General features: G+C 41.9%; 4 protein-coding genes across 5 annotated transcripts; 1 reads left to right on the top strand and 3 right to left on the bottom strand.

Moving 5' to 3' along the window:
- Nucleotides 1-1,041: 1,041 nt before the first annotated feature.
- Nucleotides 1,042-27,735, top strand: LOC139473801 (procathepsin L-like). Of its 2 annotated transcripts, none has more exons than XM_071256561.1 (9): nucleotides 1,042-1,143; nucleotides 5,356-5,542; nucleotides 5,756-5,895; nucleotides 10,502-10,690; nucleotides 22,021-22,212; nucleotides 23,059-23,224; nucleotides 23,674-23,779; nucleotides 25,878-25,992; nucleotides 27,240-27,735. In XM_071256561.1, the coding sequence occupies exons 1-8, from the start codon at nucleotides 1,102-1,104 to the stop codon at nucleotides 25,975-25,977; spliced, it is 1,122 nt and encodes a 373-aa protein (XP_071112662.1). In that variant the 5' UTR covers nucleotides 1,042-1,101; the 3' UTR covers nucleotides 25,978-25,992; nucleotides 27,240-27,735. The 2 variants fall into 2 exon arrangements, with proteins under 2 accessions (XP_071112662.1, XP_071112663.1); XM_071256562.1 differs by lacking the exon at nucleotides 1,042-1,143 and adding an exon at nucleotides 1,865-1,962.
- Nucleotides 27,736-32,437: 4,702 nt separating this feature from the next.
- On the bottom strand, nucleotides 32,438-33,337 carry LOC139475381 (uncharacterized PPE family protein PPE12-like). Its single transcript, XM_071258601.1, has one exon. The coding sequence runs from the start codon at nucleotides 33,335-33,337 to the stop codon at nucleotides 32,438-32,440; it is 900 nt and encodes a 299-aa protein (XP_071114702.1).
- A 450-nt stretch (nucleotides 33,338-33,787) lies between these two features.
- LOC139475380 (uncharacterized PPE family protein PPE12-like) lies at nucleotides 33,788-34,300 on the bottom strand. The gene has a single exon (XM_071258600.1). The coding sequence runs from the start codon at nucleotides 34,298-34,300 to the stop codon at nucleotides 33,788-33,790; it is 513 nt and encodes a 170-aa protein (XP_071114701.1).
- Nucleotides 34,301-34,361: 61 nt separating this feature from the next.
- LOC139475379 (uncharacterized PPE family protein PPE12-like) lies at nucleotides 34,362-41,763 on the bottom strand. Its single transcript, XM_071258599.1, has 2 exons — nucleotides 41,677-41,763; nucleotides 34,362-35,228 (listed from the first exon to the last, which is right to left on the bottom strand). Exons 1-2 carry the CDS (start codon nucleotides 41,761-41,763, stop codon nucleotides 34,362-34,364), a joined length of 954 nt encoding a protein of 317 aa, XP_071114700.1.
- Nucleotides 41,764-60,948: the final 19,185 nt, after the last annotated feature.

Below are 60,948 nucleotides of genomic sequence, written 5' to 3'. Positions count from 1 at the left end.
AAACTTCGTCACCATTACCGATGCTACCCACAAAGATACCAACATTTCCTTATTATTTCCAAAACTGTATTTCATTTTGTTGATCAATGTGACCATACGCCCTTATACTATCAATAAAAGTGACAAATGCGCTTACGAATTGCGCAGCACAGGTCGCGAACTAGTCTAGGTTTCTGCTATATCATCCGGGTACTCACGGGAAAAACAATAACAAAGGCAACAACCAGTCCCGGGGAATTGCTTTCGATCAGCGCCCCTTTAAATTCATTCATTCAATTGACTTACAGTGTTTATATACTTAAGGGGTTGATTTAACTTGTTCAAGATTGTGTGGCGAATGCTCACATTCATTTATTATCATGGACATTATGACTTTTTACCTGTGTCCCTTATAACTTTTGTGCATAATAATGATAATAAATGAACTGAAAAAATAATATATGTATATTTGTTCCAATTTATAACCACTTTAGCCACTTGAATGACGAAAAAAAAGGAAAGAAAAAAAGAAAAAAAGAAAGTGCTTTCGTAAAGTAGCGCTTGCTGTAAAATGCGCCGCCACAGGCTATATTTAGTAAACAAATATTCAAAACTCTCCACATTGCTTGGCGTATTCAATGGCATTTCATGTAGAGATGATAGATCACTGGGAGGAGCTTATGCACACTCGATGACCCCTGACGTCACAGGGCATTGTTTCCCCGGTGTGACTGGCAACAAAATACTACACAGTACGTCATAGGGTATTGTCACGTGTTTGAAAAGTTTGTGCAGAGACCATATATATTATATGGTCTCTGGTTTGTGGTTCTGTATTGTGGTTTGTTGTGGCAGTTATGACTTTTTTAAGACATATTTTACTGACTGACTGCACTGCATTATTTACTTTCAGGACGTCTGATGAAACCTGCGGGCGTTTCAGGAATAACACGAGAGTTGGCATTCGTCACCAATCGCCGCTTTCCGTAACCTGCAAGAAGACATAACACGAGTTGGTCACGAATGGACCCGGGTTTTTTTAGTGGATGGAGTGTATTTGGTGTAGCCTAGAGAGTTGCTGTTCTTGGCGATGACGTTAGTACCACGTGACTTCATGATCACATGATAACATTCTTCGCAGCTGGTGGATGTCAAGATTTCAAGGTAGGTTGATAAATATATAAGCCTCCACAAGCAAGACGATATCATATATTAAGTGTGGAGGCATGTATTCAATGTAACAATTCATGTATTCTCTGGTCTATATGTGAAAGACTTTCTTCAATGTATTCTTGCAGCTTTAATTTACGAATAATAACTGAGTCTTTGTTATTATTACTTTGTCGGTACACTTCACGTGAATTTGGCGTTGTGCGTTGTCAAATGCTACATACTTGATTGAACAAGTTAATGTTTATTTAACGATGGGCCTTCATTTTCGAAAAAGAAATAGGCAGTGGAGGTGTTTGTAATTTACGTGCTTAGTTTTGCTACTGTGATTTTACAGTATATCATACGACCATACTACATAGATCATGTTTACATTTTCATGTGGTTTAATCCGATATAGATACTTTTACGTCCTTGGTTTAAGATATTAAATCAATGAATTTGCTCTTTCATGATCAGTTGACTTTTTGAATCCCAAAGTTAGGTGAAGCTATTGTATGATGTTGTATTGGCCTACTTTCTGGATAACTTGTGTCTACGGTGAAATATTCTTTATTTTTTGGGTAGCCTGTGCTAATATTACCCGGTTAACGACTTGTTCGTCTTGAAATCCCAAGTCCAAAGTTAGTAACAGCTACTAACACTATCATGACAATCTCTTCCTTTGTTGGGTCATGTGATACGTGGGTGAGGTGTCATGTGAGTTCCCCCTGACTTGGATTGGCTGCATATATGAGCCAAGTGTTGCGTAGTTCCTAGTCAGTGCTGGTACTGGTAGTCTGTCAGAAGAAGCAAACGTACAGTGCTATTCAGGTATAGTTTTTGTAATGTCTTGTGAACATTGGGTAATCAGCATGCAGTATGTGCCATAACAGTTTGAGTCTATACTTGTTCAGAGTGGACAAAGATTATGATATGATAACAGTGGCTCCTGTAGTTTTGTTCTGTTTTCTTTTTCTTTCTCTGTATCATCTGCAAAGTATATGATGTTTGGCATTAATATATCATAGGGTACTTTGAAATTGTTGATTCTGCATATATGATATATTAATAAAATGTTTAGTGACAAACTCTTCTGAGTTGACATTGCTAAACATAGATCAGATTCATATTAGATATGATTTATGAATATACATGACATTATGGGAAGCATTTTTACAGAAAAGGTGTTGTCATTTTGAACAAGTGCTCAGTTGATTGTATACTGTAAATCTTGAAATTTGTTTGTTCAATTATTATTGACAACTTTGAACTTCCGTATTGCCAGAATAAACACATATACTGTGTGTTGTTTTTATGAAAAAACACTGTTTATTGTTAGTACGGAAGTGCTCTACTCAGTGCTATTTGCTGCTTTATTGGAATAAGGTAAGGATATATGTATCATTCCACTGGGAATGGGGTGGCAGGAGTCACATTTTTGGCTAGGGGTCGGCTGTCATATTAATTTGGATACGCATTAATTACAAGATTAACAGTATTGTATCAGACATCATATATGATGTGATATGTTTGAATATCTGATGTTATGAAATTATTTGATATCTATGCCCTTTATGTTTTATGTTTCAATAATTTGTTCCATATCATTTGAAAATTCTATTTTGAAGGACAATCCTTGAGCTTTAATCATGTTAATATCCTGTTTCTCTATGCATGATATTACATCCTGTGTCACGTGAAATGTTGGCATGACCTCCTTTGTGAGTGATCACATGATGTTGACTATACATGACCTAGATTAGCCTGCAGCTATCATATGGCTAGTAAGTCATATATGCACTTTAGCCCCTGCACCAGGAAGAATATTGACTTTTCTATTTCACAAAATATCTTTTTGGAATAGTTTTCAGAGCTCCAGATAAGCTTTTGGTGTTGTGGGTATTTTACCCATGCATTTTAAAATCATTGGGTATCAGTAATTCTATCTTGGTATTCAAATTTCTGGTACCCACTAGTTTTTACACATGTGGGTATTTAAGTTAAATATTTAAAAACACTATTCATCTAGTCCCTGCAAACTGGTGTCGTGTGGGTTCGAGAGCTTTATAGGACTCAGAAATACCACGATACTTCCACAAGAAAGTGTGATGGCAAATGATAATGATGTAACTGTCATTGTGGAGTTTGGCAAGGTTGACGGAATGCCTGTTTATAAATTCAAAATAAGTTGCTGATTTGCTAAACGAACACGCAGGGTTACTTCACAATATTTTGATGATACACACAAGTTTTATTTTTGTAGCGTATCTGTAATGTTCGTTGCATATTTGATACGCTTGGATTTTGTTTTACTGCATGTTTCTGATGCGTATTTTACGCAAATACGCAGCTTATCTGGAGCTCTGTTTTTTTATATCATCTACAATTAGGATGTTAATAAACATCCAGAAACCATTCCAGAGTAGGTAGACATAAACAAAGGTTTGTCCTGGCCTCAAAACTGGGGGTCATTATCCCCTGGCTGTGCTACACAGAGTCATAGGTCTTTTGGTTTACAAGATATTAATTGATATCAGATTTCTTAATAAATTACATATAATTGTTGGTTTGAATCCCGGTTCGCCCTGATTATATTTCATCATTTGTCAGCATCATACCCGTGCTTGTGGTTTTCCCCAAATTGGTAAATGTCTGAGACCCACATCACTTAGGCTTTCCTCCAACATGAAGGTGACACACCGTGATTTAACTGGAATACTGTTATTAGCAGCGTTAAACCCAACTTGCTAACTCTAATAATTTATCTTTTATAGGTAAAAAATATTGTGTTCTTCCACTAACCGACTATAAATCATATTTTACATATTTATTTACTGTCTACCATGTCAGCACTGTTGTTGATCTAATTAAATTGTAATGTCCTACATTTATTGTTATATTTGTAGATGATTTAACCTAAAAAGGCAACTGCTATGTGGTGTCATTATTCTGCATGTGACTTACTGCATGCAGTACAGTACACATCTTCCCGAGGCAAGGGAGTTAACAGACTATAAATGTCATGTTTCCACCCTTTCCGAATCAGGCTGGAATTTCTTGGCTCAATCGTAGCGACACCAGTGGCTATCACAAGTTATGTCCCTTCCATGCCCCTCCTATCATGCCTATTGAGCATTCAGATTCCACCTCTCATAAAATTTGCATTTGCTTCAAAGAAAAATGGCGACGCCCAGTCAAGAGAATCTGATCGATAATCAAGATCTATGCCAGATGTTGATTTCGTTTTGTGATTTTGATTGGACTTTGCATAGACTTGTGAGTCCAGCCAAAATGTAACTCCATAATGCAAGCCTAGATTGGCAAGGATGGAAACTGGACTTTTATAGTCGGTTAACTCCCTTGCCTCGGGAAGATGTACTGTACACAATATATTATATCAACTTATGAGTGGTCACTGGTCAGCCTGTTGTAGGTATTATGATTCATCGTTTAGTTGAATCTGTGACGTTTGGGTTTTAAATCAGATTTAGATTTTGACAATATATTATTAATGTGTGATGGAAAACTAAAATAAATTAGCATAAGAAGGGAAGTGATTCTTGCGTTTTTCATGTAAGCTTTATACTTCATATTTTGTAACTTGAAAGTTGTGACATTTTTTATTCTTTGGCTAGATGTGGGAATTCCATTAAATTGTTGATTTTGAGAGACTGAATGATCTGCATCACAACTGTCACAATAGGAAAATTATGCTGCATATATTCTACTTAGATTGCATCAAATACACAGATTTCCTGGCTCAGGGCAACGCTGTTAAATTCAAACTTATATGGGTTTATACTGGAAACTAGTCTTATTATGAAGAAAATGCCCAATGAATGAGATATTTCATTAGATGCATAAGGTAAAAGGCAACTACGGGATCGGGCGGTCAGGCTCACTGACTTGGTTGATGCATGTGATTGATCCCAGCTGCGTGGATCGATGTTCTTGAAGTCAATCACTTGGATTGTCTGGTCCAGACTCGATCATTTCCAGAGCGCCGTCATATAGCTGGAATATTGCTGAGTGCGGCGTTAAACAACAAACAAAGGATACAATTCTTTTTTTGACATATTTTTGTCTGGCTATGACTTTTTACCTTCATGTAACCCCTTTTTGTAGTGTTTCTGCATTTTTTCACATTCCTCTGAAATCAAAAGACCTTTGTCTTATTGCGATTCTGCTGAAATTACCACCTGCAGTGATGTGTTCTGGTTACAGATCAGTGCAATTCAAACTACAAAGATGCAGTACACAGTGATGATAATGTGTGCCTTCGCAGCAACAGTGGCAGCCATGCCCCAGTATGTGGAGTGGTTTGAGATGAAGCCTGCGATGACTGTGTCAGAGGCTAGACTCTCGTTTGCTCCTTACACAGAAGAATGGGACTCCTTCAAGAAACAACATAGTAGGTTCATGTGATAGTCATGGTAGTAGGATATGCTCTTATGTCTAAAATCTACAAATGATCATGATGAGGCAGTTTATTATTTTCTCTAGATGTGGAAGGATCAAGGAATGAATTATGGCATCATTTTAGATAAATATTAATCCTACATCGTTCATGTTTAAGGTTGTCGTTACACATGTTAATATGCTGGTTGTATTCTTGCACTTGCAGACCGAAATTATGAGGAAGTGGAGGAGCCGGCACGCTTTGAAATCTTCAAGCAGAATCTTAAGTACATTGAGCAGCACAACCAAAAGTACTCCCAAGGCCAAAAATCCTACTACCTGGGAATAAACCAGTTTGCTGATATGGTTTGTTCTAGATTAATTTATTCACTACCATCAATCCTGTATGCATAAAATTCTTCTTTTGTTTAATGTCATTTATTGCGGAAAAAGTGAGACAAGATGGGAAATTATTAACAATGGTAACTTTGGAATCTAGAATAATATTTTGAAAATTTCTTTATTCTTGTTTCTGTTGATTTTAAGAGGTCTTGGAAAGAATGTTCAGAGTAAGCTAATAGCAAGTAGTGGTGTGCAATAGACATCTTCCAACAAACAAATGAAAGTCATCATTGAATGAGAATTGGACTTTGTTTTCAAACTCTTGTTTTACACTTCTACTGCACCAGGATGATTATGGATCTTTTGAGTCGGAGTATTTTTAGCGTACCTAGCTGAAAGCTCAAAATTATTTTTTCAAGAACCAGAAGACTAAAAAAGGTGTACCTTTGTGTGAATGACAATGGCTGTAAACATACAAGAAAATTCAAGATTTGTTTACTTATCCTGCATTACTCCTTAATGCTTTTACTGCCTATTCTTGACAGAGAGAAAGAGCTGTCTGAGGTCTTACTGAAGAAGTTGTTTCAACTAGCTGAGTGGCCAATCCATCGGAGAGCTCCCATGTGACTTTGGAAGGGGTGATGTCACTTATCAGCACATAACTGCTGTCAACCAAGGAGAAAAGTCTACTGTTTGAGTCTCAGCATTTTATCATTAAACCCTTTGCCTGTTTGCAAACTCTAGTGTTTCTTTGTGAACTATTATTGTGCATACAGTTCGTGTCTTCATATATTTGAAATGATTTACGCGATTGATGACGCCAACTACCTTCGCCATCTTAACCTCAGACGTACCAGCTATCCACAGATAGCTTCATGCGTCCATCCACACGAGGCACCTTACATGGATCCATCTTGGTTTGACTTTATGCAGATGTTTAAACAATCCATGCCCAGGTTCCTGGTGCCTTCAGCGACAATATTGGTGCCTCTGGCTCCTCCGACCTATCATACCCACAGCATCTGTACAAGCGCTTTTACTAGCACCTCTACAGATGCCTAGCATGGATTTAGGTGGCGCCGCTACGATCCGCTTGACTTTATCTCAAGGCTCTGCATCACCAGGGGCATCATCTCGACGCAAATGGAACTTTGTCCCTCCCTGAAACTACTCATCTTCCAGAGGCAAGAGTGTTGTTAACTGACTATAAAAGTCCAGTTTCCACCTTTGCCGAACTATGCTGGTATTATGGAGTTATATTTTGGCTGGACTAACAAGTCTAAGCATAGTCCAATCAAAATCGCGCAACAAAATCAAAATCCGGTTAGTAAACTGTCGTGCAGATTTCGGTCGACTGCAGGACTTGCAAAACATGTGCACCGCCAACTCGTCAATAGATATTTTCCAAATCTTTTCATGTTTTTAATCAATGTGCTCACGTAATTTGATGCACTGCGCGATGTAAGACCCGTTATATTACAATCAAAATCTTAGATTATTTATCAGATCCTCTTGACTGGGCGCCACCATTTTGTTTGAAGCAAATGCAAGTGTTACGAGAGGCGTAATCTGATTGGTCCATAGGAGAGGCTTAGAAGGGACATAACTCGTAATAGATACTTGGGGTGATAGGTGTAGAATAGGTCTTCAGCAACCCATACTTGCCGTAAAAGACGACTATGCTTGTCGTAAAAGGCGACTAACGGGATTGGATGGTCAGGCTCGCTAACTTGGTTGATACATGTCATCGATCCCAATTGCGTGGATCAATGCTCATGATGTCAATCACTGGATTGTCTGGTCCAGATTCGATTATTTTACAGAACGCTGTCATCTGCCTGGAATATTGCTGAGTGCGGCGTTAAACAACAACCAACCAACCAAACAAACAAACGATGTAGCCAAGGAATTCCAGCCTAGTTCGGCAAGGGTGGAAACCAGACTTTTATAGTCAGTTAACTCTCATGCCTCGGGAAGATGGAAACTACTGTGTCATGGCATCGACCTACGGAGCAATAATACAAGACCCCTCGGCGGAGAACCTCAACCATCTTAACCACATTAACACTGTCTTTGTCTATCTACAGTGCCAAATAGAACGCATGATGGCTCATCTGCGTGTCGCCCTCATCGAAAGCGCCATCCACACTACTACCTGGCATTCACTGAGTAGGACGCCGAATTCTCGAGGGACCTCTTCTGCCAACCTTGGTCATCTCTCTCTCACTCTTCAATGGCCATGTCTCCAAGTCTCTGCCACCCATGCTCAGGTATCCAGCTTTGCCAGAGATGAGACCTCCTTCAAGCCCTATAGATAGGGGAACTACCAGCCTGAGGCGAAACTCCCTCAAGCCACGCAGAAGTGACACCTCCATTTTTTCCGTAATGAATTCTACCAGCCTTTTGTGTGTGTGTGTGAGTGAGTGTGAGTGAGTGAGTGTGTGTGTGAGAGAGAGAGAGAGAGAGAGAGAGAGAGAGAGAGAGAGAGAGAGAGAGAGAGAGAGTGTACATATCTGTGTGTGGACTCCTACTCCTGTAGGTGGGACTACGACGATTCTGGTAAAATTGTGACAACTTCTGGATCCTATATGTCATACACATTCTGCGCCGAGCGTATTGACTCACTCTTAGAGATGACCGGCCTCTCCAGCCTTAACAATGGGCTTCAATTTGCAAATATTCCTTGTCCCCAAGAAGAACTCTGATCAATTCTCAACATTCAACAAGCGCTACCTGGCACAGCCACCATATTTCTGATGACTATACTCAGGCTACTTAGGTCCAAGATACAGGCTCACGACTCACTGTTCAGCCTGGATATCCAGGACGTTTATTTACATGTGCCGATTCATCCCAGCGAAAGGAAATTCCTCCGTTTCATCTTCGATGAAATCCACTATCAATGGGCGGTGCTCCCATATGTTTTTTCCTCTGCCCTGTGGCTATTTACACGCATCAAGCCGATAGCCACCTTCCTCCACCTGAGGAATGTCCGGTTCGAGGCGTATATACACGTACCGCTCATCCGTCTTAGGGACTTCACACTGGACCATCTCAAACCAGACCTCCGATGGTTGATGGTGGAATCAAATTCTTAGACGGCGTCTCCTTGACAGAGCTTATGACCTCATTACACCTGTTTGTCAACGCCTCTCTTCAAGGCTGGGGAGTGCACCCTGAGGGTCAAATTGCCTCGGGGCTGTGGTTGGCCGCTCAACATCAGTGGCACATCAACAACCTAGAACTAGAGGCACTCATACTGGCTCTCCCTCACAGGAAACTGACACTCCAGCGCGCTAGGATCATCATATCCACAGACATTATCACGATAGTATGGTGCCTCCACAATCGGGGAACAACCCACTCCCACATTCTGCTTTTTCCACTTGTCAATCAATTGGAATTCCAGTTTCGGGTCCAACACATCCTAGGTTGCCGCAACATCCTTGCCCTATCAAAACCAGACAAAGTAGCTCCCAAAGAGTGGAAACGCCATCCGAACACCTTCAGTCTTGTCTGTATTCACCTTGCCCACCCCAATATCGACTACCATGTCCGGACCTTCATATCACTGGTACCAGATCCACAACCTTGGGCAGTCGACACATTCAGCATCCCCTGGGAAGGATTATGAGGGTACTTTTCCGCAAACAGTACTCCTTCCCAGGTTCCTTCAGAAGATCAGGTCAACCCAGAACCTCAATCTGCCTTTGATCGCGCCTCGGCAAGAGGAGTGGATCTTAAGATGTCCATCGCCGACCCTCTCAAACTCCCGGACAGGCCAAATCTGCTGATACACCCTCACAGCAAATGGCCCAATCAGGCTTCATTCCTGGTCCATCTACAAAGAGCCATAAGTGCCAAGGGCTACTCAGATAGAGCGGCATGGAGATACATGCTCCAGACATTACACATGTCCATTTTGAGCATGGAGTGCATGGAGCTGTTCATCTTGGGCTGTGCTTGGACTTGGACTCAACTTCCAGGACAGCCTGGCAGATCCTGTCTCATGCCACCCCTTTGATAGTGGAGGACGTACAGGAAACTCGTTACTGTCTGGTGTGTGCGCTGCAATGCTTCATTCCAAGCTCCAAGAATTGTCGTGGACAACGTTGCTGCCTTTTCATCCTGGTATCGACAACGTTGCAGGTGGAAGTCACGATAGTCCCATAACTCGCCATCATTCTTCAGGCCTTGAGGCCGTGGGACTGGATGCCCGAGAGCCAACATCCCGTACGAGGTCCTTGCGGTCGCCTCCACCATGGCACTTCACAGCAATTGCTCCATCCGCGTCATTATGGAAGGCTGCTTCTGGCGATCAGACTGTCTTCACCAGCTTTCATTGAAAATCACATCTGTAGGTAAGCCTCCACCGTCCAATAAAGATGCATAAAGGAGTAATGCAGGATAAGTAGACAAATATCAAAAATATATAGGATTTTACTAGGCTTCATGAAAGGCATAAAAATCCCACAAGATTGTTATGTATGAAGTCAACAATCTCTTGAAATATTTTGAAAGGTCTTTTGAGTATTTTTGGTTACTTCGACATAATGTTATAATTTTAGTTTTGTTATCTGTGTCATAAATCAACATCAGGAAATATTCTTTGTTTTTGTTTTTATCTCAGAAAAATAATGAATTCCGGATGTACAATGGCCTTCGAAGGGACTACAATCGTTCCCGTGCTGTAGAGTGTTCCAAGCATCTGACCCCTGAATACCTTGCTGTACCCTCACAAGTTGACTGGAGGGACAAGGGGTATGTGACCCCTGTCAAGAACCAGGGACAGTGTGGGTCTTGCTGGTCCTTCAGCACGGTAGGACGACACACATCTTACACAGGTTTATTTCACCACGACCAGAGGTCACGGTGAGCTTATTACATGTCACATTTTCCTTCTGTCTGTGTGTTCACATTTGACATCTTCAAACAGGCTAAGTGATAAGGATGTTGAACATCATAATGGTAAATATTACAAGGCTCAGAGAGCTGATATTGTTGGTAGTATAAATTATGTAGCATTGAAATGTGATTCAGATTAAATCTTGTCACTACCAAAAGCTATGAAGCTTGTTTGCTCGCCAAGACTGAGTACCTCATTCCTCGTTAGGAGGATGTCTAGCATCGTCATGGGACTCAGATTAGTTGGAAGTTTTTTTGTGCCAAAAATGAAGAAAAAACTTCATATTACATTAAGTAATACGTTACCACTGTTATACCGAGGCTGTTGTCTCCCACAACTGCTGCTATAGCGAAATCATCATGCAGCACGTGCGTAGCCACCTAGCTGCCATGTGACACCCTTCACTCTTGTCCCCTTCGCTTGCGTTAGCAAGACGTGTATCCTACTGCTGAAGCGTTCCTCGATTAATCGGTGATATTTATTATAGTGTATTCTCTAATAAACTGTGCTTTTATGGGGCGTTCCGGTAGCTACGCTTGGATAGAATTTTCCCGCCAAACGGAGAATTTTTCCCGCCCTCGTTTCTCTATACTTGCGGGGTTCGCATATGCACGTTGTGTTTTACGTTTCCCCTGTTCTTGTATGTTTTGGGGGTTAACATCACTTATTTCTCTATATGTTTTATGTGTATTTTATATGTTCACATTGCTCGTTTATTTTCTTGTGAAAATGCTCGTTTGTGAATCATTGTGGTGCGTGTGTTGTAACCATGTTTTGCTCTTTGTTCATAGAATCAAAAAATGTCTTACATGGAAATGTCCCCGGCTTCAACCCCCTCTACCCCTGCTCCTCGGAGTTGTGGGGTGTGCCGCAATTTGTTGTCGTCCCGGGATCCCCACGATCGTTGCCCACGGTGCAGGGTTCCTTGCGGGGACACCCGGTGCACCCTGTGCGAAGGTCTGGGGCCTGCGGAGTTTGAGCGCTACCGACTGTACGTCCAGTCCGTCTCTACCCCTGTGGTGGCCGGCTCGTCCTGTCGGGGTCCCCGTGCGGGTACCACCTCCTCGGCTGTGGCGGATCCCTTGGCGGCCCTCGGGCTGTCCGGGGATTCCGTCGCCGCATTGTTATCTAAACTTGTGGACTCCAAGCTGGTGGCCTTATCTCAGGATTGGCTGCTGGCTGTTCCATCCCCGGCCTCTTCGGTGGCCGCGGGTACGGACGCGGGTCCACCGGTACGGCAGCGGCTGCCAGGCCACCGACCCTTCCCCCGAACCGTTGCTCCCGATATCGGTTAAGGGCCGTGTGGCCATGGTTTCTCCGAGGTGTACGACGAGTAGTCTGACAAGGCTTTCCTGGCATCAACCTTGCTGCGCGGGATTAAGCCTTCCCTGGAGAAGGCCTTTGCGGCTGCCTCCGGTCGGGGTCTCCCGTTACCTCCACCGTCGTGGAGAAAAGGGTCCTTCCCGGTGCATGACCTTGCTTTTCCCGAGGCTGGTCCTACCGCGGAAGCCCATGTTGAGCGTTTGGGTGTCCGTGCCCCCACCGGCACGGTACCACAAGGTTCCTTGCAGCAGCTGGACACCCTCGCTCGACACTCCATGCTTGCAATGTCTCAAGGAGACACATACCTGGCTGCAGCGGCCAGTCTGGCAGAAGGTTCTCCCACGGACCGAGACCAGCGCATTTATAACTGCCTGATCGGTTTAAATGCTTCCCTGGAGTACGTTGCCGGGGCTTCGGCCTTTATTTCCGGCATGTGCCATTTTCTCCGGCGCCAGTCGTATCTGGTTGCCTCAGGGTTGGACGCTGCTAATCAGGAGGTGCTCCTTTCGCAGCCTTGGTCTGCTCGGACCCTGTTTAATAACAAGATCCCTGGGGTTCTGAAAGAACAACAGGCCGCTGTGTCTGACGAGGCCTCTCGGCACACACTGGATCTTGTGGGGTCCTTGCATAGGCGCCTGGGTGCCGCTCCTAAGCGGAGTGCGCCTCAGGATGCCGGCCGACAGGCAGGCCTAAGGGGTCGGGTTCTTCTTCCTCCGGGAAGAAGCCCCGTCCTGAGGGCTCCGGTTAGGGCCATCAGCTGCCCTTTCGTGGGAAGAAGGGGAACTGGGGGAAGCCCAAGTCGTCTAAGGACGGCAAGGGCCCCTCCAGGTTACTCTCATTGGAGGGGTTCGTATGCCGACAGCGCCAACTTCGGTTGGCCCGTAGGCGAACCCGAGTCACTTGGCCCTGGACAGTTGTGCCTGCCGCAGCCTGTCAGGCCCCCCTCTCCTTCCCCAGTGGGAGCCAGACTCCAGACTTACTGGGAGAATAGGGAACAAGTGTTTGTTACGTCTGTTTGAACATTTGTTACGTCTATCGGCTCGATGTCATCTCAGCGAATCCGCCGCTCACCGTTGCCCCGTCGGCAGGTTTCTATTCGGAAACCGATCTTCCCATCCTCGCCGATGCCATCGGCAGGTTGGTGGAGAAGAGGGCAGTTCGGGAGTAAGCTCTACCAGAAATAACATTGGGGTTTTACTCCAGGATATTTCTCGTTCCCAAAAAGGACAGTGCCGAACTCAGAATGATTCACAACTTGAAATCGTTCAACGAGTTCTACCTGCACAAGCCGCCCAAGTTCAGAATGTTGAGCTTGGCGGACCTGAAAGCTCTGATCATGCCGCCAGACTGGCTCGCTTCGATCGACCTGAAGGATGCTTATCTGCATGTTCCGATTCATTCGGATTATCACAAGTATCTCAGGTTTGTCTTTCAAGGCAGGCACTACGAGTGGGTTGTACTCCCATTCGGTCTTTCATCCGCTCCCTGGCTGTTCACCCGGTTAACCACCCCCATAGTGGGGTTCCTCCACCGGAGGGGTGTCCGGTACCTGGCGTACCTGGACGACTCGCTAGTAGCAAATCGAATGACGGACACGCTGTCTCGGCAGCTCGATCTCACACGTCGGCTCTTGGAGCAATTGGGGTGGATTGTCAATCTCCCCAAAAGCGAGTTAACCCCCTCTCAGAACTTGCAGTTCATCGAAGGTCGGTTCAACACGGTGACCCATCGCCTCTTTGTCCCCCCAGACCAGTGGCACAAGATTTAGGCGATGATTGCCAAAATCTTAGCGGTGCAACAGACTGTTCACTTTTGGGAACAGCTGTTAGGGTTACTTGTGTCAGCCCAATACTGCACTGAACGTGGTCGTCTCCAACTCCGCCCGCTGCAACGGTTTTTAATCCAGTTGTTAGCACAGGAGGGAGAACAGTGCGACCGTCGCCCTCCCGGATAGGCTCCGACCGCATCTGGAGTGGTGAACGGTCCCTTACAATGTCCTTATCAGGAGTCTCTATGTGGCCCTACCGCGTTGAACCTGTATACAGACGCCTCTCTAGTGGGCTGGGGCGCCCATCTAGTGGGGGAGGTGAGCTCGGGGCTGTGGTGCGTAGACGAACCAGGTCTTCACATCAATTGTCTCGAGTTCAAGGCAGTGATCAACGCAGTTAATCACTGGAAGCATCGTCTCGTCGATGCCCGGCTCATGCTGGCGACCGACAACACGACGGTAGTGTCCTATGTGAACAAACTGGGGGGAACCCACAGTCACTCGCTACTCGATCTCACGTTCGAGTTTTACACTCTGGTGGTCAGTGTCCCGTGCCAGATACGCGCCTGTCACATCCAAGGTGTGCGGAACGTACTGGCTGACGCTCTATCGAAGCCTCAGGATCCGAGCCCCACAGAGTGGATGCTGAACCCAGTAGTGTTTCAGTGGCTGTGCGAACGTTTGGGTCGTCCGATGGTCGACCTGTTCGCAACACGGTTCAACAATCAACTCCCATTCTTTGTATCACCAGTCCCGGACCTGAGGGCCATCGATCACGATGCTCTCGTGTTAGACTGGACGGGCTTGGACCCTTATGCTTACCCGCCGACAGCATTGATACCACACATTCTAAGCCGGCTCCGAGGAGTTCGCTGTCAAATGTTACTGATAGCGCCCATGTGGCTGAACAGATCGTGGTACCCCGACTTGCTGACCCAGGTCACGCAGTCGCCACTTCCACTGCCTGTGAGACCAGATCTCTTGATCCACCCTCACACTCGTCAGCTTCATCCAAACGCAGGGCAGTTCAATCTGCACGCATGGATGTTGTCACTGAGCGTCTGAGGAGTAAAGGTTTTTCTTGTCGGGCGTCTCGGGCATACATTAGTATGCATTGTGATTCTACCCAGACGGTGTATAATGCATGTGCGGTTATTTTCACGAAGAGGTGTTGTAAACATCACATTCATTCGCCAGATAAGGTATCTGTGCAGGGTCCGAGAGACCACGAAACTCTCCGGGGGTTCCATTGCCAACTATGTCTCGTCCGTTGCTATGGTACGGGACGTTGCTATGGGTACCAGTCTCTCCAAAGAGCCGGTGATAGGGGGTATTATCAAGGGTTTCAAACAGCACGATCTTAAGAAGGGCTGCCTTCGGGCACCGGCCTGGGATCTTTCCCTAGTGTTGCAATCACTTACGGAAACTCCGTATGAACCCTTGCATAGTGCTTCGTTCCGGCATGTGACTTGGAAAACAGCATTTCTCCTCTCCTTTGCCACGGCGGCATGTGTATCCGAAATTCATGCACTCGTTGTCGCCAAGGTACGATTCGATAGGGTTGATGAAGGAGCGGTCCATGGGCTTCGTCGCCAAGAATCAGAGAATCGGGCAAACAGACAGAGAATTCACTGTAAGATCACTCAAAGAAATCTTACATCCTGCTGATACTGAGGACAGAGCGCTGTGTCCAGTTAGGGCCCTTAAGTATTATCTTAAGGCTTTGAATGAACGTAGACAAGGGCGTGACCGTCTGTTCATATCGTGTAACCCTAATCGCACGGTTGACATAACTCGCAACTCGATTGCGTTGTGGCTTTCTTCTGTCATCAATCTGGTGTACCGGTCTCGGGGGTTACTGGTAGAGGGGTCAAACCCGCACGAGATCAGGGCGCTAGCGGCAACATTTGCCCTACACTCGAATATCTCTGTTCACAGAATATTATGAGGTTGTTACTGGCGTTCTGACTCGGTTTTTGCCAATCATTACCTCAGAAAGGTTTCTGATGAAGACGTGGAGGGGGTGAACCGTCTTGGGCCGCTGATCGCGGCACAAGCGGTCATCCAGGGGGTGTGTCCAGCGCAATTCCAAACTCAGTCGTCAGTCCTTGCACGGTGGTCAATCTGGGTCGTCTCCAATGTTCCCTCGCCGTGGGTACAGGAGTGGGGGTCCTGCAAACCAGCGCACTCACACCACAGGTGAGGCGGCTTTTTGTGTGTTTTGTCCTTATTTGTATTTTGACAATTATGCATTTAATTGTCTGTCGTGTATTCCAACCTTGTGATACATGCTTATGAATACTGGAATTAGGTCACGCGCCTATTACATACGTTAAGTAGGCTTGCTCCTGGGATATACGGTCTGAATGAAATTAATTTCCCTCTTTCGACTGTTTAACCTGATCTAAGATTTAGCTCACGCGGATACAGTGTTCTCATCCGCTGCGGCGATGAAATACCTATCCAGTGAGTCCGTTTGGAATCCTAAATCGTTTTGTCAATGACGATTGAGCCTTATGGTATGCGCTTGACAGTGCTTTGGTATTCCTATAGGGTAACGCCTAGCTAGGTGCATGCGCATCGAGTGCTTCCGCCTTGGTGTCTACTTCCGCTGGTCGGAAGGAACGCTAGCAGTCAGGATTCGGGTTGTAGGTGCCTACTGCCTACTGTGGTAGTCAACCTCGGTATAACAGTGGTAACGTATTACTTAATGTAATTTGTAGAATTTTCCTATTCGGAATATTCTATAAGTAATACGTTACCGCTTAGCTGCTGCGCCCCCGTCCGTCCCCCGAGCACTTGCTCTCGCAAGAGACAAGAGTGAAGGGTGTCACATGGCAGCTAGGTGGCTACGCACGTGCTGCATGAGGTAATTGAGATCTCTGTGGTAGATTTCGCTATAGCAGCAGTTGTGGGAGACAACAGCCTCGGTATAACAGTGGTAACGTATTACTTATAATAAGAAAATTCTACAAAACTGATGAAAAGTCTTTAGGAATCTTACATTAGATACTCTAGGAAGATGTTTAGGACCATAATATCACTACAGTTTACTTTTAGCATTGGATTGCAATTTTTTTAATTGAGAGAAATATTCTTCTAGTGTGGACAATCTAGAAGCAGTTTCCTATTGTAATCAGAGAATTGATATGTAGGACGGCTCCAACTTTGCCCTCAACAGCAGTTCCAGTCTCTATTCATTTATCAGAAGAAGATGTAACATAAAACATTCAGCCATTATGATTGAACATGGTGAGCAACAGTGCCTTGCTGCTGTTATAATATATTAGTCTGCTGGTAGTAATGAGTAGTAACTTCTTAGAATAAGGGGGATTAGTCTAGTGGTTAAAGCGTTCACTCGTCACGCCGAAGACCCAGGTTTGATTCCCCACATGGATACAATGTGCGAATCCCATGGTTTCTTTGAATTCCTTACCTCTATTACCTCATATCCATAAATTCTTTCTTTGGTTGCAGTCACACTATATAACGGGGAAATAAGGTCATTTATTTCCTATGTGCCTAGATGTAAACAACAATATTTTATTTTATCATATCTGATCACGTTTGGATTGTTATTTCCAGTGTAACTTCTTGAAATTGTCTTGAAGACAAGAACAGTCAAGCTGAAAGCAGAAATCACAGATTAGTAATAGAAGCAAGAAAATCTAAATCAAAAGATTCAAGGACATCATCGTCAAAGAGAACGAAAGTTGCGTCATCAATTCAATCTGAAGTACTTTCGGTTACAGACAACACTGTATCAGACAGTTTTTTTTATGGACGATGTCTCCTGTCATCGCTCACCAGTCTCTTCTCCAAGACGTTTGTTTTGTACTCCTTACCATTCCCAAATCAACTCTGTCATCAAGTTTGGCGTATGCTCCTAACACTCCTCCGTTCAAGATTCCATTCCTAACATCTTCACACCCGCTCGAACGTGGGAAAAAGATAATTTGCATGCTCCCTCCAAGGACACTCCCAAAGCCATACAGGATCGACGCTCTTGCTCTAAGGATCGAAAATCAGGATCTGAACACTTGATGTTCCTTGTAATATGATCGTTCACATTGCTCCCATGTTCGACGCTAGCTAGAGCAAAAGGATTGTGGAATAATTAACATGATAGAGGGTCTAGTTCAAATTTGGGTGACAGCTCAGCAGCTCGTTCTCCTATTACTTGACCTATTATAGAGATTGGTCACTGGTTGTGGATTACCATCACCAAACATGGAAAATACAGTCAGTGGGAGTATGCTTGTTATGACACTAACGCGACATACTACCCAGAGATACAGATACCCGTACCCTCGAGGATTTGCTGATTACCGATCCACTACAGACGATTGCTCCGAAAATTCCGGAACTTTCCAACCCAGGGATCGGCGTTCACCACCAGATTCAGATGGGGCATATCATTACTCCTGAAGTCTCTCTCGTTTGGCACCAAAATCCCCAGTCTAGACTACTCTTGGTTCGATCTCTCTACAGTCTCGGGTTCCGATCTTACCCACAAGATGGGACCACAGTGATCAGCATTGCTGTGAACCTTCCTTCGATTCTAACGTCAGTTCTTCATTGGATTGCGGATAAGTTACATCTACAACATATTGCCTCTGCTGTTGATCGACTAACAGGATTCGCAGTACCATCAGCCACATCCTCCAACATTACTCTCCCTTCTAGACCAGGCTTGCGGATAAGTTACATCTACAGCATATTGCCTCTGCTGTTGATCGACTAACAGGATTCTCAGTACCATCAGCCACATCCTCCAACATTACTCTCCCTTCTAGACCAGGCTTGCGGATAAGTTACATCTACAGCATATTGCCTCTGCTGTTGATCGACTAACAGGATTCGCAGTACCATCAGCCACATCCTCGAACATTACTCTCCCTTCTAGACCAGTTTTGTTGGATATTTTTGTCTACCTTGGATATGGCCTTCGCTTCCTTTCGCCGCTTATGTGACAAGTTACATGGACCTCACTTCGTCCAGGAGGATACTGGCACTCATGGATGTCGGCCACAGTAACATCCCCTGAGATCGATAATGACATCAGCACACTTTCCCAAAAGTGTCATTGAGGACCTTTATCATGCACATCTTTTGCTATGTTTTGCCGTACACTACCACATGTGTCTACAATCTTATTGGCAACAGATGTGCTCTCTGCCTCACTCTCTCATCACTCTCAAGATAATGCCTTTGTCAGAGGAGTGATACATCTTATGCAGGATAAGCATCCTAGACCTACTCTATCACCCTGGTTACGTGACAGCCTGACGCCACTATGGTATTCTCCAGCATTGCTCTTTGGGATGATCAGTTTAACGCTGAACTTTATCAACAACCATGGGCTTCATGTACCATATTTTCTCATGCGAACCTACAGGTCACATGAGAAATATAGAAGGACACCAGTCTCCAAGTGACCGTTGATCTCCCTCGACAGAAATGCCAACTGGAAAATCAACATCGACAAGTCCGAGTTTATTCCCACTCAGCGACTCAAATTCATCATTTCTCTTTTTGACACTCGACGAGCCAAGATGTTTGTCTCTCACGACCGTTGGATGAAGATTCAACGATATGATTCATTGGCACTCAAACACTCCAGCTCCGACAATGGCAACAGCTCATGGGACTCCTGACGTCGGAGCAAGCCCTCACCGGCTCACCGTCCGAGTCAAACTGTATCTACAAACACTTCAATGCTTTCTCGCGCCATTCATCACGATCAACGATTGTTTAATGTGGATATGTCTACCGATCCATCTCCACCCTCATCTACATTTGTGGTTAGTCGAATCAAATGTTTGCAGAATGTACCTTTGAGGCCATTTGTCCCGTCCCTAACCGTCATCTGTTTGTAGACGCATCAACCGTAGATTGGGGAGTGCATTTTCACGATCTTCAGGTAGCAGGATGTTGGTCCAATGAGGATCAACAATCCAGAGTTCAAGGCGGTCATTCCAGCAGTAAGGCACTAGGCAGAGCTCCATAACTTTTCTCGTCTCATGATAGTCTGACTTATACTCCTGTAAACAGAATGGGATCCTCGAAGTCAGTGTTGCTCCTCTATCGCTCTCGAATTCTTCCAACTCATCGACTCTCTCAACATATATGTCAGGGCTCACCACACCAGGGGTCTCCAATGTTATAGCAGGCTCCCTGTCCTGACAAGACAAACTGTCGCCAACTGAGTGGTACCTGACGATCTTCCAATGGATCTGCCAGTTATATCAGCCCCCAGAGATAGATCTGTTTGCCACCCGTTCCAATGCTTAGCTATCCCGAATTGTGTTGCCCATCCCTGACACACAGGCTTGGTATCACGATATGTTAGTCTCAAAGGGCCTCAATGCGTACGCATTTCCCTGACGGGCGTTCTTCCCTGGGACCTACAGAAGGTAGAAGCCACCAGTCACCTGTCTCTGACTTTGGTCGTACCTTTTTGGCTTGCTAAAGCTAGTCAACAGACAACTCCATCGTCTACTGGGAAGACCTACTTCACTGTCAGTGGCTCCATCCGGCCCTTGCAATGCTCTATCTATCCAGTTCAAATGCTCCAGAAGCGGAAGGGCATTCCTAGGTCTTTGTTGGGATTTTCTAGCAATGAATCAACTTCCTGGCCAGCCTGTTTGGTTATTCACGAAAATCATCCTTTGAGCATGTACCTTTGCTCGGCTGCCTCCACCCGAAACATCCAACCTGTATGAGACCTGAGAGGTTGCATCCACCATGGCCTTACACAGTTGTAGTCTATATTGGCTAGGGGATCTGCAGCCTACCATCTTACTGTGGGATAAATGCATTGTGTGAGATAGGATAAGTTTAAAGATTTGGAAATTTTAAGTATTAATTGTACATATATATAATTATCCTATCTCACACGTGATACGCCCACCCGACCACCCCCGTATTTCAGTTCCTCTGGTCTGATAACTCTAAGAAAGAGAATGAGTTGGTTGAGAGACACATGGTCAAGTTGGAAGGTTACCCAGCATGAGAGGCACGTAATTGACCAAAGCTGGGGTCGTAACCATGGAGAGGCTAGGGGTGTTCAGGCAATTGTTTTTTATTAAGAAGTTGGAAACAAGGTTCAAGCACATAGGATCGAAGAAGAAATACATAGTGAGAGGTAGGATAAGTATATAAATATGCAAATTGTACTTATTGTACTTAAAATTTCCAATTTTCACTGGAAGACATGAAGAACCATGTACATTCCCAAACTGGAATTTATCAATTGTTCTGACAGCATTAATGGAACACCATATGACTCCATGTCAAATGCTACACTTACTAATAGCCTCGAAAAAGACAGCTTTTCTCCTGATTATGGCCACTGCAGCCAGGTTGTCAGAGTTTCGTGACATTGGTATTTCCTCAATTACACACGAGACTGGAGTTCAAACTATTTCAGGTCCCAACCGAAATATATAAATCAGTCATCAGCATATGGCATTGGCTTATGCCATACACCATACCCGCCTTTAAGTATGACTGTAGATTATCCTGACAGGCTACCTTTTCAGGCCTTTGTCAGAAAAGGGACGTTACCAAGGCTGCTGTGATGGGATGGCTTACCACCATAACAGACAGCTATTGCCACACCAACACCAATCTCTACACCAACATGGGCAATTTGCAGAGCTTGCAAAATCAAAGCTTTAGCTAAAAGTCTGTAGAAGATTCCAAGGATACCAAAAATTCATGCTGAGTTGTCCTTTAAATTGTTAACTTGTTGTAGGCAGATTGCTGGCTAACACCTGGTATACTATGGAATCATAGATGTAGGTGATATGGGCTCAAACATGTTAGTCTTGGATGTAACATGGTACGGGCTACCAGGAAATTACGTCAATAGGAGACATCGGTATATCAGCATATGCATTTGTGTGGAGGATAGGGTTTTCCTCAACTATTTGATATGTATGGCAGTGAAGCGGATGTGATTGTGCAGCCCATACGGGAATTTATGGCTATGATGTAATAGAGGTAGTATTCTTAAAATTTTACACAATGATAACATTTGTTTTATTTCTGGTGTCCCCCGGCTGTGATATTGCTGGAATATTACTAAAAACTATTACTATCATTCACTCTTAACAATAAACTATGCCCCTATTGATATGTTGAACAGACTGGTTCGCTGGAGGGTCAGCATTACCGTGCATCTCACAAGTTAGTCTCCTTGAGTGAGCAGCAGTTGGTCGACTGTTCTGGCAAGTTTGGTAATGAGGGCTGCAATGGGGGTCTCATGGACCAGGCCTTTGAATATGTCATCACCAATGGAGGTATTGAGTCAGAGAATGAATACCCTTATGATGCTAAGGTGAGTTCATTAAGTTTTGTCAGAAAGCACTTTAAATCTGCTTCTGTAGCATGATGTAGGGAGGGATAAAAATGTATTATTAAGTGCCCGATAGGGTATAGGGTATTGTAAGACAATGTTTAGGTCTGCCCTTTGTGATTTAGTGTGCCTACTTGGAGAATGTTTCAGTCAAGTTGGAATTATTTTATTAATTCTGTTTGTCCAGTTTATTTGTACAACAGAACATTAATCATTGGCTTCATATTGTGACATCACTCAGTATTTCTATCATAAGTATAACCTTAAGCATGTAAAGGCACAAGGATCTTATCTTACTGCCATTCACGATTTATAGACCCTTGAAGATCTGGAGTAGAATATTTCTTCAGCAACCCATGCTTGCTGTAAAAGGCGACTATGCTTGTCATAAGACCTGACTAACGGGATCGGGTGCACAGGCTTGTCGACTTGGTTGATACATGTCATCGTATCCCATTTGCGTGGATTGATGCTTATGATACCAATCACTGGATTTTCTGGTCCAGACTCTATTATTTACAGACTGACATCATATAGCTGGTATATTGCTGAGTGTGGCGTTAAACAACAAACACAATTAAATATTGCCACTGGCACTCTGGCGCTCCAGATTTGATTCTTCTGAGGCCACTGTGACCTTACTGGCTTAAATCATTTCCTCTGGAAGGACTTCTCTACAAATCTAGTTGTTACATGTTACCATAGGTCTAAATCCAGTTGACTGTTTGTAAACTTATTTCTTTGGGTACACTATTCACTTATTAGTTTAAGAGTGTTTTTGTTTTGACTGAATAATGGCTACGATGCCCCTGCTTACTTCCTACCCAGCAAGAGAGATGCCACTTCAAGAAGTCTGAGATTGCAGCTACTGCCAGTGGTTGTGTTGATGTGGAGAGTGGAAGTGAGTCGGACCTGAAAAGCTCTGTTGCAGAAGTAGGACCAGTCTCTATTGCCATAGATGCCAGTCACCAGTCATTCCAGCTCTACAGTGGAGGTAACATAGGCCGGTTTATGTGTGTGTTTGACAGTTGGTGCCTTTTCAAAAATGAGAAGTCCTTTGATTCACTTTAAAAATGTAATTGAGGCTTAAAAACAAAAAAGAATTGGTTCTCAGGCAATTGCTTTTGAAAATCTAGTGGGGGTGGGTATGTTTGTTGTTGGTTGTTCGAACTAGTATGTAACCAAATTTTGTTTACAATAATTTTTGGCGAAATCATGGTGTTCTTAAGTATTTTAGCATTTCATTGCAGGGGCGTGTGTTCGAGACGCGGAATATTTAAAGTTGTTTTTTTTAAATGGATATAAAAACGAGAAGTGAGGTGGACTTTGTGATGATTCGGGCGGTGCCTGAGAACCAAAAGTATTATTTTTTTTAGCCTTAGGTGTTGCTAGATGTTGTAATCATTGAACATGTCAAGTGAAGACTATGGTCCTGTTCCACAGGCGTCTATGATGAACCTGAGTGCAGCAGCACAGAGCTAGATCATGGAGTGTTAGTTGCTGGTTATGGCACTGATGATGGAAAGGACTACTGGCTGGTGAAAAACAGGTAATTCATGACAGTCTTAGTACTACTCAGTGGTCCAAACTAAGGTGGTATAGGGACCCCAAAATCGGATCATTTCAGCATAGAGGTGAAGACAAGGAACCATTGAGTATCATCATTTACTTGGAACACTGTTACTTCGTTGTCATCCTGATCGGTCGAATATATGATAAAATTAAGCAAATATTGGTCGATCAATCGGCACTGTATTCAAGTATATTCAAAGGATTAGTACCTGGAGATTACCAGACTGATAACAAAGCTATTCAATATTGATCGAACGGGTGTAGGGTTGTAAAGACAAATAAGGATAGTTTGTAGATGTAGGCACAGTTTTATTCATGGCAGGTGAATAATTTTATTCAGCCATTAGCACAGATTGAATTACAATAACAAAAAGCGATGCAATCACATATGGGAGTCTTCGATAGACATTCAGAAGATGGAAGAACAAGAACGCATGACATTTGTGGATAACTGATTTGGTCTTCTTGACACTTCATCAGAAGAATACTGAGTAAGCTTTTTGAGTTAATGTGTATTACACAAGGTAGCATTAAAGAGTGAAGTAGCCCTGAAACTAAGTTACAAGGAATGAATAAGTTGTTATCTATAAAAAGTGTCATGTATTCACACAAGGGAGTTAACAAGATACCGTTTGTCCCACTTGACCATGGATACAAAGTCATAAATGTTGAGATGGCATGATTCAGTGAGTCCATCTTATGATGCCACCCTTCAAGGTTGTTGTTGGTCTTGTGGTCGTAGTTGACAAAGTGGTTCCCTGAGAGTCTGTCCAAGAGACCTTCTATCCAGGTAATTGTCATAGAGTCCATGTACTTGACAACATATTCTCCCTCTGGACTCACTATGATGGTGTCAACCCATACTTCTTCCATTTTGTCAAGTGGTACTAAGGGTCTTTGCCAATTGTCGAAATTTGTCATCTTTTTTATACATGGAGACTAGTTCTGGATTCTTCTCCAGAGCCTGAGCAAAAAGGAAAAAAAAAAACCTGATCTAAACATCTTCTAACACTGCGGTAGTGGCAATTGTTGCAACTTAGCAACCTCACCTCTGACTATTAAATTCATTTTTTACAGAGTTGACATTGTTAATGCCCTGCAATTACATTAATGAAAGTTAGTGTCCTTATCTAAGAGATACTTATCAAGACTGAACTCAAAAATTGGTGCCGTAAATTATTTTGTTTACACACTTATGGCCTTGCTTCATGTCTGTTTACTTTGTGCATAGTGTCTGCAATGAGGCCAAGTTTTCTTAGAAACTGCTAAAGTTACATGAATGTAACTTTACAAGCTCATCGAAGAGATATTTGTCAAGGCTTCGTTTGAAAATTGGTGCCATGAGGTAGTTTTTTCCAGAGTTACGTCCCTTGCTACTTGTTTGTGCATCCTGCCTTTAATGGGGACAAGCTTCCTGAGAAACTCGGTTACGCCTCTGCTCCATGTTTTTGTACTTGTGTGTAGTGAATGCAATGGGGACAAGCTTTCTGAGAAACTCGGTTACGGCCTCTGCTCCATGTTTTTGTACTTGTGTGTAGTGAATGCAATGGGGACAAACTCCCTGAGAAACTCGGTTACGGCCTCTGCTCCATGTTTTTGTACTTGTGTATAGTGAATGCAATGGGGACAAACTCCCTGAGAAACTCGGTTACGGCCTCTGCTCCATGTTTTTTTACTTGTGTGTAGTGAATGCAATGGGGACAAGCTTTCTGAGAAACTCGGTTATGGCCCCTGTTCCATGTTTTTGTACTTGTGTATAGTGAATGCAATGGGGACAAGCTTTCTCAGAAACTACTGAAGTTACATGAATGAAACTTTGCATGCTTATCTGAGAGATACTTGTCAAGACAGTGTTCATAAATTGATGCTGTAATTTTCTTTTCTGGAGTTACCCTCCCTTTCTCCATGTATATTTACTACTATATAGAAATATATACTATGAAGAAAGTTCTAATGTGCCCCATGGCAGGGGATAGTGATAACGCTGTTTTCTTGTTTCCTACTGAAGTGCTCTGTATGAAGAAGATGTGAGGGACATCATTCACCAGTATCTTGATCTGATGGTGTTTTTTCAGCTGGGGCACTACCTGGGGTGTGGAGGGATATGTAAAGATGAGCCGCAATCAAAACAACCAGTGCGGTGTTGCTACGCAAGCTAGCTATCCACTGGTGTAATCTCAGGAAACAACAGTAAGTTCTACATTGCTTTGAAATACAGTGTTCCCTCGCTATTGCGCTCTTCAATATAGTGCTAACCCGCTTATAGCGCGTGGTAAAGCATGGCTCTCAAAATGTACTAACAATGACACGATGTTTTCCCCCCATCTCAGAAGACATTATCAGCTGATCACCGCGATCACGTAACGTCTGAAATAAGTCAACAAATCCGAACTGAAGTATGCAATTTAATCCTATAATTATAATTTCTGGTTATAAACAAATTGTTCAGTGTTTATCTGGACTAATGTTTGCAATTCATTTTATTAATTATATTCAAAATATCATTCAATAATTATAACAATGTTTGCAATAATTTTGGTGAAATCGTATCGTGATTGGTAGGTCGCACAACTCATTATTTTCAGCAACCATGGTCAGATTACTGCTATTGACACCTTGAAACGAACTTTAGTTGCTAGAGAATGGATACACATATCATAAATGCTGTACCATGATTCGCTAAAAGTCATATTTGAGGCAGTTTGACTGTCAACATAACATTTTCGCAATCAAATACGTGTAGCGCGAGAAGTCCCTGCATACCACCTTACCAAAGTGCTACGATTATGATTATTATAATTGCTATGAATCATAACAACTTCTATTCTAATCTTTTTTTAAACTCTGAAACGTGCAACATAAATCGTGTTTGGCAGGCAGATCATGTATACTGTTTTGTTGGTCATCTAACCCCTACAACTCGCTTTTGTTAAACCGCTGATCATCTTTAAGTAAAATGCTCATCAATTATTTGGACCCCAAAGGTAACGTAGCGAGGGATCACTGTACGGCAGTCTGGTTCATATAGCCCACTTAGGGGAAATCTTTTCTTATTTAAGTGAAACATTTATGTGAGCTTTTGGCATGGTAAGTGGAGTTCCCACATGAATTGAGCATCAAAGCACATGTGACCATTCTCTTAATGCTGATACTTGACATATTTGTTCACAAACTAGAATGTCATCTGTCGAAGGTCAATAGGTCTCGTTGTAAAATGTGATGGAAATCTCACAAGAACGTTTTATTTTATTAGGAAAGAAAAACATTCTTCAATCAGTCATTATTAATTATGATTTTGAAGGATCTACACAATATAATGCGAGGATTCATACTTTTTTATTTTTTATTTACAACTTGATGAGGATCCTAACAGCATTAAGAAGCATTAAACTAATACGGACTGATTGCCTCAATGTACACACCTGTTGTTATTTCAGATGTAGACTCCAGCCTTCTGTGATCATTCCATCGATGTAGCTGCAACCTGTAGCATGTACATACATGTGTAAATACTGTAGTAAAAGATTCTGTCAGCAGTGTACTATCAACATGGCTGAGTTTTGTTTTCTTTGTGATGAAAATTAAAAAAACCCAAAAAACAATTATCTTAAGATGTGAAAATAATTGACCAATTTAATTAATGTTGCTCTGAAAATCTTTATATGGATGTTCCTATTTTTTCGTGTACGTTTAATGATTTATGTGAGTTCTATATTTGTCAGTGGGTAGTGATTGGTACATACATACATACATACATACATACATACATACATACATACAGGGGAAACCTATTTACACATGAAGCATGTAGATCTTGTCCATCAACTTGGCTACTTTTATCATTTTATTATACAGTTTGATTGAAAATATTTTAGAGTGATTGTAAAATTTAAATGAGTTGTATGTAATGTTTTTAATAAAGATATTTTGATACTATTTTGTCAGTTTTATTTGATCTACATAATTTAAAAAAATGTTGACCTGTAAACGAAAGTAATTGGCGACAACAACCCATCTAGGCTGAAGCCTTTGTTTACAAAAATCTAGGTGACAACCCATCTGGAACATCTTTCAGTTACACTGAAGCCTTTCTTTACAAACGTCTAGGTGACAACCCATCTGGAACATCTTTCAGATACACTGAAGCCTTTGGGGCGGTCGGGTAGCCTAGTGGTTAAAGCGTTAACTCGTTATGCCGAAGATCCGGGTTCGATTCCCGACATGGGTACAATGTGTGAAACCCATTTCTGGTGTCCCCCCGCCATGATATTGCTGGAATATTGCTAAAAGCGGCGTAAAACCATACTCACTCACTCACTCACTCACTGAAGCCTTTGTTTACACATGTCTAGGTGTCAGCCCATCTGGAACATCTTTCAGTTACACTGAAGCCTTTGTTTTCAAACGTCTAGGTGACAACCCATCTGGAACATCTTTCAGTTACACTGAAGCCTTTGTTTTCAAACGTCTAGGTGACAACCCACCTGGAACATCTTTCAGTTACACTGAAGCCTTTGTTTTCAAACGTCTAGGTGACAACCCATCTGGAACATCTTTCAGTTACACTGAAGTCTTTGTTTACAAACGTCTAGGTGACAACCCATCTGGAACATCTTTCAGTTACATTGAAGCCTTTGTTTACAAACGTCTAGGTGACAACCCATCTGGAACATCTTTCAGTTACATTGAAGCCTTTGTTTACAAACGTCTAGGTGACAACCCATCTGGAACATCTTTGTTACAGATAGGGGAGTGAGAGAGGTAATTTGTACTCTGTTGACTCAGGTATAGGGGAGTGAGAGAGGTAATATGTACTCTCTTGACTCAGCTATAGGTGAGTGAGAGAGGTAATATTTACTCTGTTGACTCAGCTATAGGTGAGTGAGAGGTAATATGTACTCTGTTGACTCAGGTATAGGGGAGTGAGAGAGGTAATATGTACTCTGTTGACTCAGCTATAGGTGAGTGAGAGGTAATATGTACTCTGTTGACTCAGCTATAGGTGAGTGAGAGGTAATATGTACTCTGTTGACTCAGGTATAGGGGAGTGAGAGAGGTAATATGTACTCTGTTGACTCAGGTATAGGGGAGTGAGAGAGGTAATATGTACTCTGTTGACTCGGATATAGGGGAGTGAGAGAGGTAATATGTACTCTGTTGACTCAGCTATAGGTGAGTGAGAGGTAATATGTACTCTGTTGACTCGGATATAGGGGAGTGAGAGAGGTAGTATGTACTCTGTTGACTCAGCTATAGGTGAGTGAGAGGTAATATGTACTCTGTTGACTCGGGTATAGGGGAGTGAGAGAGGTAATATGTACTCTGTTGACTCAGGTAAAGGGGAATGAGAGAGGTAATATGTACTCTGTTGACTGGAGTTCTAAGGATGTCTTCGTCCCACAACAAATAAGTCAACTAAAATTCTTTCGCTGTTCAACGTTGTGGTCTGTCACACACAGAGGATGAACAGCACGAGATTTACAAAAAAAAGGACATGCGCACGTGGTATAGCAACGGGTTTGCACAAATATGAGGAGTGCAATGAAAGTTCTCTTAAATGTAAGAACTGTGTGTGGAGGTGCTCACTCTGCGGCATACAAAGGTTGTCTTAAATACCAGGAAGCTGTCCAGATCCAGAAAGTCAGAGTTAAGGGTAAATTGTCTTATTCCAATGCTGTTCGAAAGGTATGTGGAGATTTGGATATTGCTCAGGATCAGGTTCCAAAAGTCAATAAAACACCACCTGCAGCTAAACCAGTTGTCCGGTTGTTCCAATTTCTGATGTTTCTCCTCCAGTCATGGTGACTACTGGTACCCAGACTTAAACTGTGGAAGTTGAATGTCAGACTCATCCTGTAATTGACATTGTGTCTGAATCTTCTTGCAAACCTCTATTCTACAATGTCTCTCCTGTTGATTTTGTCAACTTCGTTATTTGTGTCGTTGCCAATCTTGGAACTACTCGTGCATTCAAGTCCCCAGTCCCTCTTGGGGTTAGAATTGTCCCCTGATGATCTGACGAGCATGGTTAAGGGTCAACCATGGAAGTCTTAATCCATCCTTCTAATGGTACTCTTGATGCTAGTTCAATAAATGCTAATGGTCCAGGAGTTAAGGTTTTTATTAACAGTCTTGACCCAATGCCAGATGTTATGTCTTCAGGAGACGTTCTTGAATCCTAATCAGCAATTCCGTTGGGAAGGTTATCTCTGCTGACGTAGAGATCGTCAGTTTGGTTTTAGAGGTGGTAGTGCTAAACTCACTCGCTGTCATTTAGTGAAATAAGGTTCCTCCATCCCAATTGGAAGGGAATGAAGTCAATATACATTTGAAGGATAAAAGATCAGTCTCCATTTTTCATGTCTATAATAATGCTCTTGCAACCTATGATGTCTATAGTTCTCTGTTGAATATGTCAGACAATCTCAGGTGTTGTGTGTGGTGATTTTAAAGTGTGTGGTGGTCGTACTACACTATGAACTATCTAGGTGCTGAGCAAACCTTTATTATGGGCAAGGTGTAAATGGGCCTAGTTGCCGGAACACCTATGAAACTTTCTAATAATCAATCAATCAATCGGATATAGGAGAGTAAGACAGGTAATATGTACTCTCTGTTGACTCAGGTAAAGGATAGTAGGAGAGGTGACTCGTGTATAGGAGAGAAAGAATGACTAACCAGTGAAGCTCATTCTCACCGGTACGTATTTGGATATCTACAGCACCATATGGAATACGATAATGACAATTACAGAATTGAAGAATTCCCAGCTTTTCCAGAGTCTCGTTATTCCGTGTTTCCCCCTTCAAGGTGGCCCTCCTGTCACGGCTATTGCTTGTAGGGCCTGACAAGAGTATGTCGAAAAGACGTTGCATTACGAGGAAACAGGACTCTGTTTATTGGGAAGCATATGTGTAGCTGTCACGTGCACAGCGGTGTGTACCTATCCCGAGATGAAGTTGTGTCGTGTAGTGAAGTGATTATTTTCCACTTTGCTATCGTATGTGTGTGAGCATACAATTGTATATGTTCTTCTTGGGCAAGGCACACATTTAAAGTCCTTGCAATGTATGTTTTGAAATTATCACCCCCCCCCCCCCCATAAATAAACCACACTCGACCTAGGCTATGTACTTAACAATGGTTTCAGAACGAATTTACTTTTTCTTTCTCTGATTTAGACGTGAAACGAATTTCGATAAACGTTTTAACTGTACATGTGCCACATGCCGTTCTTGAATATACTCAGAACCAACTGCCTTCGTTGAAATGCGTTTCTCATGATCATGTACACAGGCTGTATTTGTCACCTTTAATTGCCCAAACCGATATTTTATTACTCCCTGTGGGTGTTTCTAGGCTCTATGCCGAGGATATATTTCTCTGATAGATTTCCCATCAGGACACTTCCTCTCTGAACAGAGCAATCTTTTTACCAATGCTGTTCCTTTATCATACAGCGGCGAGGTATTTATGGCGATGCCTTTCGACGGTTGAGCTATTTTAAGATGTAATGCTGTTGTTGTCGTGGAGTTTTGGCGAGCTGGAACCAGACATGGTCGACTACGTTGTCGTTTGTAACGCGCTGGGAAATCACACAGTCGCAGGCAGGAAGTACCAGTTGCTGCCCATCCTCCCCAGTATTCTAAACGCCCATTTTCCCCAATCTTGTATTTCCCACCCCAGTATTCTCCAGCCCTGTATTCCCAACCACAATGTTCACTACCCCTGAAATCCCCACCGTTGATTTGATTTGATTTAAACATATTGTATTCACAAAAAGTGAATGGGATTGACAAGTTCTCCAAAGTAGGACACCTTCGCCCAGATATTCACACAATTGATTTACAGCTTGTACTAATCATGAACGGAACAGAAGGAAAGAAAAGAATAGGAAAGATAGGTAAACAGTGAGAAAAATATAGTTTACATCAATCTCTTTGTATTACGTATCATTTTCCCACCCTTGTATTCCCGCAGTATTCTCCACTCTTGTATTCCCCAACCACAGTATTCTCGACTCTTGTATTCTCAACCGCAGTATTCTTTACTCTTGTGTTCCCCACCGCAGTATTCTCCACCCCTGTGCTCCCCACTGCAATGTTCTCTACCCTGTATTCCCCACCCTTGTATTTCTCACTGCGGTATTCTCCACTCTTGTATTCCCCACCGCAATATTCTCCACTGTTATATTCCCAACCCCATCATTCTCCACTCTTGAATTCCCCACAGCAGTATTCTCTACTCTTGTATTCCCCACCGCAGTATTCTCTACTCTTGTATTCCCCACCGCAGTATTCTTTTCTCTTGTATTCCCCACAGCAGTATTCTCTACTCATGTATTCCCCACAGCAGTATTCTCATCTCTTGTATTCCCAATCGCATCATTCTCCACTCTTGTATTCCCCACAGCAGTATTCTCATCTCTTGTATTCCCCACAGCAGTATTCTCCACTCTTGTATTCCCCACCGCTGTAATCTGCACTCTTTTCTTCCCCACCGCATTGTTCTCCACTCTTGTCATCCGAACTGCAGCATTCTCCACTCTTGTATTCCCCACTGCAGTATTCTCATTTCTTGTATTCCCAACTGCATCATTCTCCACTCTTGTATTCCCCACAGCAGTATTCTCTACTCATGTATTCCCCACAGCAGAATTCTCATCTCTTGTATTCCCAACCTCAGCATTCTCCACTCTTGTATTCCCTACCGCAGTATTCTCATCTCTTGTATTCCCAACCGCATCATTCTCCACTCTTGTATTCCCCACCGCATTATTCTCATCTCTTGTATTCCCAACCGCAGCATTCTCCACTCTTGTATTCCCCACAGCAGTATTCTCATCTCTTGTATTCCCAACCGCAGCATTCTCCACTCTTGTATTCCCCACCACAGTATTCTCCACTCTTGTATTCCCCACCGCAGTATTCTCCACTCTTGTATTCCCCACCGCAGTATTCTCCACTCTTGTATTCCCCACCGCAGTATTCTCCACTCTTGTATTCCCCACCGCAGCATTCTCCACTCTTGTATTCCCCACCGCAGTATTCTCCACTCTTGTATTCTCCACCGCAGTATTTTCCACTCTTGTATTCCCCACCACAGTATGCTCATCTCTTGTATTCTCCACTCTTGTATTCCCCACCACATTATTCTCCACCCTTGTATTCTCCACCGCAGTATTCTCCACCCTTGTATTCCCCACCACAGTATGCTCATCTCTTGTATTCCCCACCACAGTATGCTCATCTTTTGTATTCCCCACCGCAGTATTCTCCACCCTTGTATTCTCCACCCTTGTATTCTCCACTACGGTACTCTCCACTCGTATAACCCACCGCAGTATTCTCCACCCTTGTATTCTCCACTCGTATAACCCAAACATGTGTTCCCCATGCACCGCAATGTTCTTTACCCCTGCATTGTCCACCCTTGTATTAAACAACACAGTATTCACAACCACTGTTTTTACCATCGCAGTATTCTCCATCCCTGTGTTTCTCATCGCAGTAGTTTCCACTCCTGTATTTCCCATCGCGCAGTCTTCTCCTTCGCCGTATTTCTCATCCCAGTTTTCTCCTTCCCTGTATTTCCCATCGCAGTATTCTCCTTCCGTGTATTTCCCTTCGTAGTATTCACCACCCCTGTATTACCCTCCAATGTACTCTCCACCTCTGTATTCCACATCGCAGTATTCACCATCCAAGTATTTTCCATCACAGTATTCCTAACCACTGTGTTCCTCGACAAAAGTATTTCCCTCTCTGTATTTCCCATCGCTGTACCCCCCACCCCACCCCCACCCCCTCTACTTCCCATCCCTGTATTCTACTGCTTAGTATTCTCAACACCAGTATTTCCTAACGCAGTATTCTCCATCTGTGTATTTCTCATCGCAGTATTCTCCATCCCTGTATTTCCCATCGCAGTTTTCATCATCCTTGTATTTCCCACCGCGGTATTCACCATCCCTGTATTTCTCATCTCAGTATTCTCCTTCCCTGTATGTCCTATCGCAGTTTTCACCATCCCTGTATTTCCCACCGCTGTATTCTCCCTCCCTGTATTTCCCATCGCAGCATTCTCCATCCCTGTATGTCCTATCGCAGTTTTCACCATTCCTGTATTTCCCACCGCTGTATTCTCCTTCCCTGTATGTCCTATCGCAGTTTTCACCATCCCTGTATTTCTTTCCCACCGCTGTATTCTCCTTCCCTGTATGTCCTATCGCAGTTTTCACCATTCCTGTATTTCCCACCGCTGTATTCTCCTTCCATGTATGTCCTATCGCAGTTTTCACCATCCCTGTATTTCCCACCGCTGTATTCTCCCTCCCTGTATGTCCTATCGCAGTTTTCACCATTCCTGTATTTCCCACCGCTGTATTCTCCTTCCATGTATGTCCTATCGCAGTTTTCACCATCCCTGTATTTCCCACCGCTGTATTCTCCTTCCCTGTATTTCCCATCGCAGTATTCTCCTTCCCTGTATTTCCCATCGCAGTTTTCATCATCCTTGTATTTCCCACCGCGGTATTCACCATCCCTGTATTTCTCATCTCAGTATTCTCCTTCCCTGTATGTCCTATCGCAGTTTTCACCATCCCTGTATTTCCCACCGCTGTATTCTCCCTCCCTGTATTTCCCATCGCAGCATTCTCCTTCCCTGTATGTCCTATCGCAGTTTTCACCATTCCTGTATTTCCCACCGCTGTATTCTCCTTCCCTGTATGTCCTATCGCAGTTTTCACCATCCCTGTATTTCTTTCCCACCGCTGTATTCTCCTTCCCTGTATGTCCTATCGCAGTTTTCACCATTCCTGTATTTCCCACCGCTGTATTCTCCTTCCCTGTATGTCCTATCGCAGTTTTCACCATCCCTGTATTTCCCACCGCTGTATTCTCCCTCCCTGTATGTCCTATCGCAGTTTTCACCATTCCTGTATTTCCCACCGCTGTATTCTCCTTCCATGTATGTCCTATCGCAGTTTTCACCATCCCTGTATTTCCCACCGCTGTATTCTCCTTCCCTGTATTTCCCATCGCAGTATTCTCCTTCCCTGTATTTCCCATCGAAGTATGCTCCACTTTTGTATTTCTCATCGCAGAATTCTTTTTCCCTGTATTTCTCATCGCAGTATTCCCCATCCCTGTATTTCCCTTCGCAGTATTCTCCATCCCTGTATTTCCCTTCGCAGTATTCTCCATCCCTGTATTTCCCATCGAGGTTTTCTCCTTCACTGTTTTTCCCTTCACTGTTTTTCCCTTTGCAGTATTCACATCCTTGTATTTCCCACCTTCATATTCTCCCTCCCTGTATTTCTCATCGCAGTATTCACCATTCCTGTATTCCTCATCGCAGTATTCTCCTTCCCTGTATTTCCCTTCGCAGTTTTTTCCATCCTTGTTTTTCCCCACCCCTGTATCCTTCTCCAACACAGTATTCTCCACTTATATTCCCCATCCTTGTACCCTTCTCCAACACAGTATTCTCCACTTATATTCCCCATCCTTGTACCCTTCTCCAACACAGTATTCTCCACTTATATTCCGCACCCTTGTACAGCCCACTACAGATTTCCCCGACCCAGTATTTCCCACCCTGGTATTCTCCACTCTTGTATTCCCAACCCCTGTATTCCCCATCACAGAATTCTCCATTCCAGCATTTCCCATCGCAGTATTCACCACCCCTGTATTGCCCACCACAATATTCTGTGTGAACCCCATTTCTGGTGTCCCCCACCGTAGTATTGCTGTAATATTGCTAAAAGCGGCATAAAACTCTACTCACCCCCACCGCAATATTCCCAACTCATGTATTTCCCATCGTAGCATTCTCCATCCCTGTATTTTCCATCGGAGTATTCACCACCCCTGTTTTCCCCACCGAAGTATTCTTCGTCCCTGTATTCCCCACACAGAATCCTCCCATAACTGTATTTTCCACCACAACATTACCTACCCCTGTATTCCCCACCCCTGTATTTTCCAACAGAGTACCCCCCACCTCTATTCCCCACCCTTGTATTCCCCATCCCTGTACTCTCCAACAGAGTACTCCCCACCTCTATTCCCCACCCTTGAATTCCCCACACCTGTCCTCTCCAACAGAGTACTCCCCACCTCTATTCCCCACCCCTGTACTCTCCAACAGAGTACTCCCCACCTCTATTCCCCACCCCTGTACTCTCCAACAGAGTACTCCCCACCTGTATTCCCCACACTTGTATTCCCCACACCTGTCCTCTCCAACACAGTACTCCCCACCTGTATTCCCCACCCCTGTACTCTCCAACAGAGTACTCCCCACCTCTATTCCCCACACCTGTCCTCTCCAACACAGTACTCCCCACCTGTATTCCCCACCCCTGTACACCTCACCCTTGTATTCCCCACCACAGTATTCCATAGATTGCCCATTACTGCATTCTCTACCACAGTATTCCCCAACCCTTTATTCCTCACAGCAGTATTCTCCACCCTAGTATTCCCCACCGCAGTATTCCTCATCCTTCTTTTCCCGACTGCAGTTTTCTTCATCCTTGTATTCCTCCAGTATTCCCTTCTGGAGTAATCCTCACCGCCGTATTCCACACATCAGTATTCTCCACACCTGTATTCCATACCCTTGTATTCCCCATTCACATATTCACCACCCTAGTGTTCTCCAACTCTGTATTCTGCACACCAATATTTTCCCCCTAAAATATTCTCAACGCCAATATTCTCCGCAACTGTCTTCTCCACAGCTCTGTATTGTCCACCCCAGTATTCTCCACTCTAGTATTCTCCACCCCTATATACTCATCCCCAGTATGGCGCTTTGGTTTCACAACTGTGTCCAATGAAAAAGTTGGTACTCTGACCCACTCATAAAAAAGCAGCTATGTATACATGAGGAATCTCATTATTCCAGATGCCTATTTCTAAAAGTTATACTGGAAACAAAAACATTTTCACATATGGTTTCTGTTATGATTGTTTCGTTACCATTTTTGTGCCTACAAACCGTGACGAATGAGATTTTCTCAGAGAAGCTTGCATATCCATGTGTGCCTATGGTGAGCGGCTGCCGGAACGATAAGCTGGCTGTATCGTGTTACGTTCATGACTTAGCAACTTGCCACGGTCGCCGAGTTCACAGAGTCAAACGACTTTCTTCCCCACCCTGTGGGAGTAGCAGACACGTATCAGAAGCTGCCATTGTAGGCAATCCTTGCTAGCGTCTGTCTGTCTGTCTGAAGGCGTTGCGATGTGACTCCATTTACACCCATATTGGACAACGTGATACACAGGTACAGACATGGGTATCATGGACACGGTCTAGTACATGCGGAAATGGAAGACGTCGGATAGGACAGTTCTGACAGCTAGTATAGAGATGTAATATGTTTACATTCAGACGTGACATTATATAGTTGTAACATGCTTACATTCAGACGTGACAGTATGTAGCTGTAACATGTTTACATTCAGTCGTGCCAGTATATAGTTGTAACATGTTTACATTCAGTCGTGCCAGTATATAGTTGTAACATGTTTACCTTCAGTCGTGTCAGTATATAGTTGTAACATGCTTACATTCAGTCGTGTCAGTATATAGTTGTAACATGCTTACATTCAGTCGTGTCAGTATATAGTTGTAACATGCTTACATTCAGTCGTATCAGTCTGTAGTTGTAACATGCTTACCTTCAGTCGTGTCAGTATATAGTTGTAAAATGCTTACATTCAGTCGTGTCAGTATATAGTTGTAACATGTTTACATTCAGTCGTGTCAGTATATAGTTGTAACATGTTTACATTCAGTCGTGTTAGTATATAGCTGTAAAATGCAAACATTTAGTCGTGACAATATATAGTTGTAACATGTTTACATTCAGTCGTGTCAGTATATAGCTGTAAAATGCTTAAATTTAGTCGTGTCAGTAGATTGTTGTAATATGTTTTGTCAGTCGTGAGAGTATGTACCTGTAATAATTTTATTTTCAGTCGTAACAGGATATAGCTGTAAAAGTTTACATTTAGTCGTGACAGTATATATCAGTACACGTTTTACATTAAGTTTTAACTGTATATAGCTGTAAAAGTGTTATATTCAGTCGTTACAGTATATAGCTGCAATATGTTTATATTCTATCGTGACAGTAAATGGCTGCAAAGGTGTTACATCCAGTTGTTACAGTATAAAGCTTTAATATGCTTACATTCACTCGTGACAGCATTCAGCTGTAAACGATTATCGTGAGGGGTATAGCTCTTAAAAGTATAAAGCTGTACAATATTTACATTAGGTCTTGACAGTATGTACCTGTAAAAGTTTTACGTTCAGTCGTGACAGGGTATAACTGTTAAAGATTTACAGTCAGTCGTGACGGCATATACGTGTACTATGTTCACATTCAGTGGTGACGGTATATATCTGTACTATGTTTACATTCAGTATTGACGGTATATATCTGTACTATGTTTACATTCAGTATTAACGGTATATATCTGTACTATGTTTACATTCAGTATTGACGGTATATATCTGTACTATGTTTACATTCAGTATTGACGGTATATATCTGTACTATGTTTACATTCAGTATTGACGGTATATATCTGTACTATGTTTATATACAGTATTGACGGTATATATCTGTACTATGTTTACATTCAGTATTGACGGTATATATCTGTACTATGTTTACATTCAGTATTGACGGTATATATCTGTACTATGTTTACATTCAGTATTGACGGTATATATATGTACTAAAACTGACGTCCAAAAGAAACTTTACCAGAGTTTGAAATCACTCTTGCTCAAAAACAACAAAACATACATGCATGAAGTAAAGTGTATTGAGAAGATCAATATATCAACATAATCAACACTGGAAATGACAATCATACCGCGACCGAGAATGACGTCAGAGCCCCCCAAAGTTGGGTGTGGTACATAACTCGAGCTTTCAGAATCATGGACAATAGGCAGAGTACATAAACAATCGCTCACGTTCAATAACAAGTCACAAGCGTGTGTGACCACCAAATGCCTCGATACACGCCAAAACTCTTCGACGCACAGAAAAAGTCAGTCGTCTGATGAGGTCACGTGAGATTTGACGCCATTCTTCTTGGAGGGGCAAGATCAGTTCTTGCCGGTTGGCTGGAGAGTGTGGTCGTTGTCGAACACGACGATCCATCAAGTCCCAGAGGTGTTCTATGGGGGACGTGTCGGATGAGCGTGCAGGCCACATCAGGACGTTGACGTTGTTGGCTGCGAGGAAGTGACAATTCTGGCTGTATGGGCTTTAGCGTTGTCATGCTTATAAATGACACCACGTGGCTGCTGTTGGAGAAATGGTAGGACAACTGGACGAAGAACGTTATCCATGTACCGCTGAGCTGTCAAGTTTCCGTCAACGATGACCAGCGGTGTCCTCTGCTGCCCACAGATCCCTCCCCACACCATGACACTCCCTCCACCATATGGTACGACCTCCTGCACGCAACACGCCGCCGTTCGTTCACCCCTTCGGCGGTAAACACGTGTCTTCCATCAGCCCTAAACATGCAGAATCGACTTTCGTCAGTGAAGACAACCCTCTGCCAGTCACGTCGTTGCCAACGTCGTACAGTCCGGGCCCATCTCAATCGCAGACGACGATGTTGCGCTGTCAATAGCTGTCCTCTGTATGGTCTAAAAGCCCTGATTCCATGAGCCCTGAGTCTCCTGGCCACTGTCTGTCGACTAACCCTGTGACCTAAGGCATTTGTCGCCGATGACGTCAGTGTCAGGAAGTGATTTCGGAGGTGCAAGGTACGCAAGTACCGGTCATCATGGGGCGTGGTCAACCTGGGTCTGCCTGTTCTTGGCCTGTCAGCGGTCCGCCCTGTCTGTCTTTAACGTTGCATCAAGTTGGTAACGGCAACAAGGGAGAAACCGAAGGTTCGTGCAATATGGGCGTGGGTGGCTCCCATCTGTACCATACACAAGGCTCGTTCACGTTGTTCGACTGTGAGTCGTGGCATTTCTTTTGTGTGTTTTTTATTTATCACTGTGGATGTCTGACTTGCCGTTGCAATCGTTTTATACCCTTACCCGCACGTGCATTTGCAGTTGTCCTTGGTGCACGTGTTTTTCACTTTTTCGCGTGTTATCTTGCAAACATGTAACAGACGATTAACATTTTCTGCATACACTATTGTTGTACATGTACTATGTTTACATTCAGTACTGACGGCATATACCCGTACTATGTTTACATTCAGTACTGACGGCATATACCCGTACTATGTTTACATTCAGTACTGACGGCATATACCCGTACTATGTTTACAGTCAGTACTGACGGCATATACCCGTACTATGTTTACATTCAGTACTGACGGCATATACCCGTACTATGTTTACATTCAGTACTGACGGCATATACCCGTAATATGTTTACAGTCAGTACTGACGGCATATACCCGTAATATGTTTACAGTCAGTACTGACGGCATATACCCGTACTATGTTTACATTCAGTACTGACGGCATATACCCGTACTATGTTTACATTCAGTACTGACGGCATATACCCGTACTATGTTTACATTCAGTACTGACGGCATATACCCGTACTATGTTTACATTCAGTACTGACGGCATATACCCGTACTATGTTGACATTCAGTACTGACGGCTTATACCCGTACTATGTTTACATTCAGTACTGACGGCATATACCCGTACTATGTTTACATTCAGTATTGACGGCGTATACCCGTACTATGTTTACATTCAGTACTGACGGCATATACCCGTACTATGTTTACATTCAGTACTGACGGCATATACCCGTACTATGTTTACATTCAGTACTGACGGCATATACCCGTACTATGTTTACATTCAGTAGTATATTTATATATATAGTAATAATTGGAGTAAGATTGAACACAGTTTTGATTGGCTAGCGCTTTCAACTCGTACCACGTACGAGTCTCATCAGGCCATAACTGAATAACGGGCATGAAAACACGTACGTGGTACGAATGGAAAGCGCTAGCCAATTAAAACTGTGTTCAATCTTACTCCACTTATTTAATTATTACTATATTGTGCCTGAGAGTTAGAACTTTACTGTGATATACTGTGATATATATATATTCAGGGTAAGATTATATATATATATATATATATATATATATATATATATATATATATATATATATATATATATATATATATATATATATATATATATAGTAATAATTGGAGTAATAGATAGATAGACAGATAGATAGATATACTGAGTCAAATTAAAAAATTCACATTTTTAAAAGTAATCCCATATATGATATACAACGGACAAATGTATCAGAGAAGGTATTTTTTAATCATTAATGTCCAAAGAAAGATTTTAATTAACGGTGGTAACCATAATTTGTTCCAAGCACCTACGGTATTCGGTAATAACATCAACAGTTTAAATCATAAGTCCCAAGCACGAGAATCTGATGGCACACAAGTTCAGTAGCGTGTATAGCCACCATGTGCGTTGACAACTGCCACACAACGCCTCCGCATGGACCGTGTGATGCTTGTGAACACATGATTGGGAAGAAGACGCCATTGTTGCTGCAAAATGGTGCCAAGATCTTGCAAATTCTGTGGTTGGTTCTGGAGAGTGCGCAGACTTCTGCCAAGAGCATCCCAGACGTGTTCGATGGGATTGAGGTTGGGAGACCTTGACGGCCAGTCCATGACGTTGACTCCCGCATTCTGAAGGAAATTCATTGTTAAAATTGCTGAGTGGGGTCTGGCAATTTCTTGTTGGAAGATCAAACCGGGTCCATGTGCTGCCATAAAAGGCAGAAGTTCTGGTGCCAGTACCTGCTCGCGGTAAACAGCAGCGTTGAGGCTGCCACGGATGACAAGAAGCCTGGAACGTGCATTGCCACAGAAAGCACTCCACACCATGACACTTCCGCCTCGAAATCTGTCAACTTCCTGTACACAACACTGGGCGTAACGTTCATGACGGCGCCTCCACACCCTCGCCCTACCATCAGCAAATCGAAGATTAAATCGGGATTAATCACTGAAGACGACTTGATTCCAATTCCTCTGAGTCCATCGTAAGTGTCGCTGTGCCCACAATTGACGTTGACGTCTGTGTAATTGAGTCAGATCGGCCCGCAGTATGGCCGTCGTGTGAGCATTTCTCAGACAGTTTTGAACAGTTTGCGCACTCAGTCTACCCCTAAACAGTTCTTTTCTGGTTGATGTAGCCGTCAAAAATCGGTTACGGAGGTGACGTAAGATAATCTGACGATCCTCTGCATGTGACGTCACACGTGGTCGACCTGGCCGAGGGCGATCAGCAGTGGTACCCGTCTGCTGAAGACGCGTCTGTAAATCATAAACCGTCCGTCGACTACAACCCATCATGCTTGCGGCTTCAGCTACGGACGTTCCCGTCTGCAACATGCCGATGGCACGTTCACGTTGCACATTTGAAAGGCGTGGCATGACAAATGACCGTAAAGACTTTTGTTTTCTTGTGTTTTTCTTTTGTTGTTAATGACTGCTAACAAGTATCGCTGAAAACACGTGCGGTATTATGGCCACTTGACCAGTTGCACGTGAAAAACCACTTTTGCCACTATAGTGCTGTGCCCATGATTTTGATCGATTCACCTGCACAAAAACGGGTGTTATCTGAAGACACCATGAAATACACAATAAGGGCCCACAATGATAACTGGTCAAAATGTTAAAATTTTAGGATTGTGAAGTTTTTAATTTGGTTCAGTATATATATATATATATATATATATATATATATATATATATATATATATATATATATATATATATACATACATACATACATACATACATACATACATACATACATACATACATACATATATATATATAGATATATAGATATATAGATATATATATATATATTTAGTCTTACATTCAGTGGTGGCAGTTTAAAGCAGTAAAAAAATCACATTCAGTAGTAACAGTATAGACCTGTAATATGTTCACATTCAGAAGATGACCATATACAGCTGTTATATGTTTACTTTCAGTATATGACAGTTTAGAGCTGAAATGAGTTTACTTTCAGTTGGTGACAGTAAAGAGCTGTGATATGTTCACGTTAAGTCGCTGACAGTAAAAAGCTGTAATGGTTTTACATTTAGTCGTGACAGTATTTATCTGTAACATATTTGCATTCAGGCGGTATAAGTATATAACTGTAAAAGTTTCACATTTAGTCGTGACAGTATATAACTGTTAAAGTATTATTTCAGTCGTGACAGTATATAACTGTAAAAGTTTCACATTCAGTCGTGACAGTATATAACTGTGAAAGTTTCACATTCAGTCGTGACAGCATATAACTGTAAAAGTTTCACATTCAGTCGTGACAGTATATAACTGTAAAAGTTTCACATTTAGTCGTGACAGTATATAACTGTAAAAGTTTCACATTCAGTCGTGACAGTATATAACTGTAAAAGTTTCACATTTAGTCGTGACAGTATATAACTGTAAAAGTTTCACATTTAGTCGTGACAGTATATAACTGTAAAAGTTTCACATTTAGTCATGACAGTATATAACTGTAAGAGTATTATACTCAGTCGTGACAGTATATAACAAGTAAAAGTTTCACATTTAGTCGTGACAGTATATAACTGTAAAAATTTCACATTCAGTCGTGACAGTATATAACTGTAAAAGTTTCACATTTAGTCGTGACAGTATATAACTGTAAATGTATTATACTCAGTCGTGAGAGTATACAGCTGTAAAAGTTTTACATTCAGTCGTGACAGTTTAAAGTTGTGAAAGGTTTACATTCAGTCGTGACAGATGTAGTTGTAATATGATTACATTCAATCGTGACAGTATTTAGACCTTTAATGTGTTTACATTCAGACTTGACAGTGTAGATATGTAGTATGTTTACATTCAGTAGATAACAGTATAGAGCTTTAGTTGTAAAAAAATTCATATCCTGAATTAACGCTGTTATATATACATTCCTATGCAAACTTGAAATGATTGTACAGGAGATATGATATGTCGTCTTCTGATAACTACTTACGGCGTGATATATGGCTTTTAAGTCGGACTGCCTCATTGCCACAATTGGTCGATGTTTCAACAGTCCGAAGCATACATATTATTTTCAAGAATCTTCTGGGACAATTTGCTTTTTCCCCCAAAAATCCCTTGATCAATGTGCATTCCACAAGTTTGTCCATTTTCCAAAGGTCACATACCCCTGTTTTTTCTTACTTTTAAAAGAAAACAATTCCCTTAATTGACTCAAGTTGTATTGTGTATGACATGATAAATCCACAACAAAATATTTCACTTTTACGCAATTCCCTCTGTGTGCGGCTTAGAACTTATCAATCAACCCTCGTATGATATTTGTATCCAGGGATCTCAAATTTTGCGTTTAGGCATCGAGTTAACTTGTAAATGGAATGTGTGTTCGCAGCGCGTGCTGTTGTATTAGGTGAGATGTGGGCAGCAGGAAGTTTAATCTGATCTCAATATGTGAGGTGACATCGAGTTTCGTTTTAAAGATATATTAAGAAACATGAATGTGTTAAAGTATGAATTGAAAAGCCACGCGTTACCATCGTCTTGATGCGATCTAGTGTTACGTCTCTACGAGTGTGTTGTTGGAAGTTGGCCGGTGTATGTAGATACCAGGTCTACCAGTCGTAGGTAGTGCCAGCCCGGTAGCACCACCCCTCACCGACCGACTGACGGGGTCCAGCACGTGCAGATATGCTACACGTATTAGATATGGGAGATAATTTAGCCGGGATGCAACAGCTTCTTGTGGCTGATATTCCGAGCTTTAATGCAAGGCATCAAGTAAACACTGTGTTCTTTGTTCAAGCAGGAAAAGCGATTTCTTTTACATTTCACGAATAGATTTAAGTATAAGATAAAAGTTGTGTCGAGCTGGATACTAAATTGACTAAGCAAAGCTAAGTCTCACGCATCAGTCGATAAATAATAATGTCTTAATTTATGAAAGAGATTATAGCCTCAATGTATTACTTTTTCCACGAGCCTGAAATTCCACAGTTTACTTAAATGTGGTATAAGAATGCATTGCCTGTTCAAACCTGGTTGTGTATGTTCACTTGTATAATGATCGCAACATCACTAGCTGCATAAATGTGTTGGTGCCTGTCTGTCCACACATGCATGCCTGTGTGCTTGTGCGTGTGCGTGTGCGTATCGCAGAGTTTCCTGGGAAAGTTGTGCCAGACTAATTGTACTGCCATCGGCTTGGGGTCCACCAATTCTGTGTATTGACATGAAGCTGCTTTGTTCGGCTCCTATGTTGACTCTCTGCAAAGGCAAATCACTAGAAGCCAACAAAGCAGGTAAGTGTTCAGAGACGCATAGTTAGAGCTTCCTCGTAATTGTGGTGTTCAGTGAATGTAATGGATACAACGGTTTTTATCATCCAAAACTGGCTCCCACAGTAGATAACGCCTGGGTGAGATCAAACGATATCTACATTATAGATCGCTGCAATGAAATTGCATCACAATGCTTTGCAGACAATTGTGACGTCATTGGTTACCATGACGTTACAATCATATGACATCACTAATGGCTCTGCTACTGAAGCTGTTAGCAGTACGTTTTACACTTAAGACATTGCTTATTACTGTCTACAAACTGATACAGGCAGAAGAATGATGTTGGATGATAAATAAAATCTCACCCTCGTGTCTTTTGATATCAAATATATCAACACTCGTTGATAAAAGTGGAAAAACTCCTCGGCAAGACTCGGTGTTCTTCCACGTCTATCAACTCGTGTTGTTATATTGGATATCAAAAGACACTTGGTTGAGGTTCTCTATGTGTAGTTTCCGTCAGTCTATACTGAGCGTCATTATTGAAGGGTCACCTAGGTATATAGGGTGCCAAACATGAACCTATGCCAACAAGTGTCAGTATGTCGACAATGTGATTAACAACTGGAGAACATGTTGTTAATGCCTGTGTCATACTGAAGGGATACTTTCATGAAACTGAAAAAATGTGCTATTAAAAACTATTAAAAGTGCAAGACTGAAGGTCATGACAAAAGCTATCCGGAACTCACGCCTGAACGTTACTAGTGGTTTAACGCGCATCAACGTGCCATACATGACAAGAAACAGTCAATATGGGTATAAAATGTTTCATTCTAGATGCGACTCAACTGCACTCTTGGAAGTTGTAAGTGCGACGTTTTGTCTCTTTATTATCTGTGTGATCCTTCAATAATGAAGCTCAATAGGCCCTATAGTTGCTGGTCAAGCTTACAAATTGTTTCCTGCAGAAAACATTCGCAGTGCAGTACGAGCTTGGCAACTATTGCAGGCCCGGAACACTCCTGGCATCTACCTTTGATACCATGTCATCCACTCTGAACACGATCAGCCTTTTCCCACGAAACGAGAAGCCATTTATAGCGGGGGCCAAATTTGACCAGTCGACCTCGGTAGCACATGACCGCCACGTGATGTAAACATCCTAGCTTGCCGTCGACAGACTTAAATACCTTGGGGGGCGGAAAAGCCACAGCAAACTGGTAATTTGGTATTGATATGTAATTATGAACGACGATGGATCACTAATATTTTTGTTTTGCAAATTCATTGACATTTATAGTCAATGATCGCTTAGGTACAGGTACCCAGGTGTTTTGTTTACAACCACCATGTGTCAAAACATTGTTGTAGTATGTTCGTAATATATTTATCGGGTGTGACAATGATACTACTTTCGTAATTACCTACCATGTGTCAAGGTCATATCAAACATGAAGGTAATTAAAAAAGACCTGTAAATATGATGCAGATTACATTTACAGTATGATACAGATACTTTAACCCCTTTACTATCAATTTTAAATTTGCTCATGGATGAAGAGGGTAATGGTTATAGTTGCATTACATGCCTAACCCAGCAGTGATGTCAGTAAACCGGAGGTGCATACAACTTTGTAATACATTTAGCTAGGCGACTGTGATTTTCTGTTATATTGCCACGTTGCATTAAACGTGCATTTTCCAAAACCAAAAACTGTCTAACTTTCTAATTAAAGTAGCTGGGGGTATGAAACATTGCCAAGCCATGTTTAGTATACATAGATAGTGTTATCTATCACCTGGTTTTGTGAAATCCAAATGGTTCATTATACATTATACATGTTCTACAGAAAGTTGAGCAGCATCTGCTGGGAGTGCTGAAGCGGCTTCTGGTTTTTGCATCAGTGTTAACAATTTTATTGTTTGAATAAAATTATGTTTAATTGATGTAATCTATAACACTGATGTATAAATAACGGGTAAAGCCTGTGAAAATGTAAATAGCACTGGCAATAATAAAAACCCATTCAAATTTAATTTTGAATTATTTGGAGAAAACAGGTTATCCGATAATATACAAAAACTACTTGATAAATGTGTTGACATGATTTTTCATGACATAGATAGAAGTATATATATATATGCCGCGGCATACAGTACACAGCCCAGCTATGAACAGGACAAAGCCATGTATCTGGAGATTAAGAAAAAACTTGGACACAAAGAAAAGCGATCATTCATGGAAAGCTTACTTGGTATCTACGACAAAAGCATGAAGGGAATCAATCATGTCAGAGAGAGCTTATACGATTATGCGAAGGATAATTGTGACAACTTTCCACCAGGATCGCTTGTCAAACGACGAAATACAAATGGCGGTGTTCACAATGCCCTCGATAAATGTGCACAAGATGTATACTAGCTTTTCCACTTCATTGAAGGAGGTGTACCAGATCATGTACTCCAGTCTAAAGTACTCAGAAGGGCGAGTGTCAGGAATATGTCCTTGTCAGTTATACCTTCGTACACAACGATGAAAATGACGCTTACATTGAATCAGATCGAAAACGAACAGGTGATACTGATGCCATTGGGCTCATACTGAGTCACATCGTGCAACTTAAACAGTGTGTCTCACAGGCTACAAAATCCACTGACAAGAAGCTCTCGGATATCGAGTTGAAACTTAATGAAGACCTGTCACAAAAAGATCTTGAAATCGGCCACAAGAGCAAGACAATTGACGACCTTGCTAAAAGGCTGGAAGATTCAGAACTAAGACGATCGGAATTAAGAGCACAACTCAAACTCGACTCACAAGAAATTAAAACTCTCAAGGAAAGAGTTCAGGAGCTTGAGCATGAACTACTTCGTCTTAATTATCAAATAGACACCAAACTGAAGACTATTGATAATAAGATAGGCAACGTCACTTCCAAGATGAAGCTCTCGTATGCCAGCGCAGTAAAATCGCCCCCCAAATCAACTGATGTACCCACTGAACAGACTCAAACTGCATCAACAACGATCACCCCTGACACTACCCAGTGCCAGCCCACACCCACACAACCTTCTACGAATGCAAACAGTCATGACAACGAAAATACTGAGAAACAGAGCACATCATACATGGAGAAAATCTCACACAATACAACATCAGACACACCGACTTCAAAACCAAAGGAGAAACCACGTATGGTAGATTTGACGAACACTGATCTTCTGTGGAACATCTACAATGATAACGTCCATGGTTTAGTGTTTTCCGGCATGGAAGATGGTGACAACTCTCACCCTGTCCATCCTCACACAGGAAGTCACTCTGATAAACCTTCAAGCACCTACCAGATCAAGTCACTGGCTAAATCCTACAACACACTTGAAGGGGTTTCAAGAGTCCGGACCAAAAGAGTTGTCCTCTCTAATATCAGGGCAGACAAATCTTTTGATGATGTCAAACAGTTAATCTTTGACTATGCACATGAACGCCACGTACGTGTTACTCATGCACGCCTGCTGAAGAAACGTGTCCACTACGACAATACAGAGACATACACAGTTCAAGTCAATATGTCGTGTGACGATTATGATTATGTCATTAATGACAAAAAGTTCTGGCCTAAAGATATACAATGTCGTGACTACGTTCCGCGCTTCAGGAACTATGAAAAGTACGGTCAGTACAGTGATAACAACCAAAGACGTTAGTAGGAAACACGCATTAGTGCTGAAACCAGTGTCCCACTCAATCATGTCTCTTGTGTCTTCAATTATTACCCTTAGTCTTCTTACATGGAATGTGCGTGGTCTGTTAAATGGTACACGTGGTATAAATAGTGTAATTCCAAACTCAGTGGACATACTGGCTATTCAGGGACACTGGCTTTCGCCGGATTGTGAGTATAGATTTAATGACTTGTCTGGTTTTTCAGTTATTACCTATTCATGCAATTCACAATTACTTTCTGCTAGAGGCTCTGGTGGCACGGCTATTCTATGTAATGATACATCCATGTGGAGTGCTAAGTCGCTACATACTAACTCTCATTTCTTTGTAGCTGCTACTATTAATGCTATTATAGTTATAATGATGTCTTCGTCATAAGTTGCCGTCTTCCCTCAACTAACGTCTTACATTCAGTGTTTGTTAACGCATTAGATGAAGTCATTGACATGTATGATACTTTAACTGCCAAAGGTGACACTGTCATATTAGGTGATTTAAATTCTGATATCCACAGAATAAACATGTCTCCTCGCGATAAGCTACTACAAAAAGTAATAGATCATAGGCACCTAGTTAGTGTAACGCATAATCTATGCAACACAGGTCCCGGGTATACGTACAGAAGTAAAGACAATGTTAATACATCACTTATTGACTATGCCCTCATACCATCCAACATGCGTAACTGCATCATCCAATGCAGCATACTTGATCAATGTCATTAGGATACAACGGACCACTTGCCTTGCCTTGTCTGCATACAATGTACACATCAAACTCCACCCAATGTGGAAACAACACATGTTCCAAAGTGGACCAAGGCAGACGAAATACACATAAATATGTATACAAAAGAAGTTGACACACTTCTCTCCTCCGTGTGTATAGCATCTGACCACGCTCAACCTGATGTCATAGAGCATTTTAACGAAGAGCTAAGTAAACGTCTTATGAAGGCCAGCTCTAACAATATCCCCTAAAGTGTATATAGATCACATTTGAAGCCCTATAAATGATGGGTTAAATCAGTCCCACTATGAAATGAGGTCGGCCAGACGAGAATGGATAGCGGATAATAGACCACGGGGAGGAAACTCTAGATTATACAAATCCTATAAAAATGCAAAAAGGGAATTTAGACGTTTACACCGAAAATCAAAACGTAAACAGCGCAAAGAAATAAGTACAGAACTAGAAAAGACATGTGAAGCCGATATAAATACATTCTATAAACATGTTCGTAAGTTGAGACGCAAGAGTTTACAATGGACGTAGTGCTGTTTCTTCAGCTGATATTTGTAAACTGTGGGGTGACTATTATTCAGACTTGGCAAAACCTCACCAGTCTGATGATTTTGACGAAAACTTTAAACTCACCATTGTATCAAAACTTCATTATATCATGGAACAAAATCGTCATAATCATGATCCACTAGATGATATCCTGTATACAGAAATCCAAGTCCCAGAAATCAGATCACATATACACAACCTTAAAAGAAACAAATCTCCAGGACCTGATGGTATCACAAATGAACACCTGATATTTGGAGGAGAGATGCTTGTAGTAACCCTAAAACACCTATTCAATCAAATACTTGCATCCCAGTATTATCCATGTGCCTTCAGAAAAGGCATGATAATACCTATATATAAAGGCAAAAACGACAAACATGATCCACGTAACTACAGGGGCATAACTCTTACATCGTGTCTATCTAAACTCCTAGAGAAAATCATTTTAAGTAGAATAGAAACATATACACCCATTAATCTCCAATCATTCCCCGATGCTTTACAATTTGGTTTCAGAAAGGAACATGGAGCAATCATGTCTGTATTCACCGTTTTAGAATGTGTTAATTTTTACCTAGAAAGAGAATCACAAGTTTTTGCTGCATTTTTAGATAATGAAAAAGCTTTCGATCGTATTTGGCACGACGGTCTTTTTGTTAAACTACATGACCTTGGTGTGAAAGGTAAATTATGGAACTTACTTTTCCATAGCTATACAGACAGCTGTGCTTTTATATCATACAACGGAGAAAGATCTGATGAGTTTCCTATTAAACAAGGTGTTAGGCAAGGTCGAGTTATGTCAGCATGGTTCTTTCTTGTTTTCATAAATGACCTTATATGTGAACTAAGGAAAGCAAACGGTGGCCTCTCTGTTTATGACATCTACATACCCTGTGTGTTATTGGCCGATGACACAACGCTCTTGTCTACAACCCCACGGGGCTTACAGTCTTCCCTTGATTCAGTTTGTTTATATGCCAACAAATGGAGACTCACCTATAATGCCTCCAAGAGTAAATCACTTGTATTCTGCAAAACACGCCAGCGTCATAATAAAGTAACCTACAAATTTGGCGATGCAATAATTGACACTTCCGACTCAGTCAAATATGGCGGAATAATCATAAACAGTAATTTATCCTGTAAAGAAAGAATCATGACATGTTGCTCAAAAGCCAGAAAAAGTGTTAATTCACTACGATCACTCGGCCTTAACGACTCAGACCTACACCCAGTTGCATGTGTCAATATATGGAAAAGAATGATTTTATCTACAAGCTTTTATGGATGTGAATTGTTACCAGCCTTTTACGGTAAAGAACTTGAAATGATTGAATGTACACAACGTTACTTTGCTCGTCATTTACAAGGATTTGGTAAAAGACATCCAACCGATTCGTCTATTTCTAACTTGGGAATGAATGTGGTCAATGAATGGCTACATTGATAAATGTAGACTACAATTATTAGGAAGGCTCTGCAATAACGATTGTAACTCAATAACAAAAGACCTATTTTGTGCTCACATTGCTACCAACGCTTTTGTCAATATTAGCCGTCCAGTAAGCATATGCAACATCCTTTTATATACTGCTAAAAAATACCATTTGGATAACTATATAAAGGGGTATACTGATAGCGGTTCGTTCCCAACAAAATCGGCTTGGCGAGCTCTTGTAATCAGACGTCTATCAGAGAATGAACAGTACATCTGGAGAGAGAGACTAGCACAGAGACCGGATCTTTCACGATACCATAAAATTCATAAACGGTTACAAATGCATGTTCTTTATAATGTAATGTATCTCTATCCACATCTAAGACATCCCCTGCAACTTTGTATTAAAATCGGATCAAGAGCAAAAGTGTCGAAAGAATGTAACCATTGCAATAGACATTGCTATGACTATGATTGCCATATTATTTTGCACTATGAAATGTTTATGCCTGACAGAAATAATTTCTTCTCATGCCTGATTGATAAACTTGATGTAGATGTATTTGTGAAAATAGATATGCTTGACGATGATGATATGCTTTCATTCTTTCTCGGTGCAGATGTCCATGACTTGACAAACGAACTTGATTACAATACTTGGCAAGGCATCATAATGACTTTCTGCCACTTCATATGGAATTTAAAAAAACACCTTATGTATATCTACTAGACACTTTACTGCTCTCAAAATGTACATCGTAAATTATTTATTCATAGCAGTGTATAACATGATTCCTTTGTATATAGTCAAGTAATTTCATTGATGTACTGTAAATAATGTATTTGCCCATGTAAAATCTTCGGATTCAACTCTGGAGGAAATAAAGAAATTCATTCATTCATTCATTCATTCATTCATTCACGGCGTGTCAGCTTAATGTGGGAGGAAAGCCCGAAGTGATGCAGGTCTCAGGCGTTTACCATTTCGGTGAAACCCACGAGCACGGGCATGGTGCTAACATAATCGGGGCGAACCGGGATTCGAACCCACAATTATAGATTTCTGGCGTGCCCAAGGGACGCAACTCTGCACGGCGAATCGCGGCGCTTTAGACGACTGGGCCACCCGTGCCCCCAGAAGCCGACTGGAAGAAGTAAAATCAACAATGACTGGTTTCATAACAGTTGAAGCGTGAAAGATGTAGAGCATTGAATCGATTTAGAAAATATAAGGATGGTCACTCATTGGGATAAGAAACAAATATAATGCTGTACGCAGTCATAAAAGGAAGGAATATTTTGAGCATAGAATAGCATATACAATTCCAAGAATTTCTAGTCTGTGATTAAAAGTTTGAATTGTAAGAATTCTGTTCAAAATAATATTACTATTGCTGACTGGTTTGTGCATTTAAGAGATAAGTATGCAGTATATATGAAAATGTTAAAATGTGTGTACAAGACAAAGGTGTAATGTCTGACATGTTTGAATGCAGATTTTGCGGGCGCCAAGGATGTATACTGAGTCAATATTGAGTTTATTTCTTTTCCATAAATTAATTAGCATCAGAAATATATAACAGTTGAGCAAAAGGTATTAAATTACAATCAGATGTTGTTCTATGTTGAACAAAGACTTAGATCATGGCCTGAAATCAACGAAATCATATCATAATCCCAAGCTGGATTTTGAGAGAATGATAATATTTTGTTAAGAAGACATTGTGTTGAAAGTATTTTAGAAAACCAAAACATCGCTTTTTATGCTGCCTTTGTAGATTTTAGAAAGGCGTTTGATTCTGTTGATAGAAAGGATTGTTGTCTGTACTTATTCAAAAGGGCGTTCATGGTAAAATGTTATTGAAGTTATTGAAGTTTATATGAAGTTATTTATAAAGTGTTTGTGCAAGTGTGAAGTCAGGTAATTGTAGATCGGATGTTTTAGCACCTCTTCTGGTGTAAGACAGGGCTGTATGTTGAGCCTATTATTGTAAACCCTCTTTATCAATCAAATTAGGACCTGAAATAGAAGCAAGTGAATGCCGGGGAAATTGTGTAAGTGAAGCTCTTGAAACCATTAAGAGCTACTGCTCTTTGCAGATGATGTTGTCCTACTGACATTCTCATTGTTAGAATTGCAAAGAAAATCGATATATTAGAATCGTTTGGCAGTAAATGGGCAATGGGGGTAAAAATGGACAAATGATATATTATTATTTTCAGAAATGGTGAAAAGAGTGGAAAAATGATTTTATGAATTTATAGAAATGTCACCAACTTCACACTATAAATACCTTGGCACTATATTTCTTTATAGGCTAATCTGGTCTAAAGCTTGTGAGACTATTTCATTCCAAGCTAGAAAATAATGTTCTTCGTTATTTCAACTTATGAAAACATATCCAGATATATCTTTGAAGATAATTGTTGCTTTACTGGATTCAAATATTGCACCCATTCTACATTATGATAAATATATAATGGTAATGGGAGCATGCATAGAGTGGGGCGGTTAAGGCTGGGTTTTGTCAAAATTGTGCACTTTGGGCTAAAAGCACCAAACTTGGCACACTTATTGCTTGAACCATTCCGAACATTTCTGAATATGGATCCACTTCAGCAGCGCCACCTGGTGGTAGAAAATTCAAGATGACCGCCAAAATGGTTGAAATCTCTTATGATGCTAATCTATATGCAATATATCTTAATTATCCTGTCAATTTTAGTAATTTATGCATGATTAACAGCAACAATGCTGTATATAATTACAAGCACCCACGGGTGGTGACGAAAATCCAAGATAACCGCCAAAATTACCTTATCTTCAGAAATTGGCAAATGTTTGTCCACAATATCCTTATCAATTGTTCATTTCAATCAATTAGATTTGACTTTAAAACAATTCAAAGTAAAGTTTTACTGAATGTATTAGTTTTTGGTACTAAAATTCATTCATTTGAAGCGAGGTCTGTATTCCGTAAGGCATTTCTGGGGAATCTATGAGACTGCATGAACATGGTTTAAATTCTGTACCTGTACACACTACAAGACTGGCAACGAATCTTGTCAGCAATTCTGAGAGCTCACAATCAAGGCATAAAGGTCATACTGGAATTTGATAAAGATATTTGACCAGCATTGAACCATGCCTGCAGTCAAAAGTTTGATTCTGAGTCATTAATGCTAGCTAGAGCAGCAACAATTATCCGCAGGGATGTCTTCAGGTTGAAACACACTTTCACAGGAACATTTCCTTCTGACTGCCATGAACAAGTATGTACCTGCCTTTTTGCAAGCTCTAATCAGTATGATACTGGATGGGCCAGGTATAAGAAAGACAATCCCCAAGAAGAGATACAGTCTCCAGCATCCCAAACTATCTCAGAACATCTTATCTTCAAATCGTGAAATCTAGGGGCAACAGCTCATCAACACATAGAAACCACAGCGATCGAGAAACGCCAGTCCGGGTTTACTTGGTATTAAACAAGAAAACGTGATCTTATAGACACATTTCACAATATGGGTTTGTGTATTTCTTATGACATTTCGTGTCTGGTCTATTTCAACAGATATAGCCAACACGATTTGTCATGTTTATGAAAATTCTCAAAAGATAACATCTATCATAATGCTCGCTCTACAACATATCCACTTCATGATACCAGCTTTTCAGCAGCGACCAACAGCTGAAAGGGGGGGACATGACAGGTTGTTCTTTGAGTGAATACAGCACACACACAAGGAAAAACAAACAACCCGCAGTATATACTAATGTACCCTCATCCTGTTTTAGCAAGATGTGTGATTATGTGCCTCATTTAAAAGGACCTTTCACCCAAGATGTAGATAGTGTTAACCCAATCCTTGATCATGAGTAAAACTGGTCATAACACATGAAGGACGTACTGGGAAAACACAAGTTGGGCAAAGATGATTTCCTCTCATGGGCAGCATTCAATGCATTGTTACACGCCCCACAAACAACAATTGCCCATATGCCAGTGTTCTAGAATGTGCACAGTTGCTATGATACAGCATTTAATTAATTTGGCTAAAAAGGCTATTGAGAACTTGAATCCTGGTCAGAAACCTGTGCTTGCCTTGGATGAACCATTTTACGTAATTGCTAAGACAGTCCACTGGAACTGTTCCTGAATATGATGAAGACAAGATCCTTATCATGTTTCGCTAGATTGTATATTGAAATAGTTGCTTTTAGGATTCTTAGAAACTGCCCCGAAGGAAGATGGAAAACTGCAATCTGTGCTGCTGGAATTGTCTCAAGCAGAGTTGCTGATTCCTTCACTAAGTGTACCACCTTGCTACAGCATCAGGCATATGTTCAATATAAGGAAACAGAAGCGAACAAAGAAAATCCTTTCAGAAGCTGCACATCCCCAGTTTCACGACTGGTCCCTTGTTTTTGAACAAGAACTTTGCATATTCTGACTGGTGGGTGCAATTCAAAATGCAGATTTCCCAAAGTATGCAGCATCACTTGTCAGATTAATGGCTTGCAGTTCACAGATATGTCCCTCTTACAGTGGAACACGCACCACTGTACCACGAATATTATTCCGGTGGAGTAGTGACACACAAAACTAAACGGACATTCTCTGGTATGGCACAAGATCAGATCAAAGTCAATGGCCAGGTGAAAGGAGATTGAGGGGCAGTTGGATTGACTGAAATAGCCGAGAGAGGACTTCTAGAGGCCCACAGAATTCAAAGACATTGTCACTATGTAATGCCTTTACCGGCTCATTTGCTGGGGATATGTGTCATGTATTTCCTGCCGTAACCAAAGCTTTCCCATCATCAGCAGACTCAGATAGATATCTCTGACAACACAACACAGCTTCTTGAACGGTTTGTCGTTCTCATCTATGACAGAACTGTTTAATTTCTAAGGTCAATGAAGCAAGGCAAAATCTCTTTTCATGAAGAAAACATTCATTCCATAGAGGCAACCCAGACATGCGTTGGGAGACGACATGTAGTAAATACATGGATACCCAAGTGGACAAGACTTGGTTAGGCACAAAAAGAGTGTCATAAACTAACACTGCACCTGTAAGAAGTCTTGCAAGTCTTAAATGCACTGCTATGTGTTAATTTGAAGGAAAGTGTTCCTTGTATATGAATTATGGAACCGTAAACACATACATTGAACTGATATCCCTGGTCATACTTAAGTATGAAGTAAGTTGATATATCATATGTTCATGGCAATAATGTCAATATTACTTACACATACATTCCTGTGTTTAAGATATGAATCCATTCTCAGATGATTATGGGGTGATCTTATATAACATATACTGTTTACTTGCAATTTGTTCAGGAAAAGATGCCTTCATTAAAATTTTCTCTAAAACACAACATACAACATACACAATACATATAAATTGATACAATGTCACCTAAAATTGGACCGGCTCCGTGGTCTAGTGGTCGAGCTTCCGCCCGGAGAGCGGAAGGTCTGGGTTCGATCCCCGGCCGCGTAATACCATAAGACGTTAATAGATGGTGCTTGTTGTTACCGTCTCTGGCGCTCTGCATTTAGGGGCTAAAACAAGGACTGGTCGGCTCGGAGTCGGTATACTGCGGCATGGTATCTCAGTGGGTAGCTATAAATCGCCATCAGTCCGGACTAGTACAAGCAGCCACACGCACACACGTGCATGCACGTCGCAATATAAGTGCAATAATCTTGACCCGACGTTAAACCATCTACCATTTCACCATTCAAAAATATGTTTTGTTCATCATATATCAAATGATATCAATATCTGCTGTAGAATGCTGGACAATTTCTGAAAATTAAGACATTTTGGAGGCCTTTTTGAATTTTCGTCACCACCAGATTAGAATTATATACAGCATACTTACAATAGATCCTGAAAACATTACTGTGATAAGTTGTATGAATTGATCAGATAAATATGATATAATGAGTATAGATTGATGTCATTAGAGATTTCAACCATGTTGGCGGCCATCTTGGACTTTCAACACAATTAGGGGGGGGCTGCATACTAAATATTGATTACATTTAAGGATTGACTATGTATTTTTTTCGCTTCATTGAGACATGAATCGAAAAGCCGATGTGCACACTGTATGAGTCCGCTTAGAGGAGGATTAAAACAAAGTTCATAGGGCCTGTCAATCAAGGCAAGAGGTGAGAAGAACTGCAACAGTCGGACTGTGACGAGTCGGAACAAATATACTCAACAACAAAAGTTCCTGACACCAATATTTTAGTGTATTTTTCAAGCAAGTAATGTTGGTTTTCAATATTGTAGTACATGTATGGAATCAAGTCACAAAAACGCAACTGCTACAGAAAAGCATGCATTCCATGTAAAAGTTGACTTTTCTGCAAGCCCCATGCATTTCACTACCCAAGAATGGGTATAAAAACGTACGTTAACGGGATTCCATATGCATTGTTTGGCATCGTGCTGGCAACAACCACTCAGAAAAACAAAAATATTACGCAATTATTCAACATTATGAAATGCCACGCCTGTCCGAAAATGAGCCTCTGAGAGCCATTGGTATGCTTGAAGCAGGATCGAGTCAACGTGATGTTGCAAGACAATTTAAGGTCCACAGAAACACCATTTGGTGTTTATGGCAACGTTGGCAACAGACGAATGCAGTCAGAGGCCTTCCTCGGAGTGGCAGGCCACGCGTAACCAATAATCGAAAAGACAACTGGATTTGAACAACACACCTACGAAATCGATTCTAGCCAGCAACAGTGACTGCAAGAATGCATCCCTGGCCTTCACAAACCGTACGTCGTCGCCTCAGATGTGCAGGGATTGTCGCCAGAAGACCCGCCAGACATCCCATTTTGACAGGAAACCACCGTCAAGCACGTCTACAGTGGTGCAGACAGCGTCTACGCTGGACGGCCATGCAGTGAGGACAAGTTTTATTCACTGACGAGTCTCGTTTTCACCTCAGCCACAGCGATGGACGGATTCGAGTGTACCGACGTCGAGGTGAACGCTACGTCAATCAATGAGTCATGGAAGAAGATCAGTTCGGGGCGGCAGCGTTATGGTATGGGGTGAGATTACAGCAAGACAGAGGACCCGTTTGATAGTGGTAAATGGAAACCTCAATGGACAGCGCTACCGCGACGAGATCATCGGCCCTGTTGTTCTACTGCTTTTGCGTCGTCATGGCCCGGACATTACCTTTCAACATGACAACGCCCGGCCTCATATTGCTCGTCCTGTTCAGGATTCCCTTCAACAAAACAACGTAAATGTCATCCCTTGGCCAGCTCGCCCCCCTGATCTCACCAATCCCTCACCAATCGATGAGATGGATCGGCGCCTTCGACGTCAACCACGTGTTCCACAGACACTCGGGGGAACTTCGAAACATGCTCCAGCAGATATGGACAGATATCTCCACAGGACTTTGTGCGACGCCTGGTCCATTCCATGAGACGATGATGTGTTGGTTGCATCGCAACCAGAGGTGGACACACACGCCATTGATTTGTAAATTGACATTTTGGCATGGTCATGTTTTTTTTTATGAAATCACGCATTTTCTGAAGTCAGTATAGCAAATTAAACCATTTGAACACTTACAGGAGTCTTTTATCTGTTGCAAACCGAAATTGTTTCAGTTTTGGTAAAAACATAACTTTGCATTAAATCTTATTTAATGTCACAGGAACTTTTGTTGTTCAGTATCTGTCCGGGAGAAGGCGGCCGTTTCAAATGACATAGTCAGTTACCGCCAGATTCGAACATTAGTTCCCTGAGACCGGGAAGACCCAGTTGGAAAAATGCTAGTTAGAACTGAAAACCGAAGACATGAAAGTTGGGGAACCGAGGCGAGCGGGACCAAAAAAGGCGAGCGAACCTGCACGTTTGCCGTTTCATTCCTTCTCGGCCTTCCGTCTCAAAGGGTTTTATGGACAAGGACTATGCATGAATTTCGCTAAATGTCCAGTGCATGGCGATACTCATGAGCATAAAGGGAATTTCGCATGTAATATTAGGATTCCCCGACATTCCATTGTAATAAAAGTAGTCCGCTTCGCTGGGCGTGGCTTAATGTTTTACATTCATTGGGAAATGAATGCAATAACACGTGACCAATTCAGCTTATCAGGAATTTCAATGAACACAAGGAAAGTTTAATTATACAGGATTGTTGTGATTAATTCCTAGTACATTACAATGATAATTTGTATAAATTGACCAGATAACTATGATATATTGAGTATAGATTGATAACATCAGAGATTTCAGCGGCCACCTTGGATTTTCTACCACCAGGTGGCGCTGCAAACTATATTTGAATAATATACAGCATTGCTGCAATTCATTTTGATTGCATTACTGGGATAACTATTATATTAAGTACAGATTGAGATTTCAGGCATGCTGGCGGCCAACTTGGATTTTCTACCACCAGGGGGCGCTGCTGAGGTGGATCCATATCCAGAAATGTTCGGAATGGTTTACTGTATAAGTGTGTCAAGTTTGGTGCCCAATTTTCTCCTTTACAGAAAAAGTACAAAGTTCATCTTTAAAATATTGGTGTAGACTGATTCGTATCAATCCGGGGCGTTACTCCCACGCCTGTTATAAAATGTTAAAATCACATGCTGCGATTGAGGTTATAAATTTGGTTTCACATGTCAGGATGTTATTATTTCAAGCAGCTTTAGCGTACGTCTGGATTGCACAGGATTGTGGAAACACGGTGGGTGGGTGAGTGAGTGAGTGAGTATGGTGTTACGCCGCTCTTAGAAATATTCCAGCAGTATAACGGCGGAGGACACCAGAAATGGGCTTCACACACCGTACCCATGTGGGCAATCGAACCCGGGTCTTCGGCGTGACAAGCGAAAGCTTAAACCACTAGGCTACCCCACCGCCCTCATAACTACGGTTAAACAGAGACGTAGATACAGAGATACACAAATGGTTTTAAGAAATTACTAGTTCAGATTTCCTGTCACATTATAATTCATGCAAGTCTTTTTAGCGCTAGCGATGTGTATCACATCATGTGTTTTAGATAACGATTTGATCAGTTTTAGCGGAGTTTCGCACTCTTTGAAATTTACAAAAGCTTATGTTGACCAGTTGCTGGTACAGTGTCCATTGTGATGAATTAGTTGTTGAGGACGAGTATCATTTTGTACTAGTCTGTTCTTATTATAAGCAAAATAGATATACATTCATTCCACAACATTACCATAAACATCCTTCTGGTCCGAAATTAATTGC

The sequence above is a fragment of the Haliotis cracherodii genome, unplaced genomic scaffold, assembly GCF_022045235.1.
Source record: "Haliotis cracherodii isolate W230 unplaced genomic scaffold, xgHalCrac1.p SCAF_3, whole genome shotgun sequence".
In the NCBI taxonomy this organism is placed as follows: Eukaryota; Metazoa; Mollusca; class Gastropoda; order Lepetellida; family Haliotidae; genus Haliotis; species Haliotis cracherodii.
The sequence above is the reverse complement of the archived record's forward strand: the minus strand, read 5'-3'. Positions and strand labels throughout refer to the sequence as shown.

Bases quoted from the DNA above. Each gene is read 5' to 3' on its own strand.
- LOC139473801 (XM_071256561.1), top strand. From the start codon at position 1,102: ATGATAACATTCTTCGCAGCTGGTGGATGTCAAGATTTCAAG. The intron at 5,543-5,755 runs GTAGGTTCATGT...TTGCACTTGCAG, and splicing joins CTCCTTCAAGAAACAACATA to ACCGAAATTATGAGGAAGTG. The intron at 22,213-23,058 runs GTGAGTTCATTA...CTTCCTACCCAG, and splicing joins AATACCCTTATGATGCTAAG to CAAGAGAGATGCCACTTCAA.
- LOC139475381 (XM_071258601.1), bottom strand. From the start codon at position 33,337: ATGGGAAATACAGGAGTGGAAACTACTGCGATGAGAAACACAGGGATG.
- LOC139475380 (XM_071258600.1), bottom strand. From the start codon at position 34,300: ATGGGAAATACAGGGAAGGAGAATACTGCGATGGGAAATACAGGGAAG.
- LOC139475379 (XM_071258599.1), bottom strand. From the start codon at position 41,763: ATGGTGTGGAGTGCTTTCTGTGGCAATGCACGTTCCAGGCTTCTTGTC. The intron at 35,229-41,676 runs GTACTGGCACCA...GTGTTGGAGAAG, and splicing joins CTGCTGTTTACCGCGAGCAG to GATACAGGGGTGGGGAAAAA.